The 70,390-nt window shown below is 42.8% G+C and overlaps 5 protein-coding genes, 1 non-coding gene and 1 pseudogene across 8 annotated transcripts; 5 read left to right on the top strand and 2 right to left on the bottom strand.

Annotated features, from left to right (window-relative positions):
* The first annotated feature begins 28,083 nt into the window (after window positions 1-28,083).
* LOC149389978 (uncharacterized) lies at window positions 28,084-30,377 on the top strand. The gene is made up of 4 exons (XM_089622783.1): window positions 28,084-28,095; window positions 28,947-29,795; window positions 29,878-30,147; window positions 30,255-30,377. Exons 1-4 carry the CDS (start codon window positions 28,084-28,086, stop codon window positions 30,375-30,377), a joined length of 1,254 nt encoding a protein of 417 aa, XP_089478909.1.
* A 701-nt stretch (window positions 30,378-31,078) lies between these two features.
* Window positions 31,079-32,114, top strand: LOC149389979 (uncharacterized). Its single transcript, XM_089622784.1, has 4 exons — window positions 31,079-31,196; window positions 31,289-31,687; window positions 31,754-31,902; window positions 31,973-32,114. Exons 1-4 carry the CDS (start codon window positions 31,110-31,112, stop codon window positions 32,112-32,114), a joined length of 777 nt encoding a protein of 258 aa, XP_089478910.1. The 5' UTR covers window positions 31,079-31,109.
* Window positions 32,115-32,371: 257 nt separating this feature from the next.
* LOC149389980 (uncharacterized) lies at window positions 32,372-34,142 on the bottom strand. The gene is made up of 3 exons (XM_089622785.1): window positions 33,141-34,142; window positions 32,569-33,064; window positions 32,372-32,422 (listed from the first exon to the last, which is right to left on the bottom strand). Exons 1-3 carry the CDS (start codon window positions 34,052-34,054, stop codon window positions 32,372-32,374), a joined length of 1,461 nt encoding a protein of 486 aa, XP_089478911.1. The 5' UTR covers window positions 34,055-34,142.
* A 1,877-nt stretch (window positions 34,143-36,019) lies between these two features.
* On the bottom strand, window positions 36,020-42,425 carry GLB1 (nitrogen regulatory P-II-like protein). Of its 2 annotated transcripts, none has more exons than XM_089623037.1 (8): window positions 42,201-42,425; window positions 42,065-42,110; window positions 41,937-41,964; window positions 41,615-41,702; window positions 41,468-41,535; window positions 36,465-36,534; window positions 36,355-36,390; window positions 36,020-36,265 (listed from the first exon to the last, which is right to left on the bottom strand). In XM_089623037.1, the coding sequence occupies exons 1-8, from the start codon at window positions 42,397-42,399 to the stop codon at window positions 36,201-36,203; spliced, it is 600 nt and encodes a 199-aa protein (XP_089479163.1). In that variant the 5' UTR covers window positions 42,400-42,425; the 3' UTR covers window positions 36,020-36,200. The 2 variants fall into 2 exon arrangements, with proteins under 2 accessions (XP_089479163.1, XP_089479162.1); XM_089623036.1 differs by having other exon boundaries at window positions 42,065-42,134.
* Window positions 42,426-42,516: 91 nt separating this feature from the next.
* Window positions 42,517-43,553, top strand: LOC149389982 (dihydroorotate dehydrogenase). Its single transcript, XM_089622787.1, has 4 exons — window positions 42,517-42,559; window positions 42,607-42,752; window positions 42,812-42,886; window positions 42,965-43,553. Exons 1-4 carry the CDS (start codon window positions 42,517-42,519, stop codon window positions 43,124-43,126), a joined length of 426 nt encoding a protein of 141 aa, XP_089478913.1. The 3' UTR covers window positions 43,127-43,553.
* TRNAF-GAA (transfer RNA phenylalanine (anticodon GAA)) lies at window positions 43,360-43,432 on the top strand. Its single transcript has one exon. It is a non-coding gene; the product is annotated as a tRNA-Phe (tRNA).
* Window positions 43,554-44,217: 664 nt separating the features above from the next.
* On the top strand, window positions 44,218-59,404 carry LOC149389984 (PH, RCC1 and FYVE domains-containing protein 1-like; annotated as a pseudogene). Its single transcript, XR_016300687.1, has 11 exons — window positions 44,218-44,373; window positions 44,682-44,768; window positions 44,946-45,035; window positions 45,161-45,247; window positions 45,358-45,462; window positions 45,556-45,965; window positions 46,506-46,600; window positions 56,588-58,070; window positions 58,134-58,280; window positions 58,387-58,826; window positions 59,046-59,404. The product of XR_016300687.1 is annotated as a PH, RCC1 and FYVE domains-containing protein 1-like (transcript).
* The last annotated feature ends 10,986 nt before the right edge of the window (window positions 59,405-70,390 follow it).

The raw sequence follows: 70,390 nt of genomic DNA on the forward strand, positions 1-70,390 counted from the left end.
CAAGTCATGGCCGAGTGACATTAAGTCATCAAATGAACTTGTCAAAAAATTTATTGACATTCATTTCATCCTTTGTCTCAAAAGACAAAAATACCCTTTTGACTATTTTCGTTCTCGTTTTGACTTAGCTTCCAGTTTAATATTCCTATCGATGTGATTCGTGACAGTGACCTCATGGACCCAAATGAACAAAGCTTGAGCTAAACACTTGGACTCAAAAGTTCACAAACTTTTTCCAAGTTTAGCTTAATGCGAACTGACTCCATTAAAGAGCTGACACTGAAAATCTCTCGGTTCAAATGAATTTATTTTCTACTCAAGAATTCAACCTAATTATGATGAGCGGATCCACTGAATATTATCTATGTTTACCCTTCATGAATGTCATCAGCTAGTCGGGATTTACTAAATTACCATTTTACCCTTCTAGCTGTTATTTCCTCAACTTCTTTGTCGCTTGTGAATAAGTTAGAAACAATGTATTGACGAGTAGCTAACAAGTCACATTGTTTCATCCAAAAGAGTCAGGACTCAATTTGGACACTGGCCAGTTCATTTATTCACACTCCAAGGAACAAAGCATGAGGTGACATGCATTGCATTTCAGCAATCTTGTACATGAGTTCCATATCTATGAGAACTTCACAAAGTTACTCATGACATACTCACAACTTAGTACTTCACCAATAGGCCCTGTTCGGAATCACATAGTGAGTCCGAACTCTGACTTTCTCAAATGAGAATACTAAGCTGTGAAATGGCATGTCTCATTTCAGGATTAAGGTAAGCATGATGCAATTCATACATAGTGACTTCGAGACATAAGAGGTTAAATGGTTTGTTCTTATCTTGTCTCTAGAAGTGCACTGGTCAATTCAGTACCTTCGAAAGATACCTAGAAGAACTATAGAGTCTCCAACTCTCAATGCCTCATAACCAGACATCATAGATTCTTCTAACAATCGTACTGAGGTCAATAGTCCTTTGACCCTAAGATTGTGAATATATCGTTTTAAGCAAACTACGAAGAGTTTGTTCATGCAAATCTACATTTGTCTCTTCGTAAGTTGTTAAGTTTGTTTGTGGACTAAAAGACTAAGGTTTTATCATAAAGCTTCAAACAAAGAAAGAATGAATGAACGTTTCAACTTTATTAATGAATGAATAGGCAATTACAAGCAAGAGTCTTCATGAGACTTTATTACATCAAATGTACAAAATAAAGATTACAACTCTTCTTGTGGGCACCATTGACAACAAAATCCCACTTGACTCAAAGAAGATGTGTTTAGTCTTTCATGCCTAATCCCTCACGATGTTGGTCGAAGACCTTGTTCGCTAGGGCCTTGGTGAATGGATCTGTGAGGTTGTCCACCGTTGAGATCTTCTTCACTTCCACGTCCCCGCGCTGCACGATCTCTCGAATCAAATGGTATTTCCTCTCAATATGCTTAGAGCGCTTATGGCTTCTAGGTTCCTTTGAGTTAGCGACAGCCCCACTATTATCACAATAAAGGGTCATGGGCTCGTCGACGTTTGGAACAACTTCCAAATACTTAAGGAATTTTCTAAGCCATATAGCCTCTTTGGATGCTTCACAAGCAGCCACATATTCTGCTTCCATTGTGGAGTCAGCAATGCAAGATTGCTTAATACTTCTCCAGAACAACAGCTCCACCATTAAGGATGAACACAGATCCCGAAGTGGATTTCCTGGAATCCTTATCCGCTTGAAAATCGGAGTCGGTATATCCCGTCATAGTCAGGTCAGTACCTGAGTATGTAAGCATCAAGTTCCTAGTTCTTCGAAGATACTTAAGAACATGCTTAACAGTAATCCAATGCTCGGGTCCAGGGTTCGATTGGAAACGGCTAACTACGCCAACGGCGAAACATATATCAGGTCTAGTGCAAAGCATAGCATACATGAGGCTTCCTACGGCAGAGGCGTAAGGAATTTTCCTCATGTCTTCAATCTCTTGTGCAGTCTTGGGAGACTGGTCCTTAGAGAGTGAAACTCCATGCCTAAAGGGTGTTTGGCCCTTCTTGGAGTCTTGCATCGAGAAGCGATCCATCACCTTATCAATATAAGATGCTTGAGAGAGCGACAGGGTCCGGTTTTTCCTATCTCGAAAGATTTGGATCCCCAGAATGTACGCGGCTTCTCCTAGATCCTTCATATCGAATTGCTTTGCCAGCCAGACCTTAACCTCAGATAACTTACCCACGTCATTACCAATGAGTAGTATATCATCGACATATAGTACCAGAAACACAACTTTACCTTCGTGTATTAACTTGTAAACACAAGGCTCATCTATTGACTGTTCAAAGCCAAAGCTCTTTACAGTTTCATCGAATCTAATATTCCATGACCTAGATGCTTGCTTTAATCCATAAATGGACTTAAGCAACTCACAAACCTTGGTATCTTGACCTTCTTCCACGAAACCGTCTGGTTGAGCCATGTAAATGCGCTCGTCAAGATTGACATTCAGAAAGGCTGTCTTGACATCCATTTGCCAGATCTCATAGTCGAGAGCTACAGCTATGGATAGGAGTATGCGGATGGATTTAAGCATCGCGACTGGCGAGAAGGTTTCGTCATAGTCAATCCCTTCTTGTTGGGTATAACCCTTCGCCACAAGTCGTGCTTTGAACGTCTCGACGTTCCCATCAGGACCCCTTTTCTTCTTGTATATCCACTTACACCCTACGGGTTTAATCCCTTCAGGAAGGTCTACAAGTTTCGAGACATTGTTGACATACATCGAGTGCATTTCAACTTTCATGGCGTCAAGCCAAAGGTTTGTTTCAGAACAAGCCATCGCTTGGCTATAGGAAACAGGATCATCCATGTCAGAGACGGCTACAAGAGAATCTCCATAAGACATGTACCTGTCAGGCTTTAGAGTAGCCCTCCCACTACGTCTAAGTACTACTTGACGAGATTCTGATGAGTTAGGTTGTGTTTCAGTTGGGGTAAGAACAGTTCTTACAGATGAGGTAGAAGCTTCCTCACCCAACTTTTCTTCAAGCACAATTTTGCTTCTAGGTTTTGCATCTTTCACAAAGTCCTCCATAAGGAAACGAGCATTCGTGCTAACGAAAGTCTTATCATCCTCGGGACTATAGAAAGTAAAACCTTTGGTTTCCTTTGGATATCCCACAAACAGGCACAATTCTGACCTACTAGCCAACTTGCTAGTCTTTTGCCTCAGCACGTGTGCAGGGCAGCCCCAAATTCGGATGCGGCCAAGATTCACTTTACGGCCAGTCCATCGTTCATAAGGAGTACCATGAACCGTTTTGGACGAAACTTGGTTCAGAATATAGGCGGCTGTTTCAAGGGCATATCCCCAAAAGGAAAGCGGGAGTGATGAGTAACTCATCATTGATCTAACCATCTCCATAAGAGTTCGGTTTCTTCTCTCTGACACTCCGTTTTGTTGAGGTGTGCCAGGTGCGGTAAGCTGAGAAGCGATACCTTCTTCTTTAAGAAAGTCATCGAACTCTCCAGACATATACTCACCACCTCGATCAGATCGAAGGGTTTTGATCACTTTGCCAGTTTGCTTTTCCACTAAAGCCCTAAAGACCTTAAATACGTTAAAGGTCTCGGATTTGTGTTTGAGCAAATAGACAAACCCATATCGTGAGTAATCATCGGTGAAGGTAACGAAGTATTCGTATCCTCCACGTGCCTGTTGGTTGAGTGGACCACATACATCAGAATATACTAGTTCCAGCAACTCAGTGGCTCTTCGACCCTTATCAGAGAAAGGTCGCTTAGTCATTTTTCCTTCTATGCAGGATTCACAAGTAGGTAGTGAACCTATTGCAGAGGCTTGGAGTGGACCGTCCCTCACAAGTCTCTTAATCCTATCTAGACTGCTATGACCAAGTCTTAAGTGCCATAGGTATGTTGATTTTGTTAGGTCGGAGGATTCAGAAAGTTTGATCCTCTTTGGCTCCCTAATTAGATCATTATCTATTTCGGTGTCTAAAAGAGAAGGTTGAGTGGGATAGATGTAGAAAAGAGCATTCTGCATACATGCATTAGTGACAAAAGAATTATCAGGAAACGAAATACGAATTCCATTCTTAATGAACTTTAAACAATAATCTTGCTCACGAAGACGAGCAACGGATATTAACTTCTTCCCAAAGGTAGGAACAAAATAAACATTATTCAAGTTTAAAGTGCGGTCTTCAAAAGACAGCGTCACGGATCCCACAGCCTTTGCAGACACCAGGCTCCCATCACCCCATTTGAAACAGAACTCGCCTTCCTCTAAGTTTTTGGTTTTCTTGAAACCATTCAAGGAAAAACAAATATGGTTAGTAGCAGCGGAGTCAAGAATCCACGTTGATACATTATCAGCTACTAAGCATGCTTCGGTAACTAGTACAATACTATGTTCCTTTGCTTTGAGATTGGCAGGACAGTTCTTTTTATCGGCATTGTAAGGTCCCTTCTCAGTTCTAGAGGCGGAGGCTTTGTGCTCAGTAGCATGTGTCTCTCCTTGATTCCTCTTTCTCTTAGTGAGACCTACAGCAGTGTGAAGTTCCATCATAAGCTTGGTAACAGTGTACTCTAGCTTGTCTATGGAGTAGTTCATCTTGGAGGTATCAAGAGACGCGGGGAGAGTTTCTAAGATCATATCTATGACATTATTCTCATTAATCTCAGATCCTAGGATTTCCATTTTACTCAGATGACTAATGATCAATATCATAAAGTCTCCAACAGGAGTCCTAGCCTTCATACGACAGTTCATAAACTGTCGGACTGCTTTTGCCTTGTTTGACGCCTTTGCCCTCCAAACATCTCAAGGAGATTGTAGAGCATCTCGGCGGCAGTCTCGATGTCACGATGTTGCTCTTTCAGCATATTGTTCATAGATGCTAAGATATAGCACCTCACAATCTCATCGGATCGAAGCCATGCCGCTATGGCGTCATTGTCCTCTTGAATCGAATCATCATTCGTCAGAGGAGGACACGGGGTGGTGAGTACCCATTTGTGCTTGTTAACGGTAACAATTGTGTCGAGGTTATGTTTCGAATCTATGTAGTTCTTTGTTTCGAGTTTGTTCGAGGAAAGGATGAACGAGAGAAGGTTGAGAGACATGTTGCTTATATAAGTTGAAACAAGTTTATGATTAGTCTTTGGTTTAGGATTTAAGTTTTATTAAGACTTTTATAAAATCCAAAGGTGTTATAAACCAAACGATAATTTACTCCCTCAAGAGAAGGCCGCAAAAAATCTCCTTTTATAAGTAAATGACACATCATTAATGCTAAGCCAAGATGTCAATACATCTATTTTGACTAGCCACCTTGTAAATTGGTTTGATCACTCACATCCTTTCGCAGGGCCTCGAGGGAGGATTACTAGGGATTGAGTCTAAGTGTGCAACCAACCACTTAGTCCAAAAGGTCAACTTTGAAAAACAATCCCCCAAGGGGAGGCCTTGTCATCGTCGTCTCACTCTCGGACGTAGCTCATTGAGCAATGATCAGAGCAAAGCGCCCTTGAGTACTCTCATTTAAGAGAGGGCCACGAGGGTGACTCTTAGTCCGGCGACACTTGCACTTTTCGTTAGTGTTGGGGATCGTGGGTTACAAACAACAAGTATAACCCTCCCACTTAGTTTTTGGAGTTGGTTCATCGACTCTTATAAGTTCGGAAACAAAATTTCCTAGTTAGAGAGCGACAGAGCAGACAACTAGAAGAGAATCCTAGATCGACATGTTCAGAGTAGTATTAGTGCATAAAGGCACAAGGTACATACTCGATCTTTTCCTATTTTCTATTTCGGGAAAGTGCATGAGGGAAGTGTGAACTTCAACTCACTCGAACACTTGAAAGTTTGAGATTACACATCTTTTAATTTTTCGGCTTGTCTACAAAGAGACCTCCCACTCAAATTTTCAAGAGCATATAGATTTTGAACATATGTGATATAGATATAGTTTTGAAAACATTTTGAAAACTTATTTGATTTGGATGACAAAATATTTTCAAGTTTGAAAGTGAAAACGGTTTTTCAAAATTCAAACTAGTTTTGTAAAAACTCAATTTCAATTAAACTTTCAAAAATCAAAACATTTTAATCTTACACATCATGTTTATAATCATATGAAAAACATTTTTTCTCAAGAAAATTTTCTCATTAGAGTTCTATAACTCATGGTAGTGGGGTTTGAAATTCCGGATTTCTTAAAAACTGGAGTTTCGGAACAGCCGCGCACCTCGGAGTAAAATCGCCATATCAGGCGGCTCCGATGTCCTTTTGAGCCGAAACCGGTGGCATTGGACAGAGGATAGACAGTGCTTTAATTTGATTCAAGAATCATTAAATTTAGATTTCTGAGATGAGAGTTATGCCCCTTTTAACGCGGGTTTACTCCAGCTCGAAGAAAAATAAATAATTAAAGCTTGGTCCTTTTTAGGTGCGAAAAAGAATCGAGTGTAACGGAACGTTTTATGAAGGTTGTTAAAGCTTTTATTTGTGTCTTATTAGCAAGGTAATAACAAGGCATAAAAGAAATAACAACAAGCATAAAACGATTCAAGTAAAAATAAGAAACTAGCAAGATAACAAAACTAGTCACAAAATTTTACTCGAAATTTCTCAAACCTTTAAAACACGTTTTTCAATATAAAAAATTAAAAACTTTTAGAACTGATTCTAATATGTTTTAAAAACATCCCAAACTCATAGAAAATCAACATGATTTTTAATTTAAAGGCATGAGCAATAAATTAAAAAAAATCTAAGATAACAATTCTAACTTGTCACAAAATTAGTAAACTTTCGAAAACGATTTTCAAGCTCATAATTTTAAAAACATGTACATGCATCTCTTTGACCATAGCTCTGATACCATTTGTTGGAATCGATCTAGGGTTTAAGAAAATAATTAATGCTTCGGGAAGCGGCGGAATTTTAAAAATTTTCTTTTACAAGTAAAAACGGTTTTTACTAACCTAGACAAGTGCAAGTACATGTAATTAAAAACTAATATGAGCTAAGAAATTTACTAACCTTTCTTGAAGCTTGATCTTTGAGAAGCTCTTAGAAAGTTGCAACGCTCGTCTCCCCTCGCAGCACGTCTCTCTTCCTTTCCTCGGCACCTCGAGCAACCACGAAAGTTTCTATCACTAAATCACTCGAAATAAAGGAATTAGTGAGTGGGCACTTTTAAACACTACGACTTAAGAACGAGTCTTGAAATCGCAGAGCTAAACACTAGGTCGAGTGAGGACCTAGGTGCCAAAACAAGAAAAATCGAAAATAAACTAGAAAGAGAGAGAGGGAGGAGTTCGGCCAAGTTCTAGAGAGAGAGTCTCTCAAATCTCTTAAACTTGGATTGAATGAAATGTGAGGAAATGAGGCTCCTATTTATAGGAGAGGTCTCACCTTCAATAAGGTAGTTTCCTCTTCTATAGAATATCACATATTCATGAGCCAATTTCCTCTTTTCCCTATTTAGACACTCGGCCAACAAGGGCTTCTAGAAGCCTTGATTTGTTTCCAATTTTGTTCATGGCTTGCCTTTTCTCTCAACATGGCCGAAGTTCCTTCTGCATCCTTATGCAAATTTGTTTCCTCTTTTTCTTTTGGCAAGTATCTAAATACATTTATGCACAAAATAAACTCTCTTATTTCTCTATAGGGTAGGCGCCCAACATGTCTCTAGAAGGAGCTTCTAGAAGCTTCTTCATTTATTCATGAGAACATGAAAAAGGCCCATTAAGAATTTTCAATAAAACTCTTATGAAATGAAATTAATTCACGAGGCCCAATGATCAAGTCATGGCCGAGTGACATTAAGTCATCAAATGAGCTTGTCAAAAAATTTATTGACATTCATTTCATCCTTTGTCTCAAAAGACAAAAATACCCTTTTGACTATTTTCGTTCTCGTTTTGACTTAGCTACCAGTTTAACTATTCCTATCGATGTGATTCGTGACAGTGACCTCATGGACCCAAATGAACAAAGCTTGAGCTAAACACTTGGACTCAAAAGTTCACAAACATTTTCCAAGTTTAGCTTAATGGCAACTGACTCCACTAAAGAGCTGACACTGAAAATCTCTCGGTTCAAATGAATTTATTTTCTACTCAAGAATTCAACCTAATTATGATGAGCGGATCCACTGAATATTATCTATGTTTACCCTTCATGAATGTCATCAGCTAGTCGGGATTTACTAAATTACCATTTTACCCTTCTAGCTGTTATTTCCTCAACTCCTTTGTCGCTTGTGAATAAGTTAGAAACAATGTATTGACGAGTAGCTAACAAGTCACATTGTTTCATCCAAAAGAGTCAGGACTCAATTTGGACACTGGCCAGTTCATTTATTCACACTCCAAGGAACAAAGCATGAGGTGACATGCATTGCATTTCAGCAATCTTGTACATGAATTCCATATCTATGAGAACTTCACAAAGTTTCTCATGACATACTCACAACTTAGTACTTCACCAATAGGCCCTGTTCGGAATCACATAGTGAGTCCGAACTCTGATTTTCTCAAATGAGAATACTAAGCTGTGAAATGGCATGTCTCATTTCAGGATTAAGGTAAGCATGATGCAATTCATACATAGTGACTTCGAGACATAAGAGGTTAAATGGTTTGTTCTTATCTTGTCTCTAGAAGTGCACTGGTCAATTCAGTACCTTCGAAAGATACCTAGAAGAACTATAGAGTCTCCAACTCTCAATGCCTCATAACCAGACATCATAGATTCTTCTAACAATCGTACTGAGGTCAATAGTCCTTTGACCCTAAGATTGCGAATATATCGTTTTAAGCAAACTACGAAGAGTTTGTTCATGCAAATCTACATTTGTCTCTTCGTAAGTTGTTTAGTTTGTTTATGGACTAAAAGACTAAGGTTTTATCATAAAGCTTCAAACAAAGAAAGAATGAATGAACGTTTCAACTTTAGTAATGAATGAATAGGCAATTACAAGCAAGAGTCTTCATTAGACTTTATTACATCAAATGTACAAAATAAAGATTACAACTCTTCTTGTGGGCACCATTGACAACACCCTGCGTGCCTATCGCCTAGGCCGGTCCCGCGCGTGTCAGTCTAGCCCTCCTCGGCGCCAGCATGGCCGGTCCGGTGTCCCCCTGGCGGCATGGGCCGTGTCCGGCATGCGCGGCCCCTTCCTCGCTAGCCAACCATGCTTCAACCAAAGAAAAATCATCCCCAGCCATCTCTATCCTGTTCGCATTTGATGAGGACGATTATGGTACGTTGTAGGTTGTTGAGGAAGATGAGAATTGGGCCCCAAAACCCTCAAAGTCCACGTGTTGATCCCTGAGTAGAGGTAACAAATCATCTTCAATGGCCCCACACCCCGATAGGTGGTTGGTAGGGCCCATAGGCATGTGCAACGAGACGAAAAGGTATGGAAAATAGAGCGGCCAAAGAAAAAGTAATAGTTAAAAGCGATCGGGACATACCTTTTGCCGATGGCTTGCTCCGGTGGGCCGCCGATAACGAGGACCTTGAGTTTACCACACGAGTTACACTCGATGATAAACTCGGGGGGCTAATGTTACCGACCCGTCCCGGCTCGGTGAAACGACGACGGCCGCGATAGCGGCCAACCTTGGGTCTCCCTTCAACGCACGGCCGGCCCTGGGCCGTCACTCGGCCAATTGCCAGCCCAGGGCCATCACTCGGCCATTGGCCGACCTTGGATTGTCGCTCGGCCGGCCCTGGGCCGTCACTCGGCCATTGGCCGGCCTTGATCATTGTTCGGCTGGCCCTGGGCCGTCACTCGGCCATTGGCCGGCCTGGATCGTCGCTCGGCCGGCCCTGGGCCGTCACTCGGCCATTGGGCGGCCCAGGGTAGTCATTCGGCCAATGGCCGGCCCTGGGCCGTCACTCGGTCAATGTCCGGCCCAGGGTCGTCACCCTGCCATTGGCCGGCCCTATTGTCAATGGTGCCCACAAGAAGAGTTGTAGTCTTTATTTTGAACATTTGATGTAATAAAGTCTCATGAAGACTCTTGCTTGTAATTGCCTATTCATTCATTAATAAAGTTGAAACGTTCATTCAATCTTCCTTGTCTGAAGCTTTATGATAAAACCATAGTCTTTTAGACCATAAACAAACTTAACAACTTACGAAGAGACAAATGTAGATTTGCATGAACAAACTCTTCGTAGTTTGCTTAAAACGATATATTCGCAATCTTAGGGTCAAAGAACTATTGACCTCAGTATGATTGTTAGAAGAATCTATGATGTCTGGTTATGAGGCATTGAGAGTTGGGGACTCTATAGTTCTTCTAGGTATCTTCCGAAGGTACTGAATTGACCAGTGCACTTCTAGAGACAATATAAGAACAAACCATTTAACCTCTTATGTCTCGAAGTCACTATGTATGAATTGCATCATGCTTACCTTAATCCTGAAATGAGACATGCCATTTCACACCTTAGTATTCTCATTTGAGAAAGTCAAAGTTCGGACTCACTATGTGATTCCGAACAAGGCCTATTGGTGAAGTACTAAGTTGTGAGTCTATCATGAGTAACTTTGTGAAGTTCTCATAGATATGGAATTCATGTACAAGATTGCTGAAATGCAATGTATGTCACCTCATGCTTTGTTCCTTGGAGTGTGAATAAATGAACTGGCCAGTGTCCAAATTGAGTCCTGACTCTTTTGGATGAAACAATGTGACTTGTTAGCTCCTCGTCAATACATTGTTTCTAACTTATTCACAAGCGACAAAGGAGTTGAGGAAATAACAGCTAGAAGGGTAAAATGGTAATTTAGTAAATCCCGACTAGCTGATGAGATTCATGAAGGGTAAACATAGATAATATTCAGTGGATCCGCTCATCATAATTAGGTCGAATTCTTGAGTAGAAAATAAATTCATTTGAACCGAGAGATTTTCAGTGTCAGCTCTTTAGTGGAGTCAGTTGACATTAAGCTAAACTTGGAAAAGGTTTGTGAACTTTTGAGTCCAAGTGTTTAGCTCAAGCTTTGTTCATTTGGGTCCATGAGGTCACTGTCACGAATCACATCGATAGGAATAGTTAAACTGGAAGCTAAGTCAAAACAAGAACGAAAATTGTCGAAAGGGTATTTTTGTCTTTTGAGACATAAGGATGAAATGGATGTCAATAAATTTTGACAAGTTCATTTGATGACTTAATGTCACTCGGCCATAATATGATTAACTGGGCCTTGTGAATTAATTTCATTTCATGAGAATTTTATTGAAAATTCTTAATGGGCCTTTCTCATGTTGTCATGAACAAATGAAGAAGCTTCTAGAAGCTCCTTCTAGAGAGACTTGGGCGCCTACCCTAATAGAGAAATAGGAGAGTTTATTTTGTGCATAAATGTATTTAGATACTTGCCAAAAGAAAAAGAGGAAACAAATTTCCTCCAAGAGGAAAGTGGGAATCGGCCAAGTGAGAGACAAGGCAAGGCCTTGAACAAAATTGGAAACAAATCAAGGCTTCTAGAAGCCTTGAGTTGGCCGAGTGTCTCAAAGGGAAAAAAAGAGGAAATTGCTCATGAATATGTGATATTCTATAGAAGAGGAAACTACCTTATTGAAGGTGAGACCTCTCCTATAAATAGGAGCCTCATTTCCTCACATTTCAATCATCCAAGTTTAAGAGATTTGAGAGACTCTCTCTCTAGAACTTTGGCCGAATATCCTCTCTCTCTCTCTCTAGTTTATTTTCGATTATTTCTTGTCTTGGCACCTAGGTCCTCACTCGACCTAGTGTTTAGCTCTGCGACTTCGAGACTCGTTCTCAAGTCGTAGTGTTTAAAAGTGCCCACTCACTGATTCCTTCTTTTCGAGTGATTTAGTGATAGAAACTTTCGTGGTTGCTCGAGGTGCCGAGGAAAGAAAGAGAGACGTGCTGCGAGGGTAGACGAGCGTTGCAACTTTCCAAAAGCTTCTACAAGGTTCAAGCTTCAAGAAAGGTTAGTAACTTTAATAGCTCATATTAGTTTTTATTAACTTTAAAATTCCGCCGCTTAACGAAGCGTTAAACTTTTTCTTAAACCCTAGATCGATTCCAACAGGCCCTGGATCGTCGCTCGGCCGGCCTTGGGCCGTCACTCGGCCAATGGTCGGCCCAGGGTTGTCGCTCGGCCGGCCTTGGGCCGTCACTCGGCCAATGGTCGGCCCAGGGTCGTCACTCGGCCAAGGGACCCTCAAAACATCCCTTTTTCGCCTATAAATGCGGGGCTGGACTCCTCGAGACAGGTAATCTGAAATTGAGTACGAAAACGCTGCTGAACTCACAACTCACTCATTTCTCTCAAGCTTTGGCTCTCTAAACACCTAACCTCATTTACCCACCTCAATCCTACTAATGTTGAGCTTCGTAGAGGTAAACAGAGGTACCCCCTATGTTTCCCCTTTGTAGTTCACACTCTCTTTCCCTCTTTTTAGGTGTTGAGACGAGGCAAGATAAATCGAAAGTTAAGGGACGACTTGGGATACCAAGTCCGACACGCTCGAGCCAAAGCGAGATCACTTGGTCCGGCCTTTGGTCTAACCACTTTTGGCTACTAAATAGTTGTCCGAAAACGAGCGACAAAAAGCTAAATACTTGGACTCAGAAGTTCACATACCTTTTCCAAGTTTAGCTTAATGTCAACTGACTCCACTAAAGAGTTGACACTGAAAATCTCTCGGTTCAAAGGAATTTATTTTCTACTCAAGAATTAAACCTAATTGTAATGAGTGGATCCACTCAATATTATATATGTTTACCCTTCATGAATATCATCAACTATTCGGATTTACAAAATTACTATTTTACCCTTCTACCTGGTATTTCCTCAACTCCTTTGTCGCTTGTGAATAAGTTAGAAACAATGTATTGATGAGGAGCTAACAAGTCACATTGTTTCATCCAAAAGAGTTCAAACTCAATTTGGACACTGGCCAGTTCATTTATTCACATTCCAAGGAACAAAGCATGAGGTGATATACATTGCATTTCAGCAATCTTGCACATGAATTCCATATCTATGGGAACTTCACAAAGTTACTCATGACATCTCCACAACTTAGTACTTCACCAATAGGTCTTGTTCAGAATCACATAGTGAAATGAGAATACGTAAGTTTTGAAATGGCATGTCTCATTTCAGGATTAAGGTAAGCATGATGCAATTCATACGTAGTGACTTCGAGAAATAAGAGGTTAAATGGTTTGTTCTTATCTTGTCTCTCGAAGTGCACTGGTCTATTCAGTACCTTCGGAAGATACCTAGAAGAACTATAGAGTCTCCAACTCTCAATGCCCCATAACCATACATCATAGATTCTCCTAACAATCGCACTGAGGTCAATAGTCATTTGACCTTTAGATTGAGAATATATCGTTTTAAGCAAACTACGAAGAGTTTGTTCATGCAAATCTACATTTGTCTCTTCGTAAGTTGTTAAGTTTGTTTATGGACTAAAGACTAGTGTTTTATCATAAAGCTTCAAACAGACAAGGAAGAATGACTGAACGTTTCAACATTTTATTAATGAATAAGCGATTACAAGCAAGAGTCTTCGTGAGACTTTATTACATCAAATGTACAAAATAAAGACTACAACTCTTCTTGTGGGCACCATTGACAACACTAGGTGCCAAAAAAAATGAAAAAGGGAATTCTAGAGAGAGAGAGAGAGGGGGGGCGGCCACAATGAAGAGAGAGAAGCTCTCAATCTTAAAATTGTGTGCTGTGAGTTGTGAATGAGGTGGGGTATTTGTTGTCAATGGTGCCCACAAGAAGAGTTGTAGTCTTTATTTTGTACATTTGATGTAATAAAGTCTCATGAAGACTCTTGCTTGTAATTGCCTATCTATTCATTAATAAAGTTGAAACGTTCATTCATTCTTTCTTTGTTTGAAGCTTTATGATAAAACCTTAGTCTTTTAGTCCATAAAAAAACTTAACAACTTACGAAGAGACAAATGTAGATTTGCATGAACAAACTCTTCGTAGTTTGCTTAAAACGATATATTCGCAATCTTAGGGTCAGAGGACTATTGACCTCAGTATGATTGTTAGAAGAATCTATGATGTCTGGTTATGAGGCATTGAGAGTTGGGGACTCTATAGTTCTTCTAGGTATCTTCCGAAGGTACTGAATTGACCAGTGCACTTCTAGAGACAATATAAGAACAAACCATTTAACCTCTTATGTCTCGAAGTCACTATGTATGAATTGCATCATGCTTACCTTAATCCTGAAATGAGACATGCCATTTCACACCTTAGTATTCTCATTTGAGAAAGTCAAAGTTCGGACTCACTATGTGATTCCGAACAAGGCCTATTGGTGAAGTACTAAGTTGTGAGTCTGTCATGAGTAACTTTGTGAAGTTCTCATAGATATGGAATTCATGTACAAGATTGCTGAAATGCAATGTATGTCACCTCATGCTTTGTTCCTTGGAGTGTGAATAAATGAACTGGCCAGTGTCCAAATTGAGTCCTGACTCTTTTGGATGAAACAATGTGACTTGTTAGCTCCTCGTCAATACATTGTTTCTAACTTATTCACAAGCGACAAAGGAGTTGAGGAAATAACAGCTAAAAGGGTAAAATGGTAATTTAGTAAATCCCGTCTAGCTGATGACATTCATGAAGGGTAAACATAGATAATATTCAGTGGATCCGCTCATTATAATTAGGTCGAATTCTTGAGTAGAAAACAAATTCATTTGAACCGAGAGATTTTCAGTGTCAGCTCTTTAGTGGAGTCAGTTGGCATTAAGCTAAACTTGGAAAAGGTTTGTGAACTTTTGAGTCCTAGTGTTTAGCTCAAGCTTTGTTCATTTGGGTCCATGAGGTCACTGTCACGAATCACATCGATAGGAATAGTTAAACTGGAAACTAAGTCAAAACAAGAACGAAAATAGTCAAAAGGGTATTTTTGTCTTTTGAGACATATGATGAAATGAATGTCAATAAATTTTTTGACAAGTTCATTTGATGACTTAATGTCACTCGGCCATAACTTGATTATTGGGCCTTGTGAATTAATTTCATTTCATAAGAATTTTATTGAAAATTCTTAATGGGCTTTTCTCATGTTGTCATGAACAAATGAAGAAGCTTCTAGAAGTTCCTTCTAGATGAGAATGGGCGCCCAAATACCTAAGAGAAAGAGAGTTTATTTTGTGCATAAATGTATTTAGATACTTGCCAAAAGAAAAAGAGGAAACAAATTTCCTCCAAGAGGAAAGTGGGAATCGGCCAAGTGAGAGACAAGGCAAGGCCTTGAACAAAATAGGAAACAAATCAAGGCTTCTAGAAGCCTTGAGTTGGCCGAGTGTCTCAAAGGGAAAAAAGAGGAAATTGCTCATGAATATGTGATATTCTATAGAAGACGAAACTACCTTATTGAAGGTGAGACCTCTCCTATAAATAGGAGCCTCATTTCCTCACATTTCATTCATCCAAGTTTAAGAGATTGAGAGACTCTCTCTCTAGAACTTGGCCGAAAATCCTCTCTCTCTCTCTCTAGTTTATTTTTGATTTTTTCTTGTCTTGGCACCTAGGTCCTCACTGGACCTAGTGTTTAGCTCTGCGACTTCGAGACTTGTTCTTAAGTCGTAGTGTTTAAAAGTGCCCACTCACTGATTCCTTCTTTTCGAGTGATTTAGTGATAGAAACTTTCGTGGTTGCTCGAGGTGCCGAGGAAAGAAAGAGAGACGTGCTGTGAGGGGAGACGAGCGTTGCAAACTTTCCACAAGCTTCTTCAAAGTTCAAGCTTCAAGAAAGGTTAGTAAACTTCTAGCTCATATTGGTTTTTAATTACATGTACTTGCACTTGTCTAGGTTAGTAAAAACTGTTTTACTTGTAAAAGAAAATTTTTAAAATTCCGCCGCTTACCGAAGCGTTAATTATTTTCTCAAACCCTAGATCGATTCCAACAAATGGTATCAGAGCTATGGTCAAAGATATGCATGTACATGTTTTTAAAAATATGAGCTTGAAAATCGTTTTCGAAAGTTTACTAATTTTGTGACAAGTTAGAATTGTAATCTTAGATTTTTTTTAATTTATTGCTCTTGTCTTTAAATTAAAAAGCATGTTGATTTTCTATGAGTTTGGGATGTTTTTAAAACACATTAGAATCAGTTCTAAAAGTTTTTAATTTTTTATATTGAAAAACGTGTTTTAAAGGTTTGAGAAATTTCGGTAAATTTTGTGACTAGTTACCTTGTCTTTCTAGTTTCTTTTATTTACCGTATTCGTTTTATGCTTGTTGTTATTTCTTTTATGCCTTGTTATTACCTTGCTAATAAAACACAAATAAAAGCTTTGACAAACTTCATAAAACGTTCCGTTACACTCGATTCTTTTTCGCACATAAAAAGGACCAATCTTTAATTATTTCTTTTTCTTCGAGCTGGAGTAAACCCGCATTAAAAGTGGCATAACTCTCTGTCTGTCCTCTGTCCAATGCCACTGGTTTCGGCTCAAAAGGACATCGGAGCCACCAGATATGGCGATATTACTCCGAGGTGCGCGGCTGTCTGAAACTCCAGTTTTTTAGAAATCCGGATTTTCAAACCCCACTACCATGAGTTATAGAACTCTAATGAGAAAATTTTCTTGAGCAAAAATGTTTTTCATATGATTATAAACATGATGTGTAAGATTAAAATGTTTTGATTTTTGAAAGTTTAATTGAAATTGAATTTTTACAAAACTAGTTTGAATTTTGAAAAACCGTTTTCACTTTCAAACTTGAAAATATTTTGTCATCCAAATCAAATAAATTTTCCAAATGTTTTCAAAACTATACCTATATCACATATGTTCAAAATCTATATGCTCTTGAAAATTTGAGTGGGAGGTCTCCTTGTAGACAAGCCGAAAAATAAAAAGATGTGTAATCTCAAACTTTCAAGTGTTCGAGTGAGTTGAAGTTCACACTTCCCTCACACACTTTCCCGAAATAGAAAATAGGAAAAGATCGAGTATGTACCTTGTGCCTTTATGCACTAATACTGCTCTGAACATGTCGATCTAGGATTCTCTTCTAGTTGTCCGCTCTGTCGCTCTCTAACTAGGAAATCTGTTTCCGAACTTATAAGAGTCGATGAACCAACTCCAAAAACTAAGTGGGAGGGTTATATTCGTTGTTTGTAACCCACGATCCCCAACACTAATGAAAGATGCAATAACGTGGGACTAAGACCCTCACTTAAATGTGAGTACTCCAAGGTGTTATTGCTTCGATCATTGCTCAATGAGCTACGTCCGAGAGTGATGCAATGATGACAAGGCCTCCCCTTGGGGGATTGTTTTTCAAAGCTGATCTTTTGGACTAAGTGGTTGGTTACACACTTAGGCTCAATCCCTAGTAATCCTCCCTTGAGGCTCTGCGAAAGGATGTGAGTGATCAAACCAATTTAAAAGGTGGCTAGTCAAAATAGATGTATTGACATCTTGGCTTAGCATTAATGATGTGTCATTTACTTATAAAAGGAGATTTTTTGCGGCCTTCTCTTGAGGGAGTAAATTATCGTTTGGTTTATAAAACCTTTGGATTTTATAAAAGTCTTAATAAAACTTAAATCCTAAACCAAAGACTAATCATAAACTTGTTTCAACTTATATAGGCAATTTGTCTCTCAACCATATCTCAATCTTTCTTTCCTCGATCAAACTCGAAAACGAAAACTACGTAGATTCGAAACGTAACCTCGACATAATCCTTACCAAGCACAAATGGGTACTCACCATCCCGTGTCCTCCTCTGACGAATGATGATTCAACTCAAGAGGACAATGACGCCATAGCGGCATGGCTTCGATCCGATGAGATTGTGAGGTGCTATATCTTGGCATCTATGAACAATATGCTGAAAAAGCAACATCGTGACATCGAGACTGTCGCCGACATGCTCAACAATCTCCATGAGATGTTTGGAGGGCAAAGGCGTCAAACAAGGCTACTAGCAGTCCGACAGTTTATGAACTGTCATATGCAGGCTAGGACTCCTGTTGGAGACTTCATGATACTGATCATTAGTTTTCTAAATAAAATGGAAATCCTAGGATCTGAGATTGATGGGAAGAACATCATAGATATGATCTTAGAAACTCTCCCCGCATCTCTTGATACCTCCAAGATGAACTACTTCATAAACAAGCTAGAGTACACTGTTACCAAGCTTATGAAGGGACTTCACACTGCTGTAGGTCTCACTAAGAGAAAGAGGAATCAAGGAGAGGCACATGCTACTGAGCAAAAAGCCTCCGCCTCTGGAACTAAGAACAGACCTTACAAAGCCGATAAGAAGAAATGTACTGCCTATCTCAAAGCAAAGGAACATAGTATTGTACTAGTTACCATAGCATGCTTAGCAGCTGATAATGTATCAACGTGGATTCTTGACTCCGCTGCTACTAACCATATTTGTTGTTCCTTGAATGGTTTCAAGAAAACCAAAAGCTTAGAGGAATGCGAGTTCTGTTTCAAATGGGGTGATGGGAGCCTGGTGTCGGCGAAGGCTGTGGGATCCGTGACGCTGTCTTTTGAAGACCGCACTTTAAACTTGAATAATGTTTATTTTGTTCCTACCTTTGGGAAGAACTTAATATCCGTTGCTCGTCTTCGTGAGCAAGATTATTGTTTAAAGTTCATTAAGAATGGAATTCGTATTTCATTTCCTGATAATTCTTTTGTCACTGATGCATGTATGAAGAATGCTCTTTTTTACATCTATCCCACTGAACCTTCTCTTTTAGACACCGAAATAGATAACGATCTAATTAGGGAGCCAAAGAGGATTAAACTTTCTGAATCCTCCGATCTAACAAAATCAACATACCTCTGGCACTTAAGACTTGGTCATATCAGTCTAGATAGGATTAAGAGACTTGTGAGGGATGGTCCACTCCAAGCCTCTGCAATAGGTTCACTACCTACTTGTGAATCCTGCATAGAAGGAAAAATGACTAAGCGACCTTTCTCCGATAAGGGTCGAAGAGCCACTGAGTTGCTGGAACTAATACATTATGATGTATGTGGTCCGCTCAACCAACAGGCACGTGGAGGATACGAATACTTCGTTACCTTCACTGATGATTACTCAAGATATGGGTTTGTCTATTTGCTTATACACAAATCCGAGACCTTTAACGTATTTAAGGTCTTTAGGGCTTTAGTGGAAAAGCAAACTGGCAAAGTGATCAAAACCCTTCGATCTGATCGAGGTGGTAAGTATATGTCTGGAGAGTTCGATGACTTTCTTAAAGAAGAAGGTATCGCTTCTCAGCTTACCGCACCTGGCACACCTCAACAAAACGGAGTGTCAGAGAGAAGAAACCGAACTCTTATGGAGATGGTTAGATCGATGATGAGTTACTCATCACTCCCGCTTTCCTTTTGGGGATATGCCCTTGAAACAGCCGCCTATATTCTGAACCAAGTTCCGTCCAAAACGGTTCATGGTACTCCTTATGAACGATGGACTGGCCGTAAAGTGAATCTTGGCCGCATCCGAATTTGGGGTTGCCCTGCACACGTGCTGAGGCAAAAGACTAGCAAGTTGGCTAGTAGGTCAGAATTGTGCCTGTTTGTAGGATATCCGAAGGAAACCAAAGGTTTTACTTTCTATAGTCCCGAGGACGATAAGACTTTCGTTAGCACGAATGCTCGTTTCCTTGAGGAGGACTTTATGAAGGATACGAAACCTAGAAGCAAAATTGTGCTTGAAGAAAAGTTGGGTGAGGAAGCTTCTACCTCATCTGTAAGAACTGTTCTTACCCCAACTGAAACACAACCTAACTCATCAGAATCTCGTCAAGTAGTACTTAGACGTAGTGGGAGGGCTACTCAAAAGCCTGACAGGTACATGTCTTATGGAGACTCTCTCGTAGCCGTCTCGGACATGGATGACCCTGTTTCCTATAGCCAAGCGATGGCTTGTTCTGAATCAAACCTTTGGCTTGACGCCATGAAAGTTGAAATGCACTCGATGTATGTCAACAAAGTCTGGAAACTTGTAGACCTTCCTGAAGGGATTAAACCCGTAGGGTGTAAGTGGATATACAAGAAGAAAAGGGGTCCTGATGGGAACGTCGAGACGTTCAAAGCACGACTTGTGGCGAAGGGTTATACCCAACAAGAAGGGATTGACTATGAAGAAACCTTCTCGCCAGTCGCGATGCTTAAATCCATCCGCATACTCCTATCCATAGCTGCAGCTCTCGACTATGAGATCCGGCAAATGGATGTCAAGACAGCCATTCTGAATGGCAATCTTGACGAGCGCATTTACATGGCTCAACCAGACGGTTTCGTGGATAAAGGTCAAGAGACCAAGGTTTGTGAGTTGCTTAAATCCATTTATGGACTAAAGCAAGCATCTAGGTCATGGAATATTAGATTCGATGAAACTGTAAAGAGCTTCGGCTTTGAACAGTCAATAGATGAGCCTTGTGTTTACAAGTTAATACACGAAGGCAAAATTGTGTTTCTGGTACTATATGTCGATGATATACTACTCATTGGTAATGACGTGGGTAAGTTATCTGAGGTTAAGGTCTGGCTAGCAAAGCAATTCGATATGAAGGATCTAGGAGAAGCCGCGTACATTCTGGGAATCCAAATCTTTCGAGATAGGAAAAACCGGACCCTGTCACTCTCTCAAGCATATTACATTGATAAGGTGATGGATCGCTTCTCGATGCAAGACTGCAAGAAGGGCCAAACACCCTTTAGGCATGGAGTTTCACTCTCTAAGGACCAGTCTCCCCAGACTGCACAAGAGATTGAAGACATGAGGAAAATTCCTTACTCCTCTGCCGTAGGAAGCCTCATGTATGATATGCTTTACGCTAGACCTGACATCTGTTTCGCCGTTGGCGTAGTTAGCCGTTTCCAATCCAACCCTGGACCCGAGCACTGGATTGCTGTTAAGCATGTTCTTAAGTATCTTCGAAGAACTAGGAACTTGATGCTTACATACTCAGGTACTGACCTGACTATGACGGGATATACCGACTCCGATTTTCAAGCGGATAAGGATTCCAGGAAATCCACTTCGGGATCTGTGTTCATCCTTAATGGTGGAGCTGTTGTGTGGAGAAGTATTAAGCAATCTTGCATTGCTGACTCCAAAATGGAAGCAGAATATGTGGCTGCTTGTGAAGCATCCAAAGAGGCTGTATGGCTTAGAAAATTCCTTAAGTATTTGGAAGTTGTTCCAAACGTCGACGAGCCCATGACCCTTTACTGTGATAATAGTGGGGCTGTCGCTAACTCAAAGGAACCTAGAAGCCATAAGCGCTCTAAGCATATTGAGAGGAAATACCATTTGATTCGAGAGATCGCGCAACGCGGAGACGTGGAGGTGAAGTAGATCTCTGGCAGATCCATTCACCAAGGCCCTAGCGAACATGGTCTTCGACCAACATCGAGAGGGATTAGGCATGAAGGACTCTACACACCTTCTTTGAGTCAAGTGGGAGTTTGTTGTCAATGGTGCCCACAAGAAGAGTTGTAGTCTTTATTTTGTACATTTGATGTAATAAAGTCTCATGAAGACTCTTGCTTGTAATTGCCTATTCATTCATTAATAAAGTTGAAACGTTCATTCATTCTTTCTTTGTTTGAAGCTTTATGATAAAACCTTAGTCTTTTAGTCCATAAACAAACTTAACAACTTACGAAGAGACAAATGTAGATTTGCATGAACAAACTCTTCGTAGTTTGCTTAAAACGATATATTCGCAATCTTAGGGTCAGAGGACTATTGACCTCAGTATGATTGTTAGAAGAATCTATGATGTCTGGTTATGAGGCATTGAGAGTTGGGGACTCTATAGTTCTTCTAGGTATCTTCCGAAGGTACTGAATTGACCAGTGCACTTCTAGAGACAATATAAGAACAAACCATTTAACCTCTTATGTCTCGAAGTCACTATGTATGAATTGCATCATGCTTACCTTAATCCTGAAATGAGACATGCCATTTCACACCTTAGTATTCTCATTTGAGAAAGTCAAAGTTCGGACTCACTATGTGATTCCGAACAAGGCCTATTGGTGAAGTACTAAGTTGTGAGTCTGTCATGAGTAACTTTGTGAAGTTCTCATAGATATGGAATTCATGTACAAGATTGCTGAAATGCAATGTATGTCACCTCATGCTTTGTTCCTTGGAGTGTGAATAAATGAACTGGCCAGTGTCCAAATTGAGTCCTGACTCTTTTGGATGAAACAATGTGACTTGTTAGCTCCTCGTCAATACATTGTTTCTAACTTATTCACAAGCGACAAAGGAGTTGAGGAAATAACAGCTAGAAGGGTAAAATGGTAATTTAGTAAATCCCGACTAGCTGATGACATTCATGAAGGGTAAACATAGATAATATTTAGTGGATCAGCTCATTATAATTAGGTCGAATTCTTGAGTAGAAAACAAATTCATTTGAACCGAGAGATTTTCAGTGTCAGCTCTTTAGTGGAGTCAGTTGGCATTAAGCTAAACTTGGAAAAGGTTTGTGAACTTTTGAGTCCAAGTGTTTAGTTCAAGCTTTGTTCATTTGGGTCCATGAGGTCACTCTCACGAATCACATCGATAGGAATAGTTAAACTGGAAGCTAAGTCAAAACAAGAACGAAAATAGTCAAAAGGGTATTTTTGTCTTTTGAGACAAAGGATGAAATGAATGTCAATAAATTTTTTGACAAGTTCATTTGATGACTTAATTTCACTCGGCCATGACTTGATCATTGGGCCTTGTGAATTAATTTCATTTCATAAGAATTTTATTGAAAATTCTTAATGGGCTTTTCTCATGTTGTCATGAACAAATGAAGAAGCTTCTAGAAGCTCCTTCTAGATGAGAATGGGCGCCCAAATACCTAAGAGAAAGAGAGTTTATTTTGTGCATAAATGTATTTAGATACTTGCCAAAAGAAAAAGAGGAAACAAATTTCCTCCAAGAGGAAAGTGGGAATCGGCCAAGTGAGAGACAAGGCAAGGCCTTGAACAAAATAGGAAACAAATCAAGGCTTCTAGAAGCCTTGAGTTGGCCGAGTGTCTCAAAGGGAAAAAAGAGGAAATTTCTCATGAATATGTGATATTCTATAGAAGAGGAAACTACCTTATTGAAGGTGATACCTCTCCTATAAATAGGAGCCTCATTTCCTCACATTTCATTCATCCAAGTTTAAGAGATTGAGAGACTCTCTCTCTAGAACTTGGCCGAAAATCCTCTCTCTCTCTCTGTAGTTTATTTTCGATTTTTTCTTGTCTTGGCACCTAGGTCCTCACTGGACCTAGTGTTTAGCTCTGCGACTTCGAGACTTGTTCTTAAGTCGTAGTGTTTAAAAGTGCCCACTCACTGATTCCTTCTTTTCGAGTGATTTAGTGATAGAAACTTTCGTGGTTGCTCGAGGTGCCGAGGAAAGAAAGAGAGACGTGCTGCGAGGGGAGACGAGCGTTGCAAACTTTCCACAAGCTTCTTCAAAGTTCAAGCTTCAAGAAAGGTTAGTAAACTTCTAGCTCATATTGGTTTTTAATTACATGTACTTGCACTTGTCTAGGTTAGTAAAAACTGTTTTACTTGTAAAAGAAAATTTTTAAAATTCCGCCGCTTACCGAAGCGTTAATTATTTTCTCAAACCCTAGATCGATTCCAATAGTATTTATAGGAGGAGGATTACCTTCAAATGGTAGTTTCCTCTTTTCTATAGAACATCACATATTCATGAGCAAAAAGGACTAAAGACTATAGTTTATCATAAAGCTTCAAACAGACAAGGAAGAATGAATGAACGTTTCAACTTTTATTAATAATTCAGTTGTTAGAAGCAAGAGTCTTCGTGAGACTTTATTACATCAAATGTACATAAGTAAAGACTACTACTCTTCTTGTGGGCACCGTTGACAGCATATACACCTGACACAAGCAATCAAGATCATATATAGAACATAGAGCCTTTTACTTCAACACCAAGCAATCAAGAAAGTTGTGAAGATCACACAGAGAACAATATGGACCATGATGATAATAACAATGACACCACTCAAACTGATCAAGTAATCCAACAGCCCACAAGTTGAAGACCACGTAGAACAAAGACCTTGGTTAACTATCTTAAGGACTATCATTATAGACTATTGTGGAAAAATCTGATTGTCATGTTTCATCTCTACATCACATTTTCAATGTTCTAACATATGATACTATATGTACTTCGTATCATGATTTTTTCACTTTAGTATCATCTCATCCAGAGCCACAATATTTCCATCAAGCAGCTCATCATGTACATTGGAGAAAGGCAATGGAAGAGGAGCTGAAAGTTATGTAGGATAACAACACATGGATTATTGTACACCTACCTGCAAATAAGAAGCCAATTGGATGTCGTTAGATCTATACCAACAAATTCAATTCGGATGACTCTCTTGCTAGGCACAAAGCAAGATTAGTTGCAAAAGGGTAACCAGAAGGAAGGAGTGGATTTTATCAACACCTTATCGTCGGTGGCAAAGCTGGTTACAGTCAAATTACTGCTAGCTCTTGCAGCTTCACATAAATGGCATCTCACTCAGCTAGACATCAACAATGTCTTCCTTAATGGAGACTTGTAAAGTAAGATTTTTTTGTAATATCGTTCCGTATATCTTTAGTAAGATTAAACAAGTTTCCTTGAAGCGAGTATTGTTGCAAGTAGAGGTCTCTCGAGAGCATGAAATAGCCCATAAATTTATAAAATTAATATTTTAAGGTCAAGTGAAGATTTTGGAATGGAACTGAGAAGTTTTGAGATTGAGTCGAACGAATTTTATATCCCAAAAAGAGATTTCGGTGATTTATCGAGTTAAATAAATTCTCCGCGGAGTGTGAATTAATTCTGAGACACCTTAAATATGCTTTATTAATTCTAATCGGAAAATGAATTTCCAATTTTATTTCATTATTTAATTCATTTACGTATGGAAGAAATAATTAGTTTTGAAAAGATAAAGGATTTTCTTGCAACAAAATAAAGGTTATTGTGGAGGAAACTAGGAGGGGCAAAGACATTAGGAGTAAGTTGCAATTTTTTGGTCTTATCCTCTCCTCCACGTCCTAGTATTTCACTTAACTGTGTTGAATATTTGCCCTTATCCTCATTCATGCGGTATCAAATAAAGAAAAAGAGAAAGAAAAGAGCTTTGAACGTTCTTGAGCGATTTCGAGAGAGAGAGAGAGAGAGAGAGAGAGAGAGAGAGAGAGAGAGACGCACAAGGGAGATAGAGGCCAGAGTTTTTGTGTGGTAATGTCTCATCTTCTTTGTTCTTCTTCAAAGTCTCGTCTGAAGGTTGTGAGTTTAATAAACATAAAGTAGCTTAGTATGGTTCAAGTTTAATCGAAAAACAAGTTAGGTCGATTAGTTGAGAATTAAACTAAGATTGGTTTAGTTAGAATTAAATCAAGAACTTAGAAACCCACCTAATCTAATTATCACGTCAATTCTAGGAAATGTTTTGTTTCCTTTTCGTTTTTTCTTTTGGGAATTGGTTCTAAATTGTGCTTTGTCGACTAATAGTTAGACATCGAGTGCTCATTATCTCTGTCTTTCTTATTTACTTCTCTTTTTCGAAGGAAGCTATGACTACGTCATTGGCATTGTAGATTCATTTTGGTAGCATTAGAACTGCTATGCGTCATCACGCTTATTGCGTTTTCTATTTGCATGGTTTGAACGTCACATGGATATCTGACATATAGTCGTTTTCAATACTAGATAGAATCTCACTTGCCGAGTCTCGCGACTCATAGATTATGATCCTATGTAATGCAAATAAGGGAAAAACCGTCTTTCAGCATAACGGAAACCTGTGGAGCCAGGAGCGTGTTCCTCAACCTCTTGGGTATAGTGTATTAGTGTTTCGTAAACCAGAGACAAGCGTCTTTTGATAACGTTTTATATAAATCTTGTCTCAAACCTTATTATCTATTTCCGCGTACCCTGTAAATTTATATACAGAGTATATCCTAGATGCATGAACGCAGTTATACTTTGATCCCTATAAGACCTAATTGCATGTGTTACAAATCGAAATTTTTTTCCATAGTTTTATGAACTACCTTTATCGAGTTGCAGATATTAAATACAAGTTATCTTTCAAAGTGTTTTGCATTGTGTTAAAGCTTCGTGGTCGTGGTTCTCGGGTAAGTTTCCGCTCGCAGGTCGTGACTAGACTTGTTTGAAGAAGTATACATGGATTTGCCTCTTGGTTATCAGCCTCAGGGGGAGCATAGTGCAACCATGTCTAAAACAAAGCTCATGTGCAGATTACACAAATCCATTTATAGATTAAAACAAGCCTCTGGGCAATGGAACCTGGAGGTTTACAAGTGCAATTTTCTCAATTGGTTTCTCTCAGTCCACATCTGACTATCATTGTTCACAAAAGGGAGTAGAAGTAGTTTTGTAGCCGTACTAGTTTATATTGATGACATCATCCTAGCAGATCTATGGAAACAATCAATGAAGTCAAAGTCTTTTTGAGCTCTATTTTCAGGCTCAAGGAAAGTCTTCTTAAGGACTTGTGCTCAGTTTAAGACAATATCTACTGCAACTCTTGGTGGATTATGGCTTTTTGGAGGCTAAGCCAATTCACACTCCTATGAATTCAAGGCACACCCTTACAACAAATAGTGAGAGCCTTTGCTAGACATCAAGGATTATAGGAGTTCGATTGGAAGGCTCTTGTACTTGACCATTATGCATCCTGACATCATATATGTAGTACATGCTCTTAGTCAGCTTCTGCATGCTCCAAGAGATGCTCATCTTCAGGCATCTCATCATTTGCTTTGGCATATCAAATCAAGTCCAGGATTTGGTCTGTTTTTCTCTGCTCAATCCTCTATAAAAATTAGGTGTTTTCCATATGTAGATCATGCTACTTGTCCAAACACAAGATAATCTGTGGCTGGGTTTTGTACGTTCATTGGAGATTCATTAGTCCCAAGGAAATCGAAGAAGCAGACGACTGTTTCGCGCTCTTCAGCAAAAGCGGAATGCATGGCGTTAGCTTCAACCACAAGGGAGATCATTTGGCTCCATCAGCTTCTTCGAGATTTCAAGATTGAGTCTTCTTCTTCCACAATGCTCTTTTGTGACAATAAGGTGGCAGTTCACATTGTTTCAAATTCTTTGTTTCAGGAGCGCACAAAGCATTTGGAGATTGATTTGCATTTTGTTCAAAAGCACTTGAATGTAGGGACTATCAAGCCATTGCCTCTTCGGAGTCATCATCAACTTGCATATATGTTTACGAAGCCTTTGCTGGCGCCATGATTAAGATTGGATTTATGCAAGCTCTACCTCAAGGATTTATTCAGTATTGCTTGAGGGGGAGTATTGAGGAAGAAGAAGACGCATCTCGTTTAGTTGCTGATGTGTTAAGTGTATGCACGCGTTTTGTTTCTATTGGCGTACTTTTTCACTCTTTCTTTAGGTTCAAATTGAGTTCTATGATCTTAGGTTGAAGGAAAAACTAAACACCCAAACACTCTCGTAAAAGAATAGTCAATAACTGATCTATATAATAATTCAGAAGGAGTTCTATTATCTAGCAGAGGTGTTGATGTTCTATTGATAAAGTAAACAAAAGTAAAAACACATTTGCTTTGAGAAATTTCATTTTCTAGACCTAAAAGTGATGGAAATATCTTCATTAGACCCGTTAATTAAAAAATATCCAAAATTGGACTTTTGTACCAATTTTGGACAAAAATACCCTCAATTCAAAATAAACCTCATATCTCTTCTCACTTTTTCTCCTTCATCTTCTCACTTCACTCTCACTTCACTTTTTCTCTCACATTCAAAATAAACCCTCATAAACCCCATATCTCTCTCATTTCTCTTCTCACTTCACTCACTTTCTCTCACTTCACTCACTTTCTCTCACTTCTCTCACCTCCGACGCCCACTTCCGACGCCGACCTCACCACCTCCGACGCCGACGTCATCACCTCCGACGCCCACTACCCGACCCGACCAATACTCTCCAAAATGGTTAAAAAGGTATGTTTTTTAAAGGTTTTTTCATGGTTGTTTAGTGTAGCATAGATAATAAATAAGATTAGTGTGGTTTTTTCATGGTTTTTTCATGGTTTTCATGGTTTTTTCATGGTTTTCATGTTGCTGGAAATTTTTTTTTTTTTTAAATGTTGATGGATCCCGTCGGATCCCATCGGAATCGGTCGGGATCCGACCGAATCCGATGGGATCCGACGGGATCCGATGAAAATGGTTAGGGGCTGCTGGATTTTTTTTTTTTTAAAATTTTGATGGATCCCGTCGGATCCCATCAGATTCGGTCGGGATCCGACCGAATCCGATGGGATCCGACGGGATCCGATGAAAATGGTTAGGGTAGCTGGAATTTTTTTTTTTTTAAATTTTTGATGGATCCCGTCGGATCCCATCAGATTCGGTCGGGATCCGACCGAATCCGATGGGATCCGACGGGATCCGACCGTCTCCGATGGGATTGGGTCCCGTCGGTTTGAAATGTTTTTTTTTTTTTTTTAAATCTTTAGAGAATGTAGTTATGTTTTTTGTTGGATTGTTTTGAATGATATTTAGTTGTATTAGATGTGTTTTGAATGATATTTAATTGTGTTTTTAGTTGTGTTTTGAATCATATCTAATTTTAGTTGTGTTTTGAATGATATTTGTTTTCATATTTTAGTTATGTTTTTTGTTGGATTGTTTTGAATGATATTTAGTTGTATTAGTTGTGTTTTGAATGATATTTAATTGTGTTTTTAGTTGTGTTTTGAATCATATTTAATTTTAGTTGTGTTTTGAATGATATTTGTTTTGTTTTTATAATATATTAGTGATTAAACTTGTTATAACTCGTGTTTTAGGAGAATTTGACGTTGCTATGTGAGAGTAATTTTCCGGGTCGAATCACGTATAGTGGTTCGGGAATGTTGAAGCTTGTGAAAGAAAAATTCACAGCTCTGGATCTACTTCCAAGGATAGCAGAGACTCCGTTCGCTCAATTCTTTGAGGCGACGATGTTAAATTTCTCTTCAGTACTCTTACACTCTCTGCTTCTTCGAAAGGTGGAGTCCACGAAAAGGGGTGAGATTCACTTCGGTATCGGAAATAAACGCGTGAGATTCGGTAAACTCGAATACGCGTTGATCACCGGATTCAGTATGGAAGACGGTCCGACGGCGGAGGAGCAGAACGAGCGAAGAAGTAATAGGCTCGTGACCGATCACTTAAACGGCGTGCGAAACGCCAAGTTCGAAGTCTTGACGAACGCGTTCAAGACATGTCAAGATCCGGAGGACGCGTACAAGCTTGGATTGTGCGTGTTTGTCATTGGATATCTCCTCGGAGTAGAACACAACCGAGTCATTAACGACAAGTATCTCTACATGGTTGAGGACTTGCCATTCTTCTATTCTCTGCCGTGGGGGAACATCACGTGGACAGAGACGTTCTCCGCCCTCTCTGTGGACATGAAACGCTACTGTCTAAAACAAAAGGACAAATCCGCCAACGAGAACATTCTTCAGAAGGAGGCAAAGTATTCCTTACCGGGGAATTTGCACGCCGTGCAATATTGGGCGTTCGAGGCTATTCCGGAGATTGGTCAGCAGTTCGGGAATAATATCGGTGTTCGAGTACCGAGGATGCTTTCGTGGTCAAGCGTTCGAGTGGTGACACGCAAGGACGTCGAGAAGGTTTTCCTTAAAAAAACGGTAATTTATAATTTATATCTTTTATACATAATTTATACACTTATCTAGATGTTAAGTACTTACATTTTTTTTCCTCTTGTAGCTCGGTGTTCTTCAGATGTTGAGACCAAGGACCGGTGAGCGTGAGTTCTTTCAGCAACTAGAAACGCAACTCAGTCAATCGCTCTATCCGACTGAAGACGAAAACGTGGTTGAGCCACGTAATATCGAGGAAGAGATTGATTTAGTACAATCAATCGCGAAAGAAGCCGACGGACTCAGAGAATCGGAAAAGGACGAAGAGGAGAACTTGTGGAGTGATGAAGACGATGATGATGATCATGTTTCAGATACACCGCGAGAACCTCGTCAGGTAAATTCTATTTAGTAATTACTAGTTTTAGAGTAGTTATTAGTTTCAATCATGTGAAGTAGTTATTAGTTTCAATCATTTCAGCCCACACTTCGCGCACCTCTCAGTCGTCCCGATCATCCCAGTCGTCCCGATCATCCCACTCGTCCCGATCGTCCCGCTCGTCCCGATCGTCCGGCTCGTCCCGATCATCTCCCTATGTGGTCTTTGACGGAGGATATGTGGAATAATATGATCGAGACTCAGAATCAACTTCTAAAATCTAATAATGAACTTCGAAAATCTCAGAGTCAGTTGGTACGATCTCAGGCAACCGTCTTGAGGGCTCTAAGTACAAACGGTCGGAGGCTAGAGAGAATGAGGCGATCTCAGGTTAGTTTTTTTTATTTTTTAAATAAATTAGTCATTTCTATAAAAATTTAGTTTCTTATTCAGTATTTTGTGTCATCAACTTACAGCTTGACATGTTCGAGAAGATAAACTACATTTTCTCGGACGTGACGGGTTTATGTCCCGGGCCGTTACCAACTACACAAGCATGTAAACCTCGTCCACCTCAACCTAGTCCTCCGGCCCCTCCTAATCCTCCGGCCCCTCCTAGTCCTCCTGCCCCTCCTAGTCCTCGTTCACATGCGGCGTCACAGCCGTCGTCTTCGCATCCCTCGTGTACGACGAGGAAGCCGGTTTCACCTAGTAAAAAACGTCTCCGGCGGAACGATGCATCAGATAAGACGCTCCCGTTGTCCACCCTAGCACAGAAGAAGGCGAAAGAGAAGGTACGAACACCATCTCAAAAGCGTATTCGAAAAGATACTTTCTCCGCCGATTTCACGGATCCGACGCGGCCGAAGTATGGAACAAATAAGCGGGTGTCTCCGTTCAAACCATTGAAGGAGCCAATACTTAAAGATTGGGAAGCCGTCGTGAAGTGGAGTAAAACGCGAAAACTTGATGGTCATTTTATGCCGAGGATTTATGTGAAGATCGCTAGCGTGGAAGAAAATTTTTTCAAGCTCCTTCTCGAGAACGGAAAATGGCTAGACGACACGGTATGTATAACTACTTTACGTTTAATATGTTTTTTCATCTAAAAGTTAATATTATGACTTAAATATATTTGTTAATCCAAATACGTTGACAGCATATTGATGCTATTATACATATGCTACGGAGACGCCAACGACAATATGACGGGTATCGTCAAGACGTCTGCATCATGGATACCCAATGGGTCCAACATGTATATGGGCGTTATACGAAAGAACAAGAGTTCAAGAAGATTGCCGACGAAACAGGCAATGAGGCGGAGATCGTAGACTGGGATCAACGACTCGTGTTTGATCCTATGACTGGATACAGGAACTCTCAAGTCTTGCCGTGGAATTGTGCCGTGGAGATTTTGTTCGTCGTGAACTTCAAACAGATGCATTGGTTCACGTTCCGAGTCGACCTCAAAGAGCTGACCATAACCGTCTTGGACTGCCAAAATGATATTGTGAAGATGAGAGAACATGCCAACAACTTCAGAACGATGATGGATGTTAGTAAACTTTAAAATTTATAGTAAATCATATATTTATTTTCTTACATTCTCATGTTAACGTAGGATTGGTGTCAAGCGATATCGAAGGTTATGGCAATGTCGAGATTATTCAACGAGCATCCGAAGGCGGAGCGAGAGCTAGATGGCGGGGAAATTCGACTTCCACCGTTCGGATGGGTAGTTGACGATACCATCCCACAATGTGTGACAAGGTATGTAAAAAAAATTATGAAGTTTTATTTAAGAGTTATTGTGTATAACATTTTTTATTTTGTCTTTCAGTGGTGATTGTGGGATGTTCGCAATCAAATACATGGAGCATATCCTTGTCAACGCCAGTTTTGATACACTACGAAGCGAGAACATGAAGACGTTCAGGAAGAAATGGTCTACGGACCTATTTTTCCAATTAGAAGAGCGATGATATTTATTAATTAATAGGATATCTCTATTTTTATTTCATTAAATATTTTTGATATTTCTACTTTGATGACATTAAATATATTGGATATATTTAGTTTCATTTTATGTTATAGTTTCATGTCATTAAATTTATATTTAATTATTTTAAAGTAATAAATAAAAATATAAACATAAACATAAACATAACCACAAACATGTTCAACTCAAAATTAAACGTCAATTTTTCAACAAAATAAGTTTAAAAAAAAAATATAATGATCAACTTAATGAAAATAAACAAGTTTTCACTCTCTCCATGTGCATGTCTTCCTATTATGTCCCATACCACCACATTTACCACATTTCCGATGGATAACAACTTTTTCTCCTTGAGATGGGTATCGATTGACTCTTCGCCTTCCTTGTTTACTTTTCTTCGGCCGACCGGCTTGTTTCTTTTCAACTGGTGCCAACACCTTCATGTTTTTTATGTCATCCGGAACGTTCCACTGTTCTTCATTCCCAACAGGATATATAGACTCCTTGTACATCTCAATCCATATCTCTTTCGAATAGAAAGGACTGCACAACGAATAAATGTCCACACTCCTGTGTTGTGCGGATGCGATGGCATGCTCGCACGGGATTCCAAGTAGTTGTGGTAGTCCACAAGTGCATGTGTTATTCATCAAATGCACATCAAAGTCACCTCTCTCGTCTCTAACATTACATTCAAACATCCCGAGTCCGTAGGTATTCACGTATTGTGCTTTGCCGTTCAGATGTTCGAGATTATCTTGAAACTTCGGGGACAGTCTTGTATCACATTTTCTAGCAATTTCTTCTCGATTAAAAAACCATGTTTGAAGTGTGAATCTAATGAACTCAAGCAAAGTGGTGATGGGAAACGTTCTAGCATTCCTCGTCTTATTGTTGAAGCTTTCTGCATTATTGCTTGTCATTATATCATACCTATAGAAACAGTTACATATTAGCGACGTTCTGGTTAAAACACTTGTAATGATAAAGGGAAAAGTTTTAGTCTTACCGTTTTCCAGGAAAAAATGCTCTTGCCCACCGATCAAAACCGACTTCCTCGAGATACTTAGCCATCTCGACATCTTTTCTCCTCAACTGCTGAAAATGAGCTTCGAAAGCCCGCTTATTGAAGGCATAAGCGGCATCATACAGTTCAATTCCACAATGATCAGTCTTGAATTTGTGTTGGACATTTAGTTTGAGATGATGGAAGCATGCTCCATGAGGGATACCGGGAAACACCACTTCGACGCCATGTATGATGCTAACATGTCGATCGGATATGAACACCAACTCTTCAACGTCTTCACCGATAGCTTCTCTCAACTTTCTCAAAAACCAAATCCACGAAGCGTGACACTCGCTATCTACTACCCCGAATGCAAGTGGATACAACTGAGAATTAGCATCCATCGCAATTGCGCATAGCAACTGTCCACCGTATTTTGTCTTCAAAAATGCACCGTCTAATGATATGACGGGTCGACAAGACTTGAACCCTCTACGACACGCCCCAATAGAAAAGAACGCGTATTTGAATCTATCGCCATCTTTCACAAACGCCGTAAGAGTCCCTGGATTCTTCTGCTCCAACATGTATAACCAAGATGGTAACTTCTGATAAGATTCTTCTGGCGTACCTCTTACGTAAGAAATTGCTTTCTCCCTTGTTCTCCACGCTTTCAAGTACGATATGCCAACACCCCATCTTGTCTTGACTTCCTCTCTTACGTTATGCGCTGAATATTCAGCCATAGAGCTAATGTTGTACTTATCTTTGAAGACGTGCCCAATAACCCAAGGTGCAGCTCCTCTATGACCTTCTGTTCGAACCACACGCGCGCAAGAATGTCTACTCTCATACGACGTTATCTGCCACATGTCAGACCACTGCACAACACCCCTCAGCTTCCAAGTGCACATCTCATTTTTGCATATGACATACCATCTCTTTTTCGAAGACGATTTCACTCTAAACTCAAAATTATTTTTTAGAGCAAAAACATGAATCTGTTGCTTCATCTGTTTCTTTGACTCAAACTCTTTCCCAAGGTATATATCTTCTATGCTACCTATTGCATGTAATCAATGGTTATAAAATATATAACATAACATTTTCCATATATAAGTAGATATCATTGTTTTTATTACCTGTGGAAGAATGTGACAATAGAGTTGGACCTTCATTACGTTCTTCTTTGACAACATCAGCCGCTGTGAAGTCAGGGGCTTCCCATGAATAACGCACGAAATCCGTTTGTGAAACATCTTTACGAGGGTCACGTGACGGTTCACCTTGTTTTGATTGTTCCCCGTGTCCTGATGGTACTGCAAAATGTTTAACAAAATCTTTATATTCTTCATGATTTACAAACTCTTCGAATTCTGTTTCTTTGTCACTGTTGAGTCCATCTTCTCCCTTGTCACTTTTATCTTCGTCAACTTTGTTATTTTGTTCTTCATCATCTTCTTCCTCGTTGTTGTGATAATTATGTCTATCATGCACGTATACTTCATCATCTCGATCGGTGATTATCAAATTCTTTCGTCTCTTGTTGAGTTCAACACGAGGCAACTCTTCATTGATCACATTTTTTCCTTTATCTACTTTGTTTGCACTGAACGCTGTGATTTCTTTCGATATCAAAGTTACACAAAGTGCATATTTTCTACGACTTTTGCACTTCGTGTAGTACTTAACATCAATATCGTCCTTCAACAAAGCAGGTTCAATCGGCATATTACCCGCTTCATATGGAACTTCTAACTTTAAGTCATACTTTGATCTGTCTATATCGACTCTATTGTACACCTTGTCGACTAACCCCGTGTATGTCGTCTCTTTCGAAACTTCAAGCGGAAATGTTCTTGCATTTTTGAACACGTATAAGTGTCCATTTCTCTCCCATGTGCCGTTAACCATCAACAAAACTGCAACAAATATAACATAAAATACATTAAATAAAAAAAAAAAACAAAAGTTTTTTTGTATTTTTTCTACATACACTATCGGATCCGGCCAGATCCGGTCGGATCCGGCCAGATCCGGTCGGATCCGGCCAGATCCGGTCGGATCCGGCCAGATCCGGTCGGATCCGGCCAGATCCGGTCGGATCCTGCCAGATCCGGTCGGATTCTGGCAGTTTGCCAGATCCGGTCGGATCCTGCCAGATCCGGTCGGATCCGGTCGGATCCTGCCAGATCCGGTCGGATCCTGACCATGCCAGATCTGGTCGGATCTTGCCAGATCCGGTCGGATCTTGCCAGATCCGGTCCGAATTTTATCTTAAATTTCATCGGAAATCGTACTTAAATTTCATCCTAAATTATCGGATTTCATCGGAAATAACGTTAAATTCCCGGATATTTGACCTAAATCTACTAACTTCTTTTTTTCTACACAAACTATATAAACATAACTATAAAAGATGAATGAATGAGCATACTAACCCATTTCGACGAGATTGATTGAAGTGGATACTCAAAAATGATGAAACGAGAGGAAATGAGAGAGGATGAGAGATGAAAAGAAGTATAGAATGAAGTGAAGATGGTTATATTACCTTGAAAGGGTATTTTTGTCCGAAATTGGTACAAAAGTCTAATTTTAGATATTTATGAACTAGTGAGTCTAACTGAGATATTTTCATAACTTCGAGGTCTAGAAAATGAAATTTCTCTTTGCTTTTTAGTTGCTGATGTGTCAAGTCTGATCGGTCGTTTTTTTTTAAACGGTAGACTATGTTAAATAGCCTGTCTTCACCATTTTTCCTAAATGAAATTTCGAATTATTTTCCATCTTCTCTCGAATTCCCGAATTCCCTCTTCCGCCATTTTCACCTCTACCCCTCTACCTTCTGTAGCTAGGTTGTGATAAGCCTTGATCTATGATTTTATTCTCTACTTTAATATAATATAATATAGTTTGTCCAATTAAATAATGTCTTGGTCAAGAAGAGCTCTATCTCAGTACACACAAAGAAAGTACATACATAGAATACAAGCATGCCTTGGACCTATTTGAGAATTAAAGTGAAAGCTAACAAACAAGCATTGGATATCATTGGATCTATGAAGCAGAGTGAATATCGGATCGCCCGCCGGTCATCCTCTCTGCTTTCTCTCCACGCTCGCCTGTGAAACGTCCAATCATCATCACAATTTTCCATCATCGCGATTGAACAAAAAAAAAAAAAAGAAACAAGAGTAAAAGTAATAATAACCTGTGCGAACTCTGATAACATCAGCCACGGGCACCACTGCACGAATGCAACGTCGTTACTAAAATTTTATTATGTAAAGTAAACAGAAAAAATGGATATTGAATTATTACAAAATATTTTTCCATCACCAATCTCCCCAGTCTGTCCCTCCTCAATGATCTTCTCTATCACTGCTTCGACCTGGAAAAACTTAATCAATTGTTAGTTAATCTCGTACACGTGGATTGCTTTAGTTTTATATTTATTTATTTTAAATAAAGTCATGGTCTTTAGGAAAGTCTGTTAGGCTAGTGGAGGACTGAGGCAAAATTAATTGTGTGATCGTGGCCGAAATTGTAGCCACTAAAGCCATGTTTTTATACAGTTATGTTATGTTTGTACTCATTATAAATAGCAATGAAAAATCTCATAAAAGCAGTACGTTTTCACTGCACCAAAGCTATTTGTTGTTCTACGTATTATCACTGTTACGTGTATATATTTTCTCTTCTCAGGTTCTGCAACAACAAGTGGTATCAGAGCATTTGGTGTTCGATCCAAGACTCTGTAGCTGTTCGGTGTTCGATCCGTTTCGGAAATGGCAGGACAAGGAGAAGAAGGCAGCAACAGCAAGGCGGCGATTTCATCTCCGCCAAAGGCACGGCTGAGCAGCGGTGGCAGCGGCGAACTGCGCATCGTGGAGCGAGTCGTCAGGGAGAGCGACGGTGCAACGCACTTTCCGGCCCTCACGCGGACCAACTACGCGGACTGGGCGATCCTCATGAAGGTGCAGCTACAAGCGCAAGGCTTGTGGGATGTCGTCGAAGATGGCCCCGGTGATCTCCGTGAAGACCGGCGAGCCATGTCGGTGCTGCTCCGGGCAGTACCGCCAGAGCTGATCCGAACCCTCGGCGCTAAAGACACGGCAAAGGAGGCTTGGGACACGCTCAAAATCATGCGGGTCAGTGTCGAGCGTGTCCAGGAGGCCAAGGCGCAAACACGCTGGACGGAGTTCGAGAACCTCGCATTCAAGGACGGAGAGGGTTGGAGTCTTTCGGCATTCGGCTCATGGCGATCGTCAACAACCTCGAGGTGTTGGGCGATCCGGTGACCGAGCACAAGGCAGTGCTCAAATTCCTTCGGAGCGTGCCACGTGCATACAAACAGATGGCCATGGCGATCGAGTCACTTGTGGATCTCAAGACTTTATCCATCGAAGAGCTCACGGGTCGGCTCCTAGTCGTGGAGGAGAGCGGCGAACTCAACGACCCCCCACCTTCCAGCAGCTGCCTACTCCTCACGGAGGAAGAATGGCAAGCCCGACAGCGACAACGCGAGAGTGGGCAAGGCTCCTCCGGAGGCAGCGACAAGAAGGGCAAGGCTCCGGCAAAAACAAGGTCGTCCGGTTGGGACAAGGCAAAGTCTTCATCGAGCGGCGGCGGCGGCAACGGCGAACGCAAGAAGGGAAATTGTCGCTATTGCGGCAAAGCCGGACATTGGGCTAAGGAGTGTCCAAGGCGAAGCGCGATCGAGAGCAGCAACTACAAGCCAACCTCGCGCACGCCGAGTCGGGAGAAGACGAGGAACCAGCTCTCCTCATGACGCAGATCTGTGCGCTCAAAAAGGCTGCCGACGACGAGTCCGAGGCGGTGTACTTGAACGAGGAGAAGGTGGTGCCCGTGAATGCGGCCGATGGCGTGTGGTATCTCGACACCGGCGCGAGTAGTCACATGACCGGCGACGAGAAAGCGTTCACGGTCCTCGACAAGACAGTACATGGCAAAGTGCGTTTCGGCGACAACTCGGTGGTGACCATACACGGCAGAGGCACAATCATGTTCCAGTGCCTCACCGGCGAACACCGCGTCCTCTCCGACGTGTACTACATCCCAAGCTTGCGGAGCAACATCATTTCGCTCGGGCAGCTTGACGAGAATGGCTGCAAGATCGTCATCGAAGGAGGGGTACTCTGCATCCTTGATCGTGCACGTAAGGTGCTCGCTCGAGTTTCACGCGCCCGCAACCGACTCTACACGCTGAATTTGAGCCTTGCGGTGCCGGTGAGTTTGCTGGCTCAGAAGGACGACGTCGCTTGGCTGTGGCACGCCCGCTTCGGGCATCTACACTTTCGCGCTCTACAAACCCTCTCACACAAAGAGATGGCACGAGGCATTCCCAACATCGAGCACGTGGAGGAATTCTGTGATGGATGTGCACTCGGGAAGCAGCACATCGATCTATGCGGCCCGATCACACCGACCACCGTGGGAGGCAAGAGGTATTTCTTACTCATAGTCGATGACTTTAGTCGATTTATGTGGCTCGAGATGCTCTTGACAAAGGACGAGGCGTTTCGTTACTTCAAGAAGATCAAGGCGGTAGCCGAGGCAGAGCGGAAATGCAAATTGCTCGCGTTCCGCTCCGACCGCGGCGGCGAGTTCAACTTCGGTGAATTCGTAGAGTTCTGCGAGGAGAATGGAATCAAGCACAACACCACAGCGCCTTACTCGCCGCAGCAAAATGGCGTTGTGGAGAGGCGCAACCAGACGGTGGTCGAGATGGCGCGCTGTCTCATGAAGGCAATGGCTGTGCCGGGGATGTTCTGGGGAGAAGCAGTGAAGACCGCCGTATACATCCTAAATCGCGCACCAACAAGGAGTGTTCACGGCATGACGCCTTACGAGGCGTGGCACAAAAGGAAGCCGAGCGTGCACCATCTGCGAACTTTCGGATGCGTTGCACACGTCAAGAACCTCGGGCCAGGCTTGCACAAGCTTGCAGATCGCTCGACGCCGGGGGTGTTCGTGGGCTACGAGGAGGGCGCGAAGGCTTACCGAGTGTATGATCCGGTAGAGAAGCGGTTGTACGTGACAAGAGAGGTCACCTTCGAAGAACGCCGCACTTGGAGCTGGGAGACATCGGGCGGAGCAGAGACAACATCAGCCCCGGCCACGTTCACCATGATCTATACCACGAAGACCAGCTCAGCGACAACTTCTCCACCATCCACACCAACCTCCGAGCCCGTCACGCCGGAAGCCGAGCCACGAACACGTATGCCTATGCAGATGCAAACCCAGTGGGCCACGCCGCCCACGCACGATGGCGCCCGCGACACCGACTCCGAGCCTCGACGCTACCGGCTCGTCAATGACTTGTATGATGCCACCACTGAGGTCCCCGACGTCGAAGAGAGCGGCCTTTGTTACTTAGCCGTTGAAGAGCCGACGAGTGTGGGAGACGCGCTTGCCGATCCATCTTGGAGGAATGCCATGGAGGACGAGATGAAGTCTATCATCGACAACAAGACATGGGAGCTCGCGTCACTTCCAACGGGCCACCGCGCCATCGGGCTCAAGTGGGTGTTCAAAGTAAAAAAGGACCCCGCCGGAAACATCGTGAAGCACAAGGCCAGACTGGTTGCCAAAGGGTACGCGCAGCGCCAGGGGGTGGACTTCGAGGAAGTTTTCGCTCCAGTGGCGAGGATGGAGACGGTGCGCTTGCTACTCGCTCTCGCAGTGCACGGCAAGTGGCAAGTGCACCACATGGACGTGAAGTCAGCGTTCTTGAACGGCGATCTCGCGGAGGAGGTCTACGTTCAACAACCACCGGGCTTCATCGACACTGACAACGATCGCAAGGTTCTCAGGCTACGCAAGGCATTGTACGGGCTCCGACAAGCGCCGCGTGCGTGGAACTCGAAGTTGGACGCCTCCCTTGCCTCTCTCGGGTTCACAAGATGTCCGCTCGAGCACGCCGTTTATCAAAGAGGTGATTCTCATTCTTTTTTGCTTCTGGGTGTTTATGAGGACGATTTAATCATTACGAGCACAAGTGTTCAAGACATCGTCAAGTTCAAAGCACAGATGCAGCAAATGTTCAAGATGAGCGACCTCGGTCTCCTTAGTTATTACTTGGGGATCGAGGTGTGTCAAGGAGATGGAGAAATCACGGTGTGCCAGGGAGCGTACGCGGCAAAGATCTTGGAACATGCCGGCATGAGTGGCTGCAACCCATGTCACACGCCGATGGAGAATCGACTTCGTTTAAGCAAACAAGACGGGAGCGCGACTGTGGACACAACAAAGTACCGGAGCGTGATCGGCAGCCTCCGCTACCTGGTCAACACATGGCCAGATATTGCTCACGCGGTGGGCATTGCCAGCCGATACATGGAGGCGCCAAGTACGCAACATTGGGCTGCGATCAAGCAAATACTCAGGTACATACAAGGTACGCTGAGCTATGGGTGTTGTTACAAGTCGGGAGGAGGAGAAGCTGTTTTGATCGGCTACAGCGATAGTGACCTCGCCGGCGATGTCGACGACCGAAAGAGCACTTCCGGGATAGCTTTCTTCGTCGGGAGCAGCATCGTGTCATGGACCTCGCAGAAGCAGAAGATCGTTGCTCTATCTTCCTGCGAGGCAGAGTACGTCGCAGCGGCGACCGCGGCGTGCCAAGGCGTTTGGCTCGGCCGTCTCATCGGCGAGCTAGTCGGGCGAGAAGAACTGAAGTTTAATTTGCTGGTGGATTACAAGTCGGCTATTGCTCTCTGCAAGAACCTGGTGCATCATGAGATGAGCAAACACATCGACACCAAATTCCATTATATCCGAGAGTGCATCGAGACTGGAAAGATGAACATTGATCATGTGGGAACTGGTGGGCAACTAGCAGACATTCTGACGAAGGCATTAGCGCGGAATAAGTTCATCGAGATGCGTCAAAAGCTCGGGGTCAAGCAGATTAACACGGTGTAGCGAGCTTAAGGGGGTGATTTGTTAGTTAATCTCGTACACGTGGATTGCTTTAGTTTTATATTTATTTATTTTAAATAAAGTCCTGGTCTTTAGGAAAGTCTGTTAGGCTAGTGGAGGACTGAGGCAAAATTAATTGTCTGATCGTGGCCGAAATTGTAGCCACTAAAGCCATGTTTTTCTTCAGTTATGTTATGTTTGTACTCATTATAAATAGCAATGAAAAATCTCAGAAAAGCAGTACGTTTTCACTGCACCAAAGCTATTTGTTGTTCTACATATTATCACTGTTACGTGTATATATTTTCTCTTCTCAGGTTCTGCAACAACATTGATTTTCCATGAGAAAGAAAACTCTTTGTTCGTTCGTATCTTACCTGATCTTTGCTCACCACAATCTCCATTTTGACTTTGGCAACAAAATTGTCTTCTGAGAACTCGGAGCCTGAACATGAATATGCATAGAAAGTGGGATATACAGAGAGAGAGAGAGAGAGAGAGAGAGAGAGAGATTTTGAACATACCACCGTGCCTCTCCGTCGAGCCTCCTTGCGCACCAAACCCTCTTACTTCATACACCGTAACGCCTCTGATACCGATTTTCAGCAGCGCCTTCGTGTTTGTAAACAAACATGGCCCTAGGATTAGTTCAAAATATAATACATACCTCTTTTCAATTGCACATGAATTTAATTGCTGTGGTGTTCAAAAGAGCCTAGTTTTTATAACACTTCACTTCCCATGAATCAAAACTTCAATATCATTAATTAAACCAACTGGAATGAAGCTGATATATGTAATAAAAAAATGGGTTACGAAAGGGAATACTTGGTTGCAAATACTTACAGAAGAAACATTTTGGATTCTCCATGGCCTGTTATGTACAGATTGAATCGAAGTCAGAAAAAAGATCTCATTCATGTCTACATTTCCTTAACATGCACTAATAAATAAATTATAAATAGGAAGTTGACCTGAGAATGGCTTCGATTTTGTAAAACTTGGAATCTGGAATATAATCTACAAGCGAGCAAAGCAATATACCTATATGATGAATTGAATGTGATGAAAAAAGCTCAGGAAAGAAGGAAATTCGGAAATAGGCAAAACCTAGAGAGGCCTGAGCTCTGATAGTTGGAACAGTGTAGGCATTTGAGGGATTCGCGAGAGTAAGATTGCGATTCCGTTGCTTGGAAAAAATGGCCACGGAAGGGCAGTGAATCCATGGAATTTTTAATTTGACGATACTGGAACTAAAAGCGCAGAGACTGTCTGTTCTCGGTGTCACGTTCAAAGCCATGGCCAGCATTGTTACGAGTGCTTGTGTGTCCGAGTGAGAACAGAAACGAGAGAACAATAAGTAGAAGCAAACAAAATATTATTGGGCTTTCTTTCTCACATACTAAGGCCCGATAAACAAAACGACATGTACTTAGAAAATGCTGACGTGTCGCCTGACCTAGCAAAGCGCAAAACACGTGAAAAACAGATCAAATGACGGTTTGTGGAAATTAAGAAAAATTGGGTGATGGAGACGAAGAAGAATTTGTGTACAGGATTTGTACGGACGAAGAGTGGGAAGATTTCCAGGGAAATGGCCATAGTTTTGGTGGAGAATTTGACAAGTTTTCTGGTTTTATTCATCTTAGCAAACTCAATCAGGTCAGTTAACTTCTCTCTTTCTTTCGATCTCGGCTTCGTAATCGTGATAATTTCTTCAGGTAAAGTCAACGCTGGAGAACTTTTTCCAGAATTGCGAACACGAGCTTTATCTTCTCCAGATCGATGCGAAGAAGGTGCTGTTTATCTCTAGTCATGTAACGAGTTTTAGTGAAATTATATTGACATGAAATCTGGTGGTGTTGTGGTTGTAGCTTGGCGATGGGTTAGTGTACAAATTGGTGGATGACTCGAGCAGTTTCCCACATTTCTACGGGCCATCGCGAAGCTTTAGCGCTATGCCTTTGGAAGTTGTGACCAAAGCTGAGAAGATCTCTGTTCTTGATTCCCGATTCACTTGTACCTTGTTCCCTTGAAACAGTATACAGCTCCATTGAATTGCATGATTGTTCTTTGTGTATTTTCTCTTGTAATTGGATTTGGAAGTAACGGATGAAAGGAATATCATAATTTTTTTTTTTTTTTTTGAGGTAAAAGGTTTATCATTTGGTACTAGACAATGTCATCGTGTCTTTTCTTAGCTCTATCATGCCATCTTGATGCTTAGTTTTTATGTTATTTTTGGATTAAAGTTTACTAGGAATGTACTGCGGGGATAGCTCAGTTGGGAGAGCGTCAGACTGAAGATCTGAAGGTCGCGTGTTCGATCCACGCTCACCGCAAAAAGAATTGACTTTTATTTTGTCTCGGTAAAATTTAGATTTTCCAGATTTTCATGTCACCAAACCAATGCCCTTGATTGTTTGTACCTAGGGAATTGCCCATGAATTTAAAAATCGCTCAACTGGCGTGTTTTTTAAAACCTATACTATTTATTTATGTATTTGAATTTTTTTGGTTTTTATTGATATATTATATATGAATTTGTTGATGATCCCTTTACCCGATGAACATGCTTGGCCGCTATAAAAAAAGTCAAGGCTTTATGCAACGGTTTGTTGAGATCTGAAATCACGCTATTAAACCATTGTTAAAAACTATATATTTCCCTAATTTAGTCAGTTCTACACAGGTATAATGACAACTATAGTCATAGAATACAACATCTACATAGCCGAGAAAAGAGGCAAAGAAGAGAAGAGAAGAGACCAGACCACCCATGGTCTTTGATTTAAATAATTTTATTTGGCACCAAATAAATAAACAGCGGAGCTATAGTAGCCATTTAAAATTTATAGGGCAGAAATTTATTTGCCATTTAAATTTGACGAAAAAACATTTTCGTTCCCTCAGATTCCTCGTCTCTCATTTCTTATTTTCCCGTTTCTCGTTCGTTGACACGTGGAATGAAAGAGAGCAAAAAGCGCGGGAATGTTTCATTTCATTCCTCATCTCACTACCACCCTCACATATCTCTCTCTCTCTCTCTCTCTCTCTCTCTCTCTCTCTCTCTCTCTCTCTCCCCAAACATTTCATTCTTTTTTCTTAATCTCTCTAGAAAATTGATCGTCCGTCGTAAAGATTCGTAAAAGAGAGAAAAAGTGGTAATTTAATGAGAAGAGGAAAGCATCTATGAAGATCGGGACTGTATCTCGTTTCACAGTATGGAATGGCAGATCCTTCTGGCTATGCTAATACTAATCCCGACCGTGACGTTGAACAAGTCAGTCTCTTTGTCACTCTCTCTAATCATTATTCGGATAATATTGACTGCGAGGCTTTTGTTTGCATGTGATATCTTGTTTTATGTTCATACAACTCGGAAGAACTTTTTGTTTTTCTGTCAACAATTGTTTTGATTCAATTCAAATAAATAGTTCTAATATTAGGATGTTGCACTTTGATTTCGCGGAAATTCAGTTAACCGATCTGGTTATTATTCTGTTATTTCGGTTTCTGAAGAAAATTATGGATCTGCAAAATTACCGTCATGTTATTCTTCATTTCTATTTTTTTTTTCTTTTTGTATAGGTAATTGTTGCTTTGAAGAAAGGTACTCAATTGATCAAGTATAACAGGAAAGGGAAGCCCAAGTTTTGCCGGTTTAGAATTTCTGCGGTAATCAACTGGGTTGAAATAATATATATATATATATATATATATATATATATATATATATATATATATATATATATATATTTCCCTCTAGCTTCAGATTTTTTTTGTTTGTTTTATTATAATTTGATTTATACCAGGTTCTTGAGCATGATTTCAGTTTAGTTTTTTTGCTAACAGGATGAAACATCAATTCTTTGGTTCTCTCGCGGGGAAGAAAGGCATCTGAAATTATCTACGGTTTCACGAATTGTTCTTGGACAAAGAACCGTTGAGTCAAATTCATACCCATGTTTATCATATTCATAGGAAAAATAAAGAGAGCAAATTATAGTCTGTCTAAAAATCAATGTAAAATATATGATAATTCCTTGGTTTTATATTTTTTTATTCAGGCTGTATTTAGAAGATTTTTGCGTCCGGAAAAGGACTACTTATCGTTTTCTCTTCTTTACAACAACGGCGAACGGTCCCTTGATTTGGTAACCGAAATTTTGCTTTGGTTTTATCATTTTCCTTTACCACTTTTCACTTCACCTTCACGAAAATCTCGAAACATTGATGTTTATTTCTATTTTTTGGTGTTCTATAGATATGCAAGGACAAAGCTGAGGCAGACTTGTGGTTTTCAGGGCTTAAGGAGCTAATCCCTTCAGGACAACAGTGCAGTCGGCGTAGTAAGAGCGATTTTTCAGAAGTGAGCCTCTAATGCAGTTCGATATATTTATTTTTTAACTCTGGCGATTGAAATGGTAACTTTTCGATATATTCGGACGCACGTCACTTTTAGCACCCAGACGGTAGCGACGCTGTTCCGATCGGCAGTCCCCTGAGATCGTCCTTTGAATTTTCTAGTGTTGCCAATGGAAGATTATCCTTTGACTTGTATCCGCGTGAATCTCCATTGAATTTTGTGAGCTCAGATGCGGCTTCAGACCGCCCAAGCATGCAACTAAGAACAAGCACCGGCGATGGTTATCAGATTAGCGTTTCAAGCACTCCCAGCTGCTCGAGCGGAGGGTCCGGACCGGATGACATCGAATCCCTCGGTGATGTTTATCTCTGGGGAGAGGTTTGGCTCGACGGAAATTTCCCCGACGCCTCAGCTTGCTCCATTCCCATAAAAGCTGACGTACTAACCCCGAGAGCCTTAGAATCGAACGTAGTCCTCGATGTTCATCAGATTGCCTGCGGTGTAAGGTAAATATATATCGGCCAAAGTTTGACTTAAAATAATGTGAATTTTCATATGATTAGATGTTTAGCTTTTTGGTGACCTTAATGAGCTTGGTCAGGCCCATAAGGCCCTGTGTGTGACAAATTATGAATGTGGCAATGGCTTTTAATAACTTATTTTTAAATGGGTCAATCAGAAAAATAACCATCTTAAACGTTTAACATTGCTAAATAACTGACGTTTTATTAATTTTAGGTAAATAACTATCTTTTATGTATTTACAGATGTAAATCTTAGATAAATAGTCACTTCTATATATTAGGTCAAATTATTACTTAAGGTTATTTACCTAATATTTAACAAACGTTGACCATTTTTCTAATTTTCTGTTTTTGTTTCTAAATTTAGAGAGATCATCTCATCCACCTGGTCGAGTTTCTTCTTCTCAATTTAGGTGTTCCATATATATTTTTGTATGTTCTTGTTTTGGGCATTTTATTTGCTTGACCGACATTGTTTTCTAACAATTATTATTATTATTATTATTATTTTGTATTTCTAAGGCATGTTGCGCTTGTGACGAGGCAAGGCGAGGTATTCATGTGGGGGGAGGAATCCGGGGGAAGGCTGGGGCACGGAGTGGACAGGGACTTCAGCCGGCCCCACTGTTGGAATCGATCTAGGGTTTAAGAAAAAGTTTAACGCTTCGTTAAGCGGCGGAATTTTAAAAATTTTCTTTTTAAGTAAAACTAGTTTTTACTAACCTAGACAAGAGCATATGCATGTAAATAAAAACTAATATGAGCTATGGAAGTTACTAACCTTTCTTGAAGCTTGAACCTTGTAGAAGCTTTTGGAAAGTTGCAACGCTCGTCTCCCCTCGCAGCACGTCTCTCTTTCTTTCCTCGGCACCTCGAGCAACCACGAAAGTTTCTATCACTAAATCACTCGAAAAGAAGGAATCAGTGAGTGGGCACTTTTAAACACTACGACTTAAGAACGAGTCTCAAAGTCGCAGAGCTAAAGACTAGGTCGAGTGAGGACCTAGGTGCCAAGACAAGAGAAAACCGAAAATAAACTAGAGAGAGAGAGAAGAGGACTTCGGCCAAGTTCTAGAGAGAGAGTCTCTCAAATCTCTTAAACTTGGATGAATGAATTGTGAGGAAATGAGGCTCCTATTTATAGGAGAGGTCTCACCTTCAATAAGGTAGTTTCCTCTTCTATAGAATATCACATATTCATGAGCAAAATAACCCTTATTTCCCATTCCTCTTAGGCGCCCAAGGCAGCCTTCTAGAAGGCTAGGATTTGTTTCCTTTTTTGTTCCTTGGCTTGCCTATTACTCTCTTGGCCGAAATTCCCCATGCATGTGTGGGAAATTTGTTTCCTCTTTTTCTTTTGGCAAGTATCTAAATACATTTATGCACAAAATAAACTCTCTTTCCTTAGGTATGTTGGGCGCCCAACATGTCTCTAGAAGGAGCTTCTAGAAGCTTCTTCATTTATTCATGAGAACATGAAAAAGGCCCATTAAGAATTTTCAATAAAATTCTTATGAAATGAAATTAATTCACAAGGCCCAATGATCAAGTCATGGCCGAGTGAAACATGTCACAAAATGACCTTGTCAAAAAAATTTATTGACATTCATTTCATCCTTTGTCTCAAAAGACAAAAATACCCTTTTAACTATTTTCGTTCTTGTTTTGGCTTAGTTTCCAGTTTAACTATTCCTATCGATGTGATTCGTGACAGTGACCTCATGGACCCAAATGAACAAAGCTTTAGCTAAACACTTGGACTCAAAAGTTCACAAACCTTTTCCAAGTTTAGCTTAATGCCAACTGACTCCACTAAAGAGCTGACACTGAAAATCTCTCGGTTCAAATGAATTTATTTTCTACTCAAGAATTCGACCTAATTATGATGAGCGGATCCACTGAATATTATCTATGTTTACCCTTCATGAATGTCATCAGCTAGTCGGGATTTACTAAATTACCATTTTACCCTTCTAGCTGTTATTTCCTCAACTCCTTTGTCGCTTGTGAATAAGTTAGAAACAATGTATTGACGAGGAGCTAACAAGTCACATTGTTTCATCCAAAAGAGTCAGGACTCAATTTGGACACTGACCAGTTCATTTATTCACACTCCAAGGAACAAAGCATGAGGTGACATACATTGCATTTCAGCAATCTTGTACATGAATTCCATATCTATGAGAACTTCACAAAGTTACTCATGACAGACTCACAACTTAGTACTTCACCAATAGGCCTTGTTCGGAATCACATAGTGAGTCCGAACTTTGACTTTCTCAAATGAGAATACTAAGGTGTGAAATGGCATGTCTCATTTCAGGATTAAGGTAAGCATGATGCAATTCATACATAGTGACTTCGAGACATAAGAGGTTAAATGGTTTGTTCTTATATTGTCTCTAGAAGTGCACTGGTCAATTCAGTACCTTCGGAAGATACCTAGAAGAACTATAGAGTCTCCAACTCTCAATGCCTCATAACCAGACATCATAGATTCTTCTAACAATCATACTGAGGTCAATAGTCCTTTGACCCTAAGATTGCGAATATATCGTTTTAAGCAAACTACGAAGAGTTTGTTCATGCAAATCTACATTTGTCTCTTCGTAAGTTGTTAAGTTTGTTTATGGACTAAAAGACTATGGTTTTATCATAAAGCTTCAGACAAGGAAGATTGAATGAACGTTTCAACTTTATTAATGAATGAATAGGCAATTACAAGCAAGAGTCTTCATGAGACTTTATTACATCAAATGTTCAAAATAAAGATTACAACTCTTCTTGTGGGCACCATTGACAACAAACTCCCACTTGACTCAAAGAAGATGTGTGTAGTCTTTCATGCCTAATCCCTCACGATGTTGGTCGAAGACCTTGTTCGCTAGGGCCTTGGTGAATGGATCTTCCAGAGATCTACTTCACCTCCACGTCTCCGCGTTGCGCGATCTCTCGAATCAAATGGTATTTCCTCTCAATATGTTTAGAGCGCTTATGGCTTCTAGGTTCCTTTGAGTTAGCGACAGCCCCACTATTATCACAATAAAGGGTCATGGGCTCGTCGACGTTTGGAACAATTTCCAAATACTTAAGGAATTTTCTAAGCCATACAGCCTCTTTGGATGCTTCACAAGCAGCCACATATTCTGCTTCCATTGTGGAGTCAGCAATGCAAGATTGCTTAATACTTCTCCACACAACAGCTCCACCATTAAGGATGAACACAGATCCTGATGTGGATTTCCTGGAATCCTTATCCGCTTGAAAATCGGAGTCGGTATATCCCGTCATAGTCAGGTCAGTACCTGAGTATGTAAGCATCAAGTTCCTAGTTCTTCGAAGATACTTAAGAACATGCTTAACAGCAATCCAGTGCTCGGGTCCAGGGTTGGATTGGAAACGGCTAACTACGCCAACGGCGAAACAGATGTCAGGTCTAGTGCAAAGCATAGCATACATAAGGCTTCCTACGGCAGAGGCGTAAGGAATTTTCCTCATGTCTTCAATCTCTTGTGCAGTCTTGGGAGACTGGTCCTTAGAGAGTGAAACTCCATGCCTAAAGGGTGTTTGACCCCTCTTGCAGTCTTGCATCGAGAAGCGATCCATCACCTTATCAATATAAGATGCTTGAGAGAGCGACAGGGTCCGGTTTTTCCTATCTCGAAAGATTTGGATCCCCAGAATGTACGCGGCTTCTCCTAGATCCTTCATATCGAATTGCTTTGCTAGCCAGACCTTAACCTCAGATAACTTACCCACGTCATTACCAATGAGTAGTATATCATCGACATATAGTACCAGAAACACAACTTTGCCTTCGTGTATTAACTTGTAAACACAAGGCTCATCTATTGACTGTTCAAAGCCGAAGCTCTTTACAGTTTCATCGAATCTAATATTCCATGACCTAGATGCTTGCTTTAGTCCATAAATGGATTTAAGCAACTCACAAACCTTGGTCTCTTGACCTTTATCCACGAAACCGTCTGGTTGAGCCATGTAAATGCGCTCGTCAAGATTGCCATTCAGAAAGGCTGTCTTGACATCCATTTGCCAGATCTCATAGTCGAGAGCTGCAGCTATGGATAGGAGTATGCGGATGGATTTAAGCATCGCGACTGGCGAGAAGGTTTCTTCATAGTCAATCCCTTCTTGTTGGGTATAACCCTTTGCCACAAGTCGTGCTTTGAACGTCTCGACGTTCCCATCAGGACCCCTTTTCTTCTTGTATATCCACTTACACCCTACGGGTTTAATCCCTTCAGGAAGGTCTACAAGTTTGCAGACTTTGTTGACATACATTGAGTGCATTTCAACTTTCATGGCGTCAAGCCAAAGGTTTGATTCAGAACATGCCATCGCTTGGCTATAGGAAACAGGGTCATCCATGTCGGAGACGGCTACAAGAGAGTCTCCATAAGACATGTACCTGTCAGGCTTTTGAGTAGCCCTCCCACTACGTCGAAGTACTACTTGACGAGATTCTGATGAGTTAGGTTGTGTTTCAGTTGGGGCAAGAACAGTTCTTACAGATGAGGTAGAAGCTTCCTCACCCAACTTTTCTTCAAGCACAATTTTGCTTCTAGGTTTCGCATCTTTCATAAAGTCCTCCTCGAGGAAACGAGCATTCGTGCTAACGAACGTCTTATCGTCCTCGGGACTATAGAAAGTGAAACCTTTGGTTTCCTTCGGATATCCCACAAACAGGCACAATTCTGACCTACTAGCCAACTTGCTAGTCTTTTGCCTCAGCACGTGTGCAGGGCAACCCCAAATTCGGATGCGGCCCAAACTAACTTTACGGCCAGTCCATCTTTCATACGGAGTACCAGGAACCGTTTTGGACGGAACTTGGTTCAGAATGTAGGCGGCTGTTTCGAGGGCATATCCCCAAAAGGAAAGCGGGAGTGATGAGTAACTTATCATCGATCTAACCATCTCCATAAGAGTTCGGTTTCTTCTCTCTGACACTCCGTTTTGTTGAGGTGTGCCAGGTGCGGTAAGCTGAGAAGCAATACCTTCTTCTTTAAGAAAGTCATCGAAGTCTCCAGACATATACTCACCACCTCGATCAGATCGAAGGGTTTTGATCACTTTGCCAGTTTGCTTTTCCACTAAAGCCCTAAAGACCTTAAATACGTTAAAGGTCTCGGATTTGTGTTTAAGCAAATAGACAAACCCATATCTTGAGTAATCATCAGTGAAGGTAACGAAGTATTCGTATCCTCCACGTGCCTGTTGGTTGAGCGGACCACATACATCAGAATGTATTAGTTCCAGCAACTCAGTGGCTCTTCGACCCTTATCGGAGAAAGGTCGCTTAGTCATTTTTCCTTCTATACAGGATTCACAAGTAGGTAGTGAGCCTATTGCAGAGGCTTGGAGTGGACCATCCCTCACAAGTCTCTTAATCCTATCTAGACTGATATGACCAAGTCTTAAGTGCCAGAGGTATGTTGATTTTGTTAGATCGGAGGATTCAGAAAGTTTGATCCTCTTTGGCTCCCTAATTAGATCGTCATCTATTTCGGTGTCTAAAAGAGAAGGTTTAGTGGGATAGATGTAGAAAAGAGCATTCTTCATACATGCATCAGTGACAAAAGAATTATCAGGAAACGAAATACGAATTCCATTCTTAATGAACTTTAAACAATAATCTTGCTCTAGAAGACGAGCAACAGATATTAAGTTCTTCCCAAAGGTAGGAACAAAATAAACATTATTCAAGTTTAAAGTGCGGTCTTCAAAAGACAGCGTCACGGATCCCACAGCCTTCGCAGACACCAGGCTCCCATCACCCCATTTGAAACAGAACTCGCCTTCCTCTAAGCTTTTGGTTTTCTTGAAACCATTCAAGGAACAACAAATATGGTTAGTAGCAGCGGAGTCAAGAATCCACGTTGATACATTATCAGCTACTAAGCATGCTTCGGTAACTAGTACAATACTATGTTCCTTTGCTTTGAGATTGGCAGGACAGTTCCTTTTATCGGCCTTGTAAGGTATCTTCACAGTTCCAGAGGCGGAGGCCTTTTGCTCAGTAGCATGTGCCTCTCCTTGATTCCTCTTTTTCTTAGTGAGACCTACAGCAGTGTGAAGTTCCTCCATAAGCTTGGTAACAGTGTACTCTAGCTTGTTTATGGAGTAGTTCATCTTGGAGGTATCAAGAGATGCGGGGAGAGTTTCTAAGATCATATCTATGATATTCTTCCCATCAGTCTCAGATCCTAGGATTTCCATTTTATTCAGAAAACTAATGATCAGTATCATGAAGTCTCCAACAGGAGTCCTAGCCTGCATATGACAGTTCATAAACTGTCGGACTGCTTGTAGCCTTGTTTGACGCCTTTGCCCTCCAAACATCTCAAGGAGATTGTAGAGCATGTCAGCGGCAGTCTCGAAGTCACGATGTTGCTCTTTCAGCATATTGTTCATAGATGCCAAGATATAGCACCTCACAATCTCATCGGATCGAAGCCAGGCCGCTAAGGCGTCATTGTCCTCTTGAGTTGAATCATCATTCGTCAGAGGAGGACACGGGGTGGTGAGTACCCATTTGTGCTTGTTAACGGTAGGTATTATGTCGAGGTTACGTTTCGAATCTACGTAGTTTTCGTTTTCGAGTTTGTTCGAGGAAAGAAAGATTGAGAGGGGGTTGAGAGACATATTGCCTATATAAGTTGAAACAAGTTTATGATTAGTCTTTGGTTTAAGATTTAAGTTTCATTAAGACTTTTGTAAAACCCAAAGGTGTTATAAACCAAACGATAATTTACTCCCTCAAGAGAAGGCCGCAAAAAATCTCCATTTATAAGTAAATGACACATCATTAATGCTAAGCCAAGATGTCAATACATCTATTTTGACTAGCCACCTTGTAAATTGGTTTGATCACTCACATCCTTTCGCAGAGCCTTAAGGAAGGATACTAGGGATTGAGCCTAAGTGTGCAACCAACCACTTAGTCCAAAAGATCAGCTTTGAAAAACAATCACCCAAGGGGAGGCCTTGCCATCATTGCATCACTCTCGGACGTAGCTCATTGAGCAATGATCGAAGCAATAACGCCTTGGAGTACTCACATTTAAGTGAGGGTCGCAAGAGCGGCTCTTAGTCCCACGTTATTGCATCTTTCACTAGTGTTGGGGATCGCGGGTTACAAACAACGAGTATAACCCTCCCACTTAGTTTTTGGAGTTGGTTCATCGACTCTTATAAGTTCGGAAACAAATTTCCTAGTTAGAGAGCGACAGAGCGGACAACTAGAAGAGAATCCTAGATCGACATGTTCAGAGTAGTATTAGTGCATAAAGGCACAAGGTACATACTCGATCTTTTCCTATTTTCTATTTCGGGAAAGTGCGTGAGGGAAGTGTGAACTTCAACTCACTCGAACACTTGAAAGTTTGAGATTACACATCTTTTTATTTTTCGGCTTGTCTACAAGGAGACCTCCCACTCAAAATTTCAAGAGCATATAGATTTTGAACATATGTGATATAGATATAGTTTTGAAAACATTTTGAAAACTTATTTGATTTGGATGACAAAATATTTTCAAGTTTGAAAGTGAAAACGGTTTTTCAAAATTCAAACTAGTTTTGTAAAAATTCAATTTCAATTAATCTTTCAAAAATCAAAACTTTTAATCTTTACACATCATGTTTATAATCATATGAAAAACATTTTTGCTCAAGAAAGTTTTCTCATTAGAGTTTTATAACTCATGGTAGTGGGGTTTGAAAATCCGGATTTCTAAAAAACTGGAGTTTCAGACAGCCGCGCACCTCGGAGTAAAATCGCCATAACTGGCGGCTCCGATGTCCTTTTGAGCCGAAACCGGTGGTATTGGACAGAGGACAGACAGAGCTTTAATTTGATTCAAGAATCATTAAATTTCGATTTCTGAGCAGAGAGTTATGCCACTTTTAATGCGGTTTTACTCCAGCTCGAAGAAAAAGAAATAAATTAAAGCTTGGTCCTACTTAGGTGCGAAAAAGAATCAAGTGTAACGGAACGTTTTAAGATGTTGTTTAAAGCTTTTATTTGTGTTTTATTAGCAAGGTAATAACAAGGCATAAAAGAAATAACAACAAGCATAAAACGATTCAAGTAAAAATAAGAAACTAGCAAGATAACAAAACTAGTCACAAAATTTTACTCGAAAATTCTCAAACCTTTAAAACACGTTTTTCAATATAAAAAATTAAAAACTTTTAGAACTGATTCTAATGTGTTTTAACATCATCCCAAACTCGTAGAAAATCAACATGGTTTTTAATTTAAAGGCATGAGCAATAAATTAAAAAAAATCTAAGATTACAATTCTAACTTGTCACAAAATTAGTAAACTTTCGAAAACGATTTTCAAGCTCATAATTTAAAAACATGCACATGCATTCCTTTGACCATAGCTCTGATACCATTTGTTGGAATCGATCTAGGGTTTAAGAAAAAGTTTAACGCTTCGTTAAGCGGCAGAATTTTAAAAATTTTCTTTTTAAGTAAAACTAGTTTTTACTAACCTAGACAAGAGCATATGCATGTAAATAAAAACTAATATGAGCTATGGAAGTTACTAACCTTTCTTGAAGCTTGAACCTTGTAGAAGCTTTTGGAAAGTTGCAACGCTCGTCTCCCCTCGCAGCACGTCTCTCTTTCTTTCCTCGGCACCTCGATCAACCACGAAAGTTTCTATCACTAAATCACTCGAAAAGAAGGAATCAGTGAGTGGGCACTTTTAAACACTACGACTTAAGAACGAGTCTCAAAGTCGCAGAGCTAAAGACTAGGTCGAGTGAGGACCTAGGTGCCAAGACAAGAGAAAACCGAAAATAAACTAGAGAGAGAGAGAAGAGGACTTCGGCCAAGTTCTAGAGAGAGAGTCTCTCAAATCTCTTAAACTTGGATGAATGAATTGTGAGGAAATGAGGCTCCTATTTATAGGAGAGGTCTCACCTTCAATAAGGTAGTTTCCTCTTCTATAGAATATCACATATTCATGAGCAAAATAACCCTTATTTCCCATTCCTCTTAGGCGCCCAAGGCAGCCTTCTAGAAGGCTAGGATTTGTTTCCTTTTTTGTTCCTTGGCTTGCCTATTACTCTCTTGGCCGAAATTCCCCATGCATGTGTGGGAAATTTGTTTCCTCTTTTTCTTTTGGCAAGTATCTAAATACATTTATGCACAAAATAAACTCTCTTTCCTTAGGTATGTTGGGCGCCCAACATGTCTCTAGAAGGAGCTTCTAGAAGCTTCTTCATTTATTCATGAGAACATGAAAAAGGCCCATTAAGAATTTTCAATAAAATTCTTATGAAATGAAATTAATTCACAAGGCCCAATGATCAAGTCATGGCCGAGTGAAACATGTCACAAAATGACCTTGTCAAAAAAATTTATTGACATTCATTTCATCCTTTGTCTCAAAAGACAAAAATACCCTTTTAACTATTTTCGTTCTTGTTTTGGCTTAGCTTCCAGTTTAACTATTCCTATCGATGTGATTCGTGACAGTGACCTCATGGACCCAAATGAACAAAGCTTTAGCTAAACACTTGGACTCAAAAGTTCACAAACCTTTTCCAAGTTTAGCTTAATGCCAACTGACTCCACTAAAGAGCTGACACTGAAAATCTCTCGGTTCAAATGAATTTATTTTCTACTCAAGAATTCGACCTAATTATGATGAGCGGATCCACTGAATATTATCTATGTTTACCCTTCATGAATGTCATCAGCTAGTCGGGATTTACTAAATTACCATTTTACCCTTCTAGCTGTTATTTCCTCAACTCCTTTGTCGCTTGTGAATAAGTTAGAAACAATGTATTGACGAGGAGCTAACAAGTCACATTGTTTCATCCAAAAGAGTCAGGACTCAATTTGGACACTGGCCAGTTCATTTATTCACACTCCAAGGAACAAAGCATGAGGTGACATACATTGCATTTCAGCAATCTTGTACATGAATTCCATATCTATGAGAACTTCACAAAGTTACTCATGACAGACTCACAACTTAGTACTTCACCAATAGGCCTTGTTCGGAATCACATAGTGAGTCCGAACTTTGACTTTCTCAAATGAGAATACTAAGGTGTGAAATGGCATGTCTCATTTCAGGATTAAGGTAAGCATGATGCAATTCATACATAGTGACTTCGAGACATAAGAGGTTAAATGGTTTGTTCTTATATTGTCTCTAGAAGTGCACTGGTCAATTCAGTACCTTCGGAAGATACCTAGAAGAACTATAGAGTCTCCAACTCTCAATGCCTCATAACCAGACATCATAGATTCTTCTAACAATCATACTGAGGTCAATAGTCCTTTGACCCTAAGATTGCGAATATATCGTTTTAAGCAAACTACGAAGAGTTTGTTCATGCAAATCTACATTTGTCTCTTCGTAAGTTGTTAAGTTTGTTTATGGACTAAAAGACTATGGTTTTATCATAAAGCTTCAGACAAGGAAGATTGAATGAACGTTTCAACTTTATTAATGAATGAATAGGCAATTACAAGCAAGAGTCTTCATGAGACTTTATTACATCAAATGTTCAAAATAAAGATTACAACTCTTCTTGTGGGCACCATTGACAACACCCACCTGGTCGATTTTCTGGCGATCAACAACATAGACTCGGTGGCGTGCGGGGAGTACCACTCCTGCACGGTCACAACTACCGGGACTTGTTCACGTGGGGCGACGGGGCCCACAACGCGGGGCTCCTCGGCCACGGGACAGACATTAGCCACTGGATCCCGAAGCGGCTGAATGGCCCCTTTGACGGGCTCCAGGTGTTGTCCGTGGCGTGCGGTGCCTGGCACACCGCATTGTCGACGTCGAATGGGAAACTATTCACTTTTGGGGATGGCACGTTCGGGGCTCTGGGGCACGGGGACCGCCTGAGCATCTCAGCCCCCAAGGAGATCCAGCTGCTGAGCGGACTGAAGACGGTGAAAGTTGCATGCGGGGTTTGGCACACGGCCGCGATCGTGGAGATCGCGGCCCAGCCCGGGAGCAGCGTTTCCTCAAGGAAGCTCTTCACCTAGGGCGACGGCGACAGGTACCGCCTGGGCCACGGGAACAAGGACACCTACCTCGCCCCCATCTGCGTCGCCTCGCTCCTTGACTACAACTTCCAGCAGCTCGGCTGCGGAAACACGATGACGATCGCGCTCACGGCGTCCGGCCACGTCTTCACCATGGGTAGCACAGTCCACGGGCAGCTCGGGAATCCCAGCACCGACGGGAAGTCGCCGTGTCTGGTGCAGGACAGGCTGGTCGGGGAGTTCGTGGAGGAGATTTCTTGCGGCGCGAGCCACGTGGCGGTGCTGACCTCCCGGAGCGAGGTCTTCACGTGGGGCAAAGGCGGGAATGGGCGGCTCGGCCATGGCGACACAGACGACCGCAAGGCCCCGACCCTGGTGGAGGCCCTCAAGGACCGAAATGTGAAGAACATCTCTTGTGGGTCGAATTTCATGACGAGCATCTGCATTCACAAGTGGGTCTCTGGGGCCGACCAGTCAGTCTGCTCCGGGTGTCGGCAGGCGTTTGGGTTCACCCGGAAGAGGCACAACTGCTACAACTGCGGCCTGGTCCACTGCCATGCGTGCAGCTCGAAGAAGGCCTTCCGGGCCGCGCTGGCACCCACACCCGAGAAGCCCCACCGCGTCTGCGATGCCTGCTACGTGAAGCTCAAGGCCGCCGAGCCCGGAACCAGCGTGGCAGCCTACAACCGCAGGATCACGATTCCGCGCCGCTCTGTCGACTCTCGGGACTACTCGACCCGGGGCGAGGCGAGATCCTCCAAGATTCTGCTTTCCCCGATGGCTGATCAGGCCCGGTCTAGAGCGGCCCGGTCCGACTATGCCCCATCTGGTCGGGCCCAGCACATGAGGGGGCCACCCGGCACGCCGACATCGCCGCGGCAACACGTGAGCTCCAGGCACCCCACTCCTTTCACGCGGAGGCAGAGCCCGCCGAGGTCAGCCACTTCCATGTTCTCCAAGAGCGTCATGGACAACATCAAGAAGTCCAACGATCTATTGACGCAAGAGCTAGCAAAGTTGCACACACAGGTAGGAACTCACTTTCACTATCTCAATCTCTATGATTTCTGATCATTTTTTTTCTCAGGACAGGTTAAGAGCTTGAGGCAGAAATGCGACACTCAAGAAGCGGAGATGCAAAAGCTACGGAAAGAGGCGCGATCCGCCACGATATTCGCCGACGGGCAGTCCATAAAATACAGAATAGCTAATGAGCTTGTCAAGTCTTTCTCAGCACAGGTTTGAACTTTCAGAACTACAAAAACAAGTGGTCCATTTTGACAGCGCCGATGTCAGTTTCAACCTTTTGGCCAATAACTGTTCTATTTTTCTTTTGTCAATTAAGCTGAAGACCGTAGCAGAAAAGATGCCCCCAGAAGATTCAAATGCCGAAATCTTGAGATCATTGTACGACCGAGCCGAAGATTTTCTTGACACGACCGGCCACGACACATCCGAAAGCTCGTCCTTCGAAGCAGGCGTAGATCGCCACCACCGAAATATATCTTTGCACTCCAAGAAACCTCATATAATGCAGTCCCATGGGTCAGGAGATCATTCGAATTCGGGTCATTCCAGCGGCCATAGTCATCATCATCACAATCCGGACTCGCCGTCTGCGTCTAGTACCAGAGATGACGACGGCCATCTGAGCTTAGAGGACAGCTCAACAACCCCAAGGAATGAAAAGGGAAAAGAAGTTATCGAACAGTTCGAGCCCGGAGTGTACGTCACTCTCATTCTACTTCAGAACAGCACAAAGGTCTTCAGGCGTGTCAAATTCAGGTAATTTTATTAGAGAAAGAAGAAGGAATAAAAAGACTCGAATCACAAAAGTTTTTTACTCCTAAATCAGTTTTGACCATAACAGTTAAAGGATCCCACATCAGAAAAACGAAGAGACATGCATAGACTTAAAAGCCTATTAGTCAATCCATTGATTATGAGATGGAACTCTACACTTACACTTGGCAATTACGACATCTGAATTTTTTTTTTGGACAGTAAAAGAAGGTTTAGCGAGCAACAAGCCGAAGAGTGGTGGAACACAAACAAAGACAGGCTTCTAAAGTCGTATACTATGCCGCAAAAGCCAAGCGTTGGTCACACAGAAGGTCCCACTGCACCAGCGCCGACAGGAACAAACTCTCCGGCGGAGTTGTCCACCTAGGCCTAGTTAATGAACTTTGTTTTGGTAATTATAGGAGGATTCTCTATCTTCCTTAAGTGCGAGTTACTTATTACTGGACAAACAAAGTAGATAAATAAGATGTTTTGATTTAGAGATTTAAGTATTTACTCGATTCTAATTTTTTTACTTTTAGGTTATATAGTTGACATCGGCTCAGGCTTGCCCATTTCCAAAACTCGTGATATATATAAAAAAAAAAAAAAAAAGTTAATAATTTTTGTCCTGCACTTAGAAAAAATATGGCATAGTATTGTATAACTGGAAAAGGGAAGGGAATTGGTACTGATAATGAAAATGAGTACAAGAGCCACCTGACCTTTCGAAAGGGTTAGTCCTCTTCTGTGGTATATAATATTAAACCAACTAACTAAATGAGTGTACTCCCTTCTTAACCTATCCTCTTGTGACATTCAGCAACAGAACAAAGGACGTTCCACCCAGTGCACCCAATAAATAAGAATCACCCTATCCACCTAAGGACCTTATAATAAAACGAATTGGGGGCTTATTATAATTCTTTCGCGAGTTGGAGATTTTTTTTTTCAATTTCTAAGTTCGAATATACTTTGTATCGTGATATAAAATTCTAAATTAATGCTCTAACGTATGCTAAGTTGCTGCTAAGCTGGTGGTTCTCAACAAACAATTGGATGGGTGTTGCAGGAGCTGTGGCGGGGACAGAGACGATTTTCCATTTGTTCTCAAAAGTTCACATGGCCAAAAGCCTTTGATTCGTTGAAGTCTGGGAAGAAGGTTGGCCTGTGCTGATGATGAGGATAGCAATAATGATATCTTCTAGAATAGTGCAGAATTAGGAGTTTTCATAGCGGTCTTGGCTTATTTTGGACGCTAATTGGAACTGATGTAACGAGAGGACCTTCATTTGGGCAGTGATTGATTGCCGGCAGATGGTGGCGTTATGGGTGTAAATTGTTGAGCACTGTCTTATGCGGACAAAACGAAATTAGTATATCTCAACTCAAGTGACGAAGAACATTGACAGTTGGGCTAGACTTGCTAGCGGAAGACTCGAGCTCAATTTAGCAATCCAAGATGTCCTATAGTATGTGCTTAACATCTTGGAAAACATGTTTCCTTATTTGAGAGATCGCGCTAGCTTCGATTCTATAACTATTTTGTACAAGTGCAGTTTTTATGTGATACGCTTCCGGTTATATCTTCACCGAATCACATTCAGGTTGTCTCCAAGAAAATCCTAGTACACTAACAGAAAAACAATATTTTTAGATCCGACAAAAGTCGCTTCTAAAGTACGCTACTAAAAGTAAATTAGAAGCTGTTGTCGGTCCGTTCCGGGTCGACGGCGCCCGCGGGGTCCCATGGCCAAGGGGCCAAAGATCGGCCTGACGAGCTCGACCTCGACCTCAGCTCGACCTCAGCCCGACCTCTGCCTGACGAGCTCGACCTCGGCCTCAGCTCGACCGCCTTAGCTCGGCCCCAGCTCGACCGCCTTAGCTCGGCCTCAGCTCGGCCTCCTTAGCTCGGCCTCAGCTCGGCCTCCTTAGCTCGGCCTCAGCTCGGCCTCGGCCTGACGAGCTCGACCTCGGCCAATGGCCGGCTCTAGAGTCTTCCCTCGGCCATTGGCCGACTCTAGAGTCTTCCCTCGGCCAATGGCCGACTCTAGAGTCTTCCCTCGGCCATGGCCGGCTCTAGAGTCTTCCCTCGGCCATTGGCCGACTCTAGAGTCTTCCCTCGGCCAATGGCCGACTCTAGAGTCTTCCCTCGGCCATTGGCCGACTCTAGAGTCTTCCCTCGGCCATGGCCGGCTCTAGAGTCTTCCCTCGGCCATTGGCCGACTCTAGGGTCTTCCCTCGGCCAATGGCCGGCTCTAGAGTCTTCCCTCGGCCAAGGGGTTCCTCAAACACCCCTTGGTCATCTATAAATACAAGGGTCCCTCCCTTGACTCAGGTAATCCAATTTTGAGTCCCGAAACGCTGTCGAACTCGTACTTCACTCGTTTCGCTCATCTTTGGCCTCTCACCACCTCTAAAACCTCTATACTCCACATCAATCCTACTAATGTTGAGCGTCGGAGAGGTAAACAGAGGCCCCCCCTCTATTTCCCCTTTGTAGTTCACACCTCTTTCTGCTTGCTTTTCAGGTGCCTGGACGAGAGTAACACCAGCAGCAGCTAAGGGACGGCTTGGGATACCAAGCCCGACACGCTCGAGCCGAAGTGAGACCACTTGGTCTGGCCTTGGGTCTAACCACTTTGGGCTCCTAAATCGTTGTCCGAAAATCAGCGACAACATTTTGGCGCTAGAAGGAGGGGATCTCTCGACCTTGGCGACGCATTCCCTCTACCACTCTTCTTCATCCCTCAACGGCAAAACTCTCGAGAGATGAGTCAAATGCCCGTCACCTCCGTGGGCGCCCGAGCGACTAGCTCGAGGCACAACCTCCAAAGCTCTGCACGCCGTCTCGAAGGGCAACCTCATGATAATGAGAGCCAGCCCCGAGACCGGCGAATGACCCAGAGGCCGCAGTCCGAGAGGACGCGGCTCGAAGGCTCACCGAGCTCCTAGACTGCCCCGGCGTCACCGACGCGCTCATCGCCGACCTCCTCGACTCCTACAACGTCGACGACATCAACCACGACGAGAGAGACCCCGATTACGTGGCAAAGTCGAGAACCAACAACACCAATCTCCACCACGCTGTTCAGAAAAGGGGACGCTCGGGCGACCGCGCTGAGACGTCAACTTTCTAACGAACACGCGCACACGCCCTCGAGGGGACACCCTCGGGCGACCACGTCGAGGCGTCAAGTGTCGAATAATACTTGGGGGCGCTTGACCTCTAGGTCCCAAAAGGGACGCTCCAAGCTCACCATCCGCGTCCAAAACCCCCGAGGAGATGACGTCGTCAATGGCCACGACGTCCGTCGAGGACGTCACTCGAATGGCGTATCCTCGCCCAAAGTGATAGGGACGGCCAATGGAGACTTGAGAGACCACCTCGAGTCCCGAAGGGAATCCCGTGGGTGTGACTTGAGAGAGAAACTCAACGCCCGACGCGAGACCGTGAGGGAAGCTACCTTGGGACACCAACCACCCAACGTTGCCGACCGTGCACCAAACAAGAAGCGGGCCGCCACACTCATGGCACCGGCCACCGGTCTCGGCTCGCGAAGAAAGAGGCGTAGAAACGGTCGAGTCCTTAATGACCATCCTTCTCCAGCCCCGAAGCAGCCCTTCGTCCCACTCAACACGACGCCCAGCCGGATCCTGAGCTTATACAGGGAAAAACTGGGATCTCCGCCCCCGCTGAAGATGGACCCCGCAACGAGGGACATAAGCAAGCAATGCGAATATCACCGGGGTCACGGACACGTGACAACAGAATGCTACCAGCTTAGGAAACGAATTGATTCCCTAGTTCGAAGTGGGGACTTCAAAGAATTTGTCGCATCTGCTAGCAAGCCATGATTGCCGCAGCTTCCACCCTCAAGCTCACGCCCGAGCTCGATCGACTTCGTGATCGCTTTTATTTCAAAAATGTAATTTTCTTTTTTCAAAAAAGGCCAAGTGCCATGACTACCTGTAACGACCCCCTTTATTGCAATAAAGAATTATTCTACACACACTGTTGTATACCTCCAACACGAGAGTTTCTTGGCCTTCGTCTCACAAACGCAAGAGACTCGGGGGGCTAATGGGGATCAATGCTCAATCAAAAACAACTCAAAAACAACCCAAAAATAATATAAAATAATAATAAAAAAAAAGAAGAAGTCCCAAGGGGCCGATGGTCAGGCTGGAAGTCCCAGAGAGAGACAATCTTCACATGTCTCCTCGAGATGAGTTCGTTCCTCGAGTCGAGTTCGAGTCCACGAGTCGACTGATATTCCTCGTGCCGAATCCTCACGTAACTCCTCGTGCAGGCTCTACATGAGTCCTCGAGTTGAGTCCCGAGTCCACGAGTCGACTGATACTCCTCGTCCCGACTCTACATGTCTCCTCGAGATGAGTTCGTTCCTCGAGTCGAGTTCGAGTCCACGAGTCGACTGATATTCCTCATGCCGACTCCTCACGTAACTCCTCGTGTAGGCTCTACATGAGTCCTCGAGTTGAGTCCCGAGTCCACGAGTCGACTGATACTCCTCGTCCCGACTCTACATGTCTCCTCGAGACGAGTTCATTCCTCGAGTCGAGTTCGAGTCCACGAGTCGACTGATACTCCTCGTGCCGACTCTTCGCGTAACTCCTCGTTCAGGCTCTACATGAGTCCTGGAGTTGAGTCCCGAGTCCACGAGTCGACTCATACTCCTCGTCCCGACTCTGCATGTCTCCTCGAGATGAGTTCGTTCCACGAGTCGAGTTCGAGTCCACGAGTCGACTAATATTCCTCGTGCCGACTCCTCCCGTAACTCCTCGTGCAGGCTCTAAATGAGTCCTCGAGTTGAGTCCCGAGTCCACGAGTCGACTGATACTCCTCGTGCAGACTCTTCACGTAACTCCTCGTGCAGGCTCTACATGAGTCCTCGAGTTGAGTCCCGAGTCCACAAGTTGACTGATACTCCTCGTGCAGGCTCTACATGAGTCCTCGAGTAGAGTCCCGAGTCCGCGCTCGCCGCCCAGCTCGTGAGCCGAAAGGCAGCGAGTTTCAAAGGCTTGCGTCCGCCGGACGTATCTGGTCTAGCCAGCGTCCACGGGAAATCTCACCACGCAAATGTGGCTCCGCGCTCGCCGCCCAGCTCGTGAGCCGAAAGGCAGCGAGTTTCAAATGGGTTTCAAAGGCTTGCGTCCGCCGGACGTACCTGGTCTAGCCAGCGTCCACGGGAAACCTCGCCACGCAAATGTGGCTCCGCGCTCGCCGCTCACCTCGTGAGCCGAAAGGCAGTGAGTTTCGAATGGGTTTCAAAGGCTTGCGTCCGCCGGACGTATCTGGTCTAGCCAGCGTCCACGGGAAACCTTGCCACGCAAATGTGGCTCCGCGCTCGCCGCCCAGATCGTGAGCCGAAAGGCAGCGAGTTTCAAATGGGTTTCAAAGGCTTGCGTCCGCCGGACGTATCTGGTCTAGCCAGCGTCCACGGGAAACCCGGCCACACAAATGTGGCATCGCGCTCACCGCCCAGCTCGTGAGCCGAAAGGCAGCGAGTTTCAAATGGGTTTCAAAGGCTTACGTCCGTCGGACGTATCTGGTCTAGCCAGCGTCCACGGGAAACCTCGCCACGCAAATGTGGTAACGCGCTCGCCGCCCCGCTCGTGAGCCGAAAGGCAGCGAGTTTCAAATGGGTTTCAAAGGCTTGCGTCCGCCGGGCGTATCTGGTCTAGCCAGCGTCCAGGGGAAACCTCGCCACGCAAATGTGGCTCCGCGCTTGCCGCCCAGCTCGTGAGCCGAAAGGCAGCGAGTTTCAAAAGGGTTTCAAAGGCCTGCGTCTGCCGGGCGTACCTGGTCTTGCCAGCGCCCACGGGAAACCTGGCCACGCAAATGTGACACTGCGCTCGCCGCCCAGCTCGTTAGCCGAAAGGTAGCGAGTCACAAATGGGTTTCAAAGGCTTGCGTCCGCCGGGCGTACCTGTTCTAGCCAGCGTCCGTGGGAAACCCGGTCACACAAATGTGACACCAAGGCCCCCCGAGGCCCAAGTCTTGCAAATCGATCACGCCTTCATTGGTAGGTCAAGAAAATAAGCCACGCACAATAAAGTCGTGCTACTCGATCACGCCTTCATTGGTAGGTCGAGAAAATAAGCCACGCACAATAAAGTCGTGCTAATCGATCACGCCTTCATGGGTAGGTCGAGAAAATAAGCCACGCACAGTAAAGCCGTGCAAATCGATCACGCCTTCATTGGTAGGTCGAGAAAATAAGCCACGCACGATCAACCTGAAACAAAGGCCGTCCCTCGCGACGCACATAGGCTTTCCCTCGCGATGCATTAAAGGCCCTATTGCGGCACACTCGCAAACCCGAGAGCGTTGGTCCCCCGTCCACACGGCGGCGTAAGCATTGAGTTTCCACTCGACCTACGCTCGACCGCAAACTCGGGGGGCTAATGTTGTCGGTCCGTTCCGGGTCGACGGCGCCCGCGGGGTCCCATGGCCAAGGGGCCAAAGATCGGCCTGACGAGCTCGACCTCGGCCTCAGCTCGACCTCAGCCCGACCTCTGCCTGACGAGCTCGACCTCGGCCTCAGCTCGACCGCCTTAGCTCGGCCCCAGCTCGGCCTCCTTAGCTCGGCCTCAGCTCGGCCTCAACTCGGCCTCCTTAGCTCGGCCTCAGCACGGCCACCTTAGCTCGGCCTCAGCTCGGCCTCCTTACCTCGGCCTCAGCTCGGCCTCGGCCTGACGAGCTCGACCTCGGCCTCAGCTCGACCTCGGCCTCAGCTCGACCGCCTTAGCTCGGCCCCAGCTCGACCGCCTTAGCTCGGCCTCAGCTCGGCCTCCTTAGCTCGGCCTCAGCTCGGCCTCCTTAGCTCGGCCTCAGCTCGGCCTCCTTAGCTCGGCCTCAGCTCGGCCTCCTTAGCTCGGCCTCAGCTCGGCCTCCTTAGCTCGGCCTCAGCTCGGCCTCGGCCTGACGAGCTCGACCTCGGCCAATGGCCGGCTCTAGAGTCTTCCCTCGGCCATTGGCCGATTCTAGAGTCTTCCCTCAGCCAATGGCCGACTCTAGAGTCTTCCCTCGGCCAATGGCTGACTCAAGAGTCTTCCCTCGGCCATGGCCGGCTCTAGAGTCTTCCCTCGGCCATTGGCCGACTCTAGAGTCTTCCCTCGGCCATTGGCCGACTCTAGAGTCTTCCCTCGGCCAATGGCCGACTCTAGAGTCTTCCCTCGGCCATTGGCCGACTCTAGAGTCTTCCCTCGGCCATGGCCGGCTCTAGAGTCTTCCCTCGGCCATTGGCCGACTCTAGGGTCTTCCCTCGGCCAATGGCCGGCTCTAGAGTCTTCCCTCGGCCAAGGGGTTCCTCAAACACCCCTTGGTCATCTATAAATACAAGGGTCCCTCCCTTGACCCAGGTAATCCAATTTTGAGTCTCGAAACGCTGTCGAATTCGTACTTCACTCGTTTCGCTCATCTTTGGTCTCTCACCACCTCTAAAACCTCTATACTCCACCTCAATCCTACTAATGTTGAGCGTCGGAGAGGTAAACAGAGGCCCCCCCTCTGTTTCCCCTTTGTAGTTCACACCTCTTTCTGCTTGCTTTTCAGGTGCCTGGACGAGATTAACACCACCAGCAGCTAAGGGACGGCTTGGGATACCAAGCCCGACACGCTCGAGCCAAAGTGAGACCACTTGGTCTGGCCTTGGGTCTAACCACTTTGGGCTCCTAAATCGTTGTCTGAAAATCAGCGACAACAGAAGCGACATTAAACGTGACGATATCGCTTCTAATGTACTCACACCATTTCCGATCAATCATTAGAAGCAACATTCCGCTTCTAACGTCGCTTGCAAGTTCTTATTTTTAAATTTTTTTTAATTTCTGATTTTTATAATTTGCTGGTCTTAATTGTAATTTACAAATTATATTTAATTTTAATAACCATAGAAACTCAAAGAAGCGACCATATATAAAACGAAAACAGAAACTCTATATAAATTGTGTCACTTCATACATACATAATCTAAATTAGTATAAACCGGAAATTATATGTGTACAAATATAATACATAGACTAACGTAGAATGAAAAACACTACAAAAAAATAAAAAAAGACGAAATGAAATGAAAGTCTAAGATCGATCAAAATAACCTCCCACCCCTCGAATTGGGACGCCGTTCTCCGCAGGTTCTGCCAAGACTACGACTAGAGTGGGGACGATCCCTTTGATTGATAGTTGATGCCAACGAAGGAACCTCGGGTCGCATCTCTATCTCATGTGTGCGCTCGAACTAGCCCTAGACTAAGATGCAACGAATGCATTGACTAGATCCCTCACTGCACTACGTAAAAAGGACGTATCGGCCTTCTACTGCTTTGTTTGATGTGATAAAGATCACGCGTCAATTTCGTGAGCCCGAGCTTTGATCAGATTTGAACAAGAGATCAATGGCTCTATCCTTGTAGCCTAGTCACATTGCTTGCTGAGAACCTGCGCCATTGCAATAATCTCCATAGCTTCTTGGTCTTGGGGCTGACCTTGCTCCTCTGCTTGCCGCTGTATATCCGCGAGCTAGGGCACGATCCACCCCTACATATAAATGTCAACTAATTTATTAAGTTAATTGAAACATGATCTCGTTGGTGTAAATAAAACTTACATGGGTTTTCTTGCAACAGGCGTTGTCCAGGCTTGATTATTGTTTTGATGGGGTTTCTCCCACGCCTCGATCGCTCCAAGCATGGAACCATCATCCTTCATCTGCGAGTGTAGAACGAATTAGTACTTGTTAATATTTTTTATTTTGTTATATTTTAGTTAAAACGTACGTGATTCAAATGGTAGTGAGCAAACAACATCGTACCTCACCGACTGACTATGGTGTTCTTGGACTTGTTGAATTTGTTCTGGTCGAACACTACCTGTAAAATGTTATTACAAGTTAGTTAATGTAAAAGTATTATTTCTAGTTGTTACCTTGAACTCCAGGGACTATAGCTTGTCCAACGTATGTAGCCTTCCACTTGTCATCAGTCAACCCCCCAGGCTCTATTTCTTTGCCAGATCTCCAATGGTAGCGGCCCTTCATTATTTTGAGGTCGTGGGCGCAAGTTGCACCTGAGCTGGCCACACGGGCATTGGGATTATTCACTGCCTTGGAGGTAGTGGCATCTCTCAAGTTTGAGAATGCAACAATGACGGAAGCGATTGTGGGAATAAGAACGTGGCTGCCAAGATGAGAAGTTCGTTCCTTCTAGTGGCAAAATGTTGTTGATTGTTTTCGGAGAACAATTTGAGAGCACGGGTAGTTCGATCCAAGTTCCGACCAAGTGACCGCGTTCGAGTCAGATTGCTTTGAACCCAAGTCTCGGGTTTTTTTCTTGCATTGAAGTATTCGTTGGGTAGCTTCAAAATAAGAAGGAAAATCACGCTACAGGGACGCAGAGGCATTGCCTCTGACAAATTCTCCGACGCTCAATATTAGTAAGGTTAAGATGAATAATTTAGAAGATTTATATGTGTGTTTAGAGTGAATTCGAGTGAAACAAGCGCGCAAAGATATTTCAGCAGCGGTTAGGGACTCATAAATTTATTACCTGTGTTATGGGTCGGGCGGGGTATTTATATGTTGGGATTTCTTCGTCGAAACCCCGAATACAAACAGAAAACGAAATTAAACAATAGCAAAGAAACGACACAAGAATTTATAGTGGTTCACTTTCAATGCGAAAGCTACATCCACTTTGCCGCCGCAAAATCACGATAAACCTAAATCGGGAGGTATTTACAATTACACTTAGCTTAAAGTGTTTCTTGTTGGGATGAACAGAATACACCCTATAGACCCCTATTTATACACTCTTGGAGGTCCCAAAGTTGCTTTGCCTTTCCCATGTGGTACTTTTTTCACTCGTATTATATAAGACTCCATACCTTCTAACAATCTCCCACTTGGAGACTAATCTCATCACGTGTCTCCATTTAGCAGTGGGGGCTCAATTCATTAGGCGAGGAGTCCAAATGAAGTCGAGCACAACTTCAGTTTGTCATATGGCACTGACTTCGTCAACATGTCAGCTAGATTATGACTGCCTGTGATCTTCTCGAGTATTAACACCTCATCTTCCAATGCCGATCTGATGAAGTGGTATCACAGCTATATATGCTTCGTCCGAGCATGATACACCGGCTTCTTTGCCAACTGCATAGCACTTTGGCTATTGTTGTCGGCCCATCCCGGACCGATGAGGACAAAAGCGTCATTTCAGCCTGCACGACTGGCCCGAGGATTCAGTCAACCGTCGGACGGCCAAACCTTACCTCGGCCATTGGCCGGCCCAAACCTTTGGTCGGCCAATGGCCGGCTGACCTTGCCTCGGCCATCGGCCGGCCAATGGCCGGCCCAAACCTTTGGTCAACCAATGGCCGGCTGAACCTTGCCTCAGCCATTGGCTGGCCCAAACCTTTGTTCGGCCAACCTTGCCTCGGCCATTGGCCGGACCAAACCTTTGGCCGGCCAATGGCCGACTCAACCCTGCCTCGGCCATTGGCCGGCGCAAGCTTCGGCCGGCCAATGGTCGGCCCAAATCCCACTCAGCCAAGGGGTTTCCCAAGCGCCCCTTGGTCGCCTATAAGTACGGAGGTCTGTCCTCTCCCAAAGGTAATCCATAATTGAGTCCTGAAATGTTGTCGAACTCATACTTCACTCGTTTCCCTCAAGTTTTGATCCCCTAATTACTCTAACCCTCTTATTCCCCTCAATCCTCCTAATGTTGAGTGTCGGAGAGGTAAACAGAGGCACCCCGCATACTTCACGCGTTTTTCTCTTGTTTCAGCTGTTTCGACGAATGCTACCAACATCCAAGCTAAGGGATAACTTGGGATACCAAGTACGACACGCTCAAGCCCAAGCGAGATTTCTCGGTCCGGCCATGGGTCGAACCGTTTGAGGCTTCTAAATAGTTGTTCGAAAACGAGCGATAACATTTTGGCACTAGAAGGAGGGGATCTCCCAACCTTGGCAACGCCTCCCCTCTACCACGCCATCTTTTCTCTTCAACAGAAAAAGACTCTCGAGAGTTGAGTCACATGCCAGCAACCTCCGCGGGCACCCGAGCAACTAGATGAGGTACGGCCCTAGGAGCCTAGCGCATCACGTTGAAGAGCAGCGTCATGACGATGAGAGCCAACCTAAGAGCCCGGCCACCGATGCCGAGGCCATCCTCCGAGAGGACACAGCCAAGAGACTCGCCGAGCTCCTAGATCGACCTGTTGTCAATGGTGACCACAAGAAGAGTAGTAGTGTCTATTTATGTACATTTGATGTCATATAGTCTTACGAAGACTCTTGCTTGTAATTGCTTATTCATTAATATAAAGTTGAAACGTTCATTCATACTTTCTTTGTTTGAAGCTTTATGATAAAACCTTAGTCTTTTAGTCCATAAACAAACTTAACAACTTACGAAGAGACAAATGTAGATTTGCATGAACAAACTCTTCATAGTTTGCTTAAAACGATATATTCGCAATCTAAGGGTCAAAGGACTATTGACCTCAGTATGATTGTTAGACGAATCTATGATGTCTGGTT

This window comes from Urtica dioica, chromosome 8, assembly GCF_054948205.1.
Source record: "Urtica dioica subsp. dioica isolate 48M chromosome 8, U.dioica_male_clone48M_v1_H2, whole genome shotgun sequence".
Lineage (NCBI taxonomy): Eukaryota > Viridiplantae > Streptophyta > Magnoliopsida > Rosales > Urticaceae > Urtica > Urtica dioica.

Excerpts from the sequence above, each read along its gene's own strand:
- GLB1 (XM_089623036.1), bottom strand. The coding sequence starts at position 42,399 with ATGCTGGCCATGGCTTTGAACGTGACACCGAGAACAGACAGTCTCTGC. Across the intron at positions 42,135-42,200 it reads CAGAGCTCAGGCCTCTCTAG|GTATATTGCTTTGCTCGCTT; the intron begins GTTTTGCCTATT and ends TTCATCATATAG. Across the intron at positions 36,266-36,354 it reads TGTTATCAGAGTTCGCACAG|GCGAGCGTGGAGAGAAAGCA; the intron begins GTTATTATTACT and ends GACGTTTCACAG.
- LOC149389980 (XM_089622785.1), bottom strand. The coding sequence starts at position 34,054 with ATGTGCACTTGGAAGCTGAGGGGTGTTGTGCAGTGGTCTGACATGTGG. Across the intron at positions 33,065-33,140 it reads GCATTTTTTCCTGGAAAACG|GTATGATATAATGACAAGCA; the intron begins GTAAGACTAAAA and ends CTGTTTCTATAG. Across the intron at positions 32,423-32,568 it reads ATGACATAAAAAACATGAAG|GAAGACATGCACATGGAGAG; the intron begins GTGTTGGCACCA and ends GGGACATAATAG.
- LOC149389979 (XM_089622784.1), top strand. The coding sequence starts at position 31,110 with ATGCCGAGGATTTATGTGAAGATCGCTAGCGTGGAAGAAAATTTTTTC. Across the intron at positions 31,197-31,288 it reads GAAAATGGCTAGACGACACG|CATATTGATGCTATTATACA; the intron begins GTATGTATAACT and ends ATACGTTGACAG. Across the intron at positions 31,688-31,753 it reads ACTTCAGAACGATGATGGAT|GATTGGTGTCAAGCGATATC; the intron begins GTTAGTAAACTT and ends ATGTTAACGTAG.
- LOC149389978 (XM_089622783.1), top strand. Across the intron at positions 29,796-29,877 it reads AGGTTTTCCTTAAAAAAACG|CTCGGTGTTCTTCAGATGTT; the intron begins GTAATTTATAAT and ends TTCCTCTTGTAG. Across the intron at positions 30,148-30,254 it reads CACCGCGAGAACCTCGTCAG|TCGTCCCGATCATCCCAGTC; the intron begins GTAAATTCTATT and ends CGCACCTCTCAG.
- LOC149389982 (XM_089622787.1), top strand. The coding sequence starts at position 42,517 with ATGTACTTAGAAAATGCTGACGTGTCGCCTGACCTAGCAAAGC. Across the intron at positions 42,560-42,606 it reads GTCGCCTGACCTAGCAAAGC|AAAAATTGGGTGATGGAGAC; the intron begins GCAAAACACGTG and ends GTGGAAATTAAG. Across the intron at positions 42,753-42,811 it reads ATCTTAGCAAACTCAATCAG|GTAAAGTCAACGCTGGAGAA; the intron begins GTCAGTTAACTT and ends TAATTTCTTCAG.